Source organism: Notolepis coatsorum (genome assembly GCF_963971535.1).
Source record: "Notolepis coatsorum genome assembly, chromosome: 5".
Classification (NCBI taxonomy): domain Eukaryota; kingdom Metazoa; phylum Chordata; class Actinopteri; order Aulopiformes; family Paralepididae; genus Notolepis; species Notolepis coatsorum.
Window position 1 is genome coordinate 152081161 of NC_140169.1, and position 72089 is coordinate 152153249.

The 72089-nt window shown below is 45.7% G+C and overlaps 1 protein-coding gene across 1 annotated transcript; it reads right to left on the bottom strand.

Annotated features, from left to right (window-relative positions):
- Nucleotides 1–1115: 1115 nt before the first annotated feature.
- Nucleotides 1116–55355, bottom strand: chn1 (chimerin 1; the record flags this gene model as incomplete). Its single annotated transcript, XM_084314337.1, has 7 exons — nt 1116–1287; nt 1712–1817; nt 8051–8188; nt 14375–14452; nt 31665–31838; nt 49367–49451; nt 55116–55355. The coding sequence occupies 7 exons, from the start codon at nt 55353–55355 to the stop codon at nt 1116–1118; spliced, it is 993 nt and encodes a 330-aa protein (XP_084170463.1).
- Nucleotides 55356–72089: the final 16734 nt, after the last annotated feature.

Here is a 72089-nt window from a genome sequence, read left to right on the forward strand (position 1 = left end):
GGCCTCTGGATGACTACAGGACAAACTAAAGTCACAATGTTTCACAGTCTTGACCACATGCTGGGTTCCTGCTATAAAGGGTTAAAAAAGAAGACCTGCACCAATGCATGCTGGTCCGTCAGTGTTTTGAAAAACCCCCGACAAAAATGGGGAGACATACGTACGAGCAAACCTGCGTTCAAATAGTATTTAGAGTTCTAGGCGTTTGTTTTAATGTGCTTGAAATCCCAGACGGGTGGGGTTCCACCGCACGAGGCTGTGATCACTTGGACGCCTTTTTGAACGCGCTTTATTCTATTGTTTTAAATGGTTTTCAATGGTCTCCTCCGAACTACACGCCTCACGTTTTTAAAGCGACGCTTTTTCCGGGCGCTCTCTCTCTCTCAGTTGAAATGGTTTCAACTTTAGCCACAGAGCGCACTGACGTCAACGCCGCCTTCTCGGTCGAGGGAGCGATCAAATCAACCGAGGGGAGGGATGACAAATCGGGAGATATCTGAAGAGAAATCGACAGCGAAACAAACCAATCGATAATGGAGGAGAAGCTAATTTTGGCTAGTTTCCGACAAAACCTTATTTGTATACGAGCATGGTCTTACCACGACCATGAACAGCAACGCCTGTAGGGCTGTGAGGCTGAGCGGTAATGTATGTAACTTATGTAACGTTAGCTGCGGTAGCAACTAGCAACGCTATAATCAGTGGCATTATCGCTCCTTGTGATGTTGATCACAGCCTATAAAGATAACTTCAAGTGTCAGGTAAGCTTTCCGTTGTAACAGAAATGCATACTAAATTAACTTTTCAAATATTGTTCTTAAACTTTCGGACACTCCCCACCCGTCCAGCACCTAAAGTAGGCTAAAACAAACTATTACAAAAGTAGGCTATTCACTATTTTGGCCCATGTCTGGATACAGAAGGTACATTATTCACACCCAATAGGGGGGCAGGAACAACGTCAGGGTCAGTCATACATATAGGGCATAGAAAAAAAAAACTGCATTACGTTCTGTAATACAATAGATCCACTGAGGAAGCGATTAGACAGCATCATGGCGTTCTAGCGAAGGCTAAAAAACAAAGAGCCGTTCTCCGCCCGCGACTCCGCGTCTTCAGAAGAGCACGTCTTCGTTCCTGATCAGGAACTCCACCACCTGCCTCTGGTGGCGGATGTTGTTCAGCGCCGTCATGGCGTCCAGGTCGGGGGCGCGCATCAGGGTGGGTCCGAACACGATGCCGAGGTTCTCCGCATTCATCAGGTTCTCGTTCTTGTTGGACGTCACGCTGCGAAAGGGGAAAAGAAAACCCTTAAAAACGATGCTCATTTCTTTTGTATAAAACCACAGTAGCAAAGCAGATTTTTTTAGCTCATGCTAGTTTGTAGTTTTTCCCAAGATTATGCTAATCGGATCCTGGTTTACTAGCCAGTATAGTGGAGAGAGAGAGAGAGAGAGAGAGAGAGAGAGAGAGAGAGAGAGAGAGAGAGAGAGAGAGAGAGAGAGAGAGAGAGAGAGAGAGAGAGAGAGAGAGAGAGAGAGAGAGAGAGAGAGAGAGAGAGAGAGAGAGAGAGAGAGAGAGAGAGAGAGAGAGAGAGAGAGAGAGAGAGAGAGAGAGAGAGAAAGGCCCGTGAGTCGTACTTGAACTTACGACTTCATCGGTAAATGGGATGCGCCCTAAGCGGCTGAATCGCACGGGCGACTCCACTTACTTCTTTAAGTGCGCCATGAGGTACTTCAGGGTCTCGCAGTGGGAGGGAGGCAGCAGCTCCAAGGCCTCGCGGAAAGCTTCAAGCTTCTTATCTGGATCTGTGAACTCTGGGAAGCAGATAGAATAGTGCTATTAGAACTACCGCAGTCACTAAGAATGTAGTAGTAGTCTTAGTGGTAGTAGTTGTACTACTAGTACTAGTCAGTGTAGGTGTAGTGCATTAGTGTTACTAGTAGTAGTAGTAGTAGTAGTAGTAGTAGTAGTAGTAGTAGTAGTAGTAGTAGTAGTAGTAATAGTAGTAGTAATAGTAATAGCAGTAGTAGTGGTGGTAATAGTAGTAGTAGTAGTAGTAGTAGTAGTAGTAGTAGTAGTAGTAGTAGTAGTAGTAGTAGTAGTAGTAGTAGTAGTAGTAGTAGTAGTAGTAGTAGTAGTGGTGGTGGTAGTGGTAGTAGTACTACTAGTAGTAGTAGTAGTAGTAGTAGTAGTAGTAGTAGTAGTAGTAGTAGTAGTAGTAGTAGTAGTAGTAGTAGTAGTAGTAGTAGTAGTAGTAGTAGTAGTCAGGGCCGCCTCAGGGGGTGTGCGAGCAGTGCGGTCGCACAGGGCCTCGCGGGAAGGGGGGCCTCGCACAAAAAAATTGTTTTTTTTATTTATTTTATTTTTTTCGAGGCCCCCCTTCCCGCAAGGCCCTTTTTCATCACAGACCTAAAATCTAGTTTTGCTTATATGCTTATATATTTCACATTAGACACGTTTGTAGAATGTTCCTGGCTCTGCGGCTCTGCACTATTCTCTATTGGAGCTCTGGGGCTCTGCAGCAGACATACTATTGGTTTCAAGAAGGGAGGGGTTACATTATGTGTACGCTGGCGTGCGTCAGCTGCGTTTGACTATTTCGCGCGTGCAGCTTTGGAGGTTATGCTTAGTTATGCCAGCCAAAACGAAGAGGACGGTCATTCGGCAGATGGAGTGAAGATGAAAGTTGTTACATGTTAGACAGTTCAGTCAGGCTAGCCATCCCGGCTAAAGGCAGGGACAGCTAGTTAGCTTTAGCTACGTTATAATATTGAGTGCTAACGTGTGGTTCAGTCGGGATAGCCATGATGATGTCGGCTAGTAGCTAGCTTAGCTAAAGGCTAACTAGCGTTAGCTAACCTAGAGAGAGCGCGTGCAGCATTGTTATGCCAAGATGAAGAGGACGGTCATTCAGCAGATGAACTTCGTCAACTCCACGCGGTTGTCTCCATCCTCTTGGACGTTTGGTGAGTTTTTAATGCACTCTATTCTATTCCCGCTGTGGATATATCTCTCTCTCTCTCTCTCTCGGGAGCCAAACGGGCCGGCTAGCTGTTGTAGTAGCTAATGGTGTGTGGCCTGGTGTCAGCACCTGGTGCGAGGGAGGTGAGCTTGGTGTTTCATTATGAGAATATCTCCATGCTCAAGTCGGCTATAGTCCGCGAGGGACTTGTTGCCGGCACCGCTATGGTAAACACCACTCTGTAGTGGGACGTGTATTGCCTTCTTTTTCCCTTCCCTCTTCGGATGAGAAAAGGAAAACACAGCGGCTGTCTGAAGTGTTGGCCTGTATTGCTTTTCTCACGTTGTACAGTTTTTCAGTGGTAGCCGCATAGCTTGCTTCTGCGTTAGCTAGTGGTTAGCGATAGCCGGGTTGAGCTAACTGTTAGCCAGTTAGCTGTTTAGCTACGACGTTAGCTGCTCATTTTCGCTCGGCTGGGAATGTTAGCTTGATGCTAACAGTTAGCCTAGAGTTAGCTGTTAGCTTGTGCTACGACCATTGACATTAGCCGTGAGAATAGCAGGCCCTGGCACTCTGACTACGACATCATCTTTGACAGAAGATGTAGTCGGGCCTGCACCATGACAAGGCTCCGGCCATAGCTTCTTTTTGTCCCGCCAGCGAGAGGCCTTTCGTCAACGTGGAGACCTGTGTTGCGGCCTTTCGCCCTGCGTTCTTTGGTGCAGGTAAGATGTCCATTGGACATTACCCCACTCTTCCTTCCTTCCCCTCCCGAATGTTTTGTTAATAACGATGTTTTTTTCCAGGCAAAACATATGTTACTTCACAACATTTGGAGATACGACATGTGCTGTGTGTGAATTGTCTTGGTCGTTTGTGTAGCTTGGGTAGCGTTGGCCAAAGCTGTGTGTGGCCTGGTGTCAGTACCTGGCTACTCTATTTGCAGTTAGCCTATTTAGCTGATGTCGGCCATTGGCTCCTTGCTACTTTGTTTTCTCTGGTATAGACCCTCTTCTCTTTGGATTTAAGTGTTGATCTTTGTCCTTTTGGATCTATGTATATTCATGTTGCCTTTGTGAAGTTATCTTTTCCTTCTGTTTTGTTCTTCCATTAAAAGTTGAATATCCTTTAGGGGCTCATCTTTGCTTATCTCTCTCATACATGCTCTCTCTCTAACACACACACAGACATGCTCTCTCTCTCTAACACACAAACACACATGCTCTCTCTCTCTCTCTCTTTCTAACACACAGACATGCTCTATATCTCTCTCTAACACACAAAATGACATGCTCTCTCTCTATATATTTCTCTCTCTTTCTAACACACATATACATGCTCTCTCTCTAACACACACACACAAACAGACATGCTCTCTCTCTATCTCTCTCTCTCTGGCCTTGCTCTGGTGGAGGGTCAGGGGCATTGCCGGGTCTGTGCAGCGATAACACTGTATATTGACTGTAGAACGGGAGCTCTCTCTCTCTCTCTCTTTTGCTATATGTTGACTGTATCATGCCCAGCCTAGGGCAGCGCTATTATTTAAGAATATGTTGACTGTATTAAAAAAAATAAAAAATAAAAAATTATATATATATATATTTTTTTACCTTTTAGGGGGGGGGGGGGGGGGGGGCTCGCGTTTAAATCTCGCACAGGGCCTCGCATTTCTCCCAGGCGGCCCTGGTAGTAGTAGTAGTAGTAGTAGTAGTAGTAGTAGTAGTAGTAGTAGTAGTAGTAGTAGTAGTAGTAGTAGTAGTTATAGTGGATTCAGACCATCGGAACACGTATGATGTACATACACAATATGCAAGTTGCTTTGCGCCCCACCCCCACCTCCGCCTCGCGTCAGTGACATTTCGATGTTGACAAGATGTAGCGAGGATGACCTAAAATCAGTAACACGCCCCGGGCTGTGAAGCAGCGACGGACGGAGAGAGAACTCCATGAGAGCAGAGAGTAGGTGAGCCTGTTTTTTCCTCCAAATTAGGTTAACGTCGTTGAGACTTTGTTTACTGTCAGCAAATGAAAAAAGTAATGCCATGCTTGCAGTTTGCTAGCAGGCGATGCTAGCCAGCGAGCTTTAGCCCCGAACTTGAGAACACAGGTTCGGACAGGTTTGGACAGCTGTCTCTCCTCTCCTCCCAAACGCTACGTGTTTGTTAAACGCTAACGTGACAATAGCTAACTTTTCAGTTTATGTAGACGCCGCGCCGTGGAAATGGCAGAGACTTAGTCTTAGTCCTGCATGTATCATCAAATGCGCATGTCGGTGTGAAATTTATGTGTGCCATTATTACTATCACCTGTAATAATTGTGGAATATTACTATAATGAGCTGTATGTGTATGAACCAAGCATCTCACTGTAATGTACCTGTACTTTATTCGTGACAATAAACTACTACTACAATAAAAGGTCCACTAAGATGTTTGAGTCAGTAAGATATTTGATCATTTGGAATTAAACCACATGTGATTACGTGGAACAAGCACATCATTTAATTGTCAAAACAGTCGTCACATTTCTGTCTATAATAAAGTGACTGTGTGGTCGATGGTTTACACGAGTGAGGAAGGGGGGGTTCCTGAAAGGAAAGGCTAGAACCGGCACCGCCACCACTCCTCTTCCTGCCACACTATCACACTATCGTTTTCACACACGATCAACAAATAATCAACAAAACTTTGTTCACTTTCCTCATTTGTGGGGGGCCCTCGAGGGAGGTAGAGGCCCCTAGAGAACATTTAAAGGGGAACTATCTTATAAATGGCCTTTTCCAGGGGTTTGCATTGTTTTCTAGCAACGTGGGGTTGTACCAACACTGTCCAGGTCTCAAATTCTCATATTTGCGCATTCCTCCAGTTCAGATGTCACGAGATCCTCCCCCACTGAACTAAGCCATTCTGAATTTAGGTCCCCGCTGTGACGATGTGAGAATTATTTGCATAATAATCTGCGTACCTCCGCGGCCGCACCTTCTGTCAAGAAAGCTAGAGCCTTTGGGAAGTGTAGTTTAAAAAAATGCCGACGCTCATTGAAAGCTCTGGATGTCCTCTTCTCAGAATGACTCAAAATGACATTCCCCAAACGGCCGGTAATTCAAAATGGCCGATCTCCGTGACACAAGAACTACATTTTCAAAAACTAAAATCTCACTAATAAGTAATAACACTTTAGTTCAGTTCAGTTCAGACTTTATTGTCCCTCAAGGGGAAATTTTTTATCCAATGATTTAATGAGTTGAGGCCCCGTATAGGCCCATCTGGGTCTCTTGCCTCTACTCAGCACCTTTATACACTTTCTGTCATGGTCAATGTTTTTCACTGTTTTGCTGAAATGGTGCAAAAAAAAAAAAAAAAAAAAAAACAACAACAACAACAACAACAAATAACACAACACAAGAAACATTACATCTTACAGAATCCAACCAGGAAAAAGAAAAGGAGAATGAAAATGCATTACTGTTATTTTAAAGGAAGTTACGTGCATTTAGTGCCCTGGGGATGTACGGACATTTTAATCTGTTGCTCTTTAGTCTGGGGAGCCTATATCTCCTGCCAGAGAGGAGGGGGACAAACTCCTCCAGGAGAGGATGGTCAGAGCTGTCTAAGATCGTCTGAGCCTTCCGCAGAATTTGTCTGTTATAAATGTCTGTCAAGGAAAGCTGCTGGGTCCCAATTATCTTGCTGGCCATCTTGACTATGTTGGCCAGACTGTTTTTGTTCTGTATTGACAGGTTGCCATACCAGGAGACAATACAAAAGGTTAAAATGGACTCAACAGAAGATTTGTAAAACAAAACCATAAGTGTTTTGTCCATATTAACACATCCACCGCCAATCCCGTTGTACAGCGTGATGGGAAAGAAGCGGCAATCGATAATCTATATATGCGTTTAGGCCTATATCTCACGTTCTTGGAATTACTGCAGAAAACGATAAAAACATACTTATATTCTAGAAGGTATTTTTGGAAGAATCTATGAATGAAAAAGTATAACGTTCCTACATCCTGAACAATAGATAATTGATGTTGAATGGGCCATAGTAATGTCAATTTAGCAATACAATTAAAAAAGTTATAGCCCTGCATAGAAGGTGAACATCTCCATAGGCTTAGAGTGGTGGCAGTGAGCCTACATTGATGGATAGAACCGTGGCAGGGAATGTGTTAAAAGTGTTTAGTCTGCGCAGGAAGTAGAGTCTCTGCAGACCTTTTTGGCAGATTGCAGATGTATTCTGATTGTGGTTTAACCTATTGGTAAACAAACGTATTGATGAAAATATACATTATAACTGCTGTTGTGACATGGCTATGATGTTTATTCTTGAATACGTTTGTAAAATAAAACGATAATCATGTCAGACAGTCTGATGGGTGACTGTCACTCAAAGCACATTGCGAGTATGGGCGGAGCCTGCAGCCAAAAACAGCTTGGAATCTGGAAGTGCAGAAACTGGTGCTCTACAGTACTTCATTAAAAATACAAAACAATGAATTTTTTTGAAAAAAAACTTACAGATGTGTTCCCTAGTGTCACAGGAATTGTGTAAAACTGCCCAAATAGTGAAAGAAATAGCAAAATAGTTCCCCTTTAAACAACATAAGGGCTGGGTTGTAGGATACAGGACGCATGAAGATTTTCCCTAAGCGGGTTGTACTTCCGCGTTCGGTTTGCGCGATCAGATTGGCCACTGATGTTTCTATTTCCGGGTTGAACAGCCTGCAAACTACCTAACGCCTAGTTTATCACTGGTTAAGCTTAGGCGACTCTTTCGAAGTTGGTTAAGGTTAGAGTTTGGAATCAGGGCTGGCGTTCTATCGCCCTGCTCTAAAGACAAACTCTAACCATAACCAACTTCGAAAGAGTGCCTAAGCTTAACCGGTGGCTGAACTAGGCGTCACACGATTGGCGCACATGTCACATGACCAGAAACGTCAGTGGCCAATCAGATCGCGCAAACCGAACGCGGAAGTACAACCCGCTTAGGGAAAAAATGCACGCATACAGGACGTGTTGGCTCTGAATATCGCTCGGATACGGGGACATAGAATAATAACACTGTCTACTTCGGAACTCACTCGCTGCCCCGATGAACCTCGGGTAGGCGGCGTACGCGATGACAGGAACGGGCAGGTCCCTCAGGTAGAGCTTCAGCGCCCCCGTGATGATGTTGATGTCTTCGTAGGCGTTCACCGAAATGTCCGTCCTCTCTCCATCTGCGAAGACACACGAAGACGAGATGAAGGCGAGAGAGCAGAGCTGTTCTCCGAGCTGAGGTGTGTGTGTGTGTGTGTGTGTGTGTGTGTGTGTGTGTGTGTGTGTGTGTGTGTAGGTGTGTGTGTGTGTGTGTGTGTGTGTGTGTGTGTGTGTGTGTGTGTGTGTGTGTGTGTGTGTGTGTGTGTGTGTGTGTGTGTGTGTGTGTGTGTGTGTGTGTGTGTGTGTGTGTGGATATTGTGCGTTTGTCTATGCCTGGGTCTTCTAATATGTCATGATGTGCCCATGACTGTATTGTGCCCTGTATCCCTATCCTATCGTATGTTCTACCATAAGTGCTTTTGTTTGTGTCTTTATTCTAATGTTATTTATCTTGCTTTTATTCTTTTTGTATTGCTAACCCTTTTTCACACAGGATTTTAGCCTGTACCTTCTGCCAGGGGGAAATTAACCTTTCGGCTCAAATTGGGTGCATTTATGTTTTTAAAATGTTTTATTAATGTACGCTGTCCCCTTGAACAAATAAAGTAAACCTAAACCTAAACCTAAGCTTCACACGGAGAAAATCCCCCCTGCATCAGCAGATTATGGTCATGGCACAGTGTGAATTGAGGGATGAAGGGTTTGTGGCCCTTCCCCCTCTCCGAGGAGAGACATCTAGACTTGTCTTGACACGTGATACAGGATCTTACTCAAACAGGATCTTACTTACACTGTTTATCTTTCTCATATTTCAAAATGTTCTATATTCAGATCTAATTGTATTGCCTATATTTATGTATTTATACTATTACCCCCCCCCCTCCCCCCCCTCCCCCATGCTGCTATGATTTCCCCAAGGGGTTCAATAAAGGAAAATGTTTACCGTACTTTTAAGGGTATCGACACGAAGTATTCACACGAAACGAAAACTATGAAGTGTGCCGCACGTTCACGTCAACGCTCACGCTCACGCTTACCTAGGATTTGACTTGATTCAACAACAACAAAGCAGTCGGGGCAAATGGCAAGCCGAAAGCGGTCGCAAGTGTGGTTACACTTTACAAAGCTAGATGCAGACAACATTCGCTGCAATATTATATATTATATTATATTATTTAGAACAATTAGTTAATATATATATGTATATATATATATATATATATATATATATATATATATATATATATATATATATATATATATTAACAAATTGTTCTAAATAAATAATAACGATAATAAATCATTTGAAGTTTGGACTCATTTTTCAAGTTTGGACTCAACTGAGGTAAGTAGATTAAATTTATTTTAGACTAAAGTACCGGAAAAAAGAAAAAGGGTACAGTTGGGTACCGGTATCGATTCACAGGTACCGGTACCGGTATCGGTTCAAATGTGAACGGTACCCAACCGTACCCCTCGCCTGTTTCATGCTGCCTTCCCTCCGGTTGTGCTGGATGCCCGGAGAGACGGCCGTGGCCTAGTTGCACTGGAGGTCTGAACGCTGCAGCGCCGTGAGCCAAATGACACGACTGTCACGGCTGATCTTCCCGCATGCTGCCCCGGCTTCAGCCCACAGCCCACAGCTCCGCATGCTGCTCTGGCTTCAGCCCACAGCTCCAGGGCTTTCTTGGTCTCAAGAAAGCCATCTTAGCTGCAGATGTGGGGCCCCTCTTTACTCCCTGCCCATACCAGGGGTTATAGGGGGGAGCCATTCAAAATGTGACCCCATACAGACTAGTGATTTCCAGTTTAGAATGATGATTAAAGGTGCTGTAAGTGGTATATATATATTTTTTTTTTTAATAAGTGTTAAATAGCTCTACATTCCGACAGCCAGTAACATGTCTGGTCAGTAACATGGGTCTCCCAGTCCCTCCGCTCTGCAGTAAACAGTCATCACTGATATAGAGTGTCTGGTCAGTAACATGGGTCTCCCAGTCCCTCCGCTCTGCAGTAAACAGTCATCACTGATATAGAGTGTCTGGTCAGTAACATGGGTCTCCCAGTCCCTCCACTCTGCAGTAAACAGCCATCACTGATATATAGTGTCTGGTCAGTAACATGGGTCTCTCAGTCCCTCCTGCTCTGCAGTAAACAGACATCACTGATATAGAGTGTCTGGTCAGTAACATGGGTCTCCCAGTCCCTCCACTCTGCAGTAAACAGCCATCACTGATATAGAGTGTCTGGTCAGTAACATGGGTCTCCCAGTCCCTCTGCTCTGCAGTAAACAGCCATCACTGATATAGAGTGTCTGATCAGTAACATGGGTCTCCCAGTCCCTCCACTCTGCAGTAAACAGCCATCACTGATATAGAGTGTCTGGTCAGTAACATGGGTTTCTCAGTCCCTCTGCTCTGCAGTAAACAGTCATCACTGATATATAGTGTCTGGTCAGTAACATGGGTCTCCCAGTCCCTCTGCTCTGCAGTAAGCAGTCATCACTGATATAGAGTGTCTGGTCAGTAACATGGGTCTCCCAGTCCCTCCACTCTGCAGTAAACAGCCATCACTGATATAGAGTGTCTGGTCAGTAACATGGGTCTCCCAGTCCCTCCGCTCTGCAGTAAACAGCCATCACTGATATAGAGTGTCTGATCAGTAACATGGGTCTCTCAGTCCCTCCTGCTCTGCAGTAAACTGTCATCACTGATATAGTGTCTGGTCAGTAACATGGGTCTCCTAGTCCCTCCGCTCTGCAGTAAACAGCCATCACTGATATAGAGTGTCTGGTCAGTAACATGGGTCTCTCAGTCCCTCTGCTCTGCAGTAAACAGACATCACTGATACAGAGTGTCTGGTCAGTAACATGGGTCTCCCAGTCCCTCCACTCTGCAGTAAACAGCCATCACTGATATAGAGTGTCTGGTCAGTAACATGGGTCTCTCAGTCCCTCCGCTCTGCAGTAAACAGCCATCACTGATATAGAGTGTGTGGTCAGTAACATGGGTCTCCCAGTCCCTCTGCTCTGCAGTAAACAGCCATCACTGATATAGAGTGTCTGGTCAGTAACATGAGTCTCTCAGTCCCTCCTGCTCTGCAGTAAACAGCCATCACTGATATAGTGTGTCTGGTCAGTAACATGGGTCTCCCAGTCCCTCCGCTCTGCAGTAAACAGTCATCACTGATATAGAGTGTCTGGTCAGTAACATGGGTCTCCCAATCCCTCCTGCTCTGCAGTAAACAGCCATCACTGATATAGAGTGTCTGGTCAGTAACATGGGTCTCCCAGTCCCTCCACTCTGCAGTAAACAGCCATCACTGATATAGAGTGTCTGGTCAGTAACATGGGTCTCCTAGTCCCTCCGCTCTGCAGTAAACAGCCATCACTGATGTAGAGTGTCTGGTCAGTAACATGGGTCTCCCAGTCCCTCCACTCTGCAGTAAACAGCCATCACTGATATAGAGTGTCTGGTCAGTGACATGGGTCTCCCAGTCCCTCCTGCTCTGCAGTAAACAGCCATCACTGATATAGAGTGTCTGGTCAGTAACATGGGTCTCCCAGTCCCTCCACTCTGCAGTAAACAGCCATCACTGACATAGAGTGTCTGGTCAGTAACATGGGTCTCCCAGTCCCTCCGCTCTGCAGTAAACAGCCATCACTGATATAGAGTGTCTGGTCAGTAACATGGGTCTCCCAGTCCCTCCACTCTGCAGTAAACAGACAACACTGATATAGAGTGTCTGGTCAGTAACATGGGTCTCCCAGTCCCTCCACTCTGCAGTAAATATATATATATTTTCTGGTATCCCTTCCCACTTCATCCAATCAGGAGAGAGTTATTTCAAGAAATCTTGCCAAGCCAGATTTACTGGCAGATAATTTTACTTGCTTCAAGCACATAATTTGTTTTTATTTCTTATTTTTGTCAGTGTGGAGTTCTCTCTCCTGATTGGATGAAGTGGGAACAGGATACCAGAAAATAAATTTTGTATTTTTAGTGCAAATTGGGTGCATTTATGTTTTTAAAATGTTTTATTAATGTACGCTGTCCCCCTTGAACAAATAAAGTAAACCTAAACCTAAACCTAAACCTAAGCTTCACGCGGAGAAAATCCCCCCCTGCATCAGCAGATTATGGTCATGGCACAGTGTGAATTGAGGGATGAAGGGTTTGTGGCCCTTCCCCCTCTCCGAGGAGAGACATCTAGACTTGTGCCCCGTATTATGTCTTGACACATGTGATACAGGATCTTACTGACCAAAACACTCTATATATCAGTGATGGCTTTAAATGGTAAATGGCTGCTTTTTTTTTTATATAGCGCTTTTATCCAAAGTGCTTTACAATTTGTTACTCACATTTTACCCATTCACACACCGATGGCGGAGGCGACCATGCAAGGTGCCAACCTGCTCATCGGGAGCAATGTAGAGCTATTGTAGCTATTGTAGAGCTATTGTTTTAACATGTAGACCATTTATTTCAACAAAGAAAATACCAATTACAGCACCTTTAATAATGTAGTGTGTAGTGTAGTAATGCAGTGTAGTGCAAGGTAAATCTGCATTTTGCTATGATTCCCCCTTGCTGATGGAATGAACTTAAAACATTCCATTCCATCAAAGTCCTTAAAGCTTGAGATTCTCCCCTCTGTTGCAGAGTTTAAAACATTGATCTCCAACCTTTGTCAATCAAGTTGTTATGATTTTATATGCTGTGTGATTTTATATGCTGTGTGATTTTACATTTGCTTATTACTGTATGTACACTCAACGTGACTGTAAATGAGTGAAACCACAGTTGCCTTTCGAGTTTAAATGAAGGTTTGAAACAAAGTGAAATGATTGATGTGATGTTTTGAACGACGGAACTCGTTAGGTAATCTTATTACTCTCGGTCACCGTTGGGTTACTTTGCCTCCAGTCATAGTCCTCTGAATATGGAAACAAAACAATCTATTTATTCCAGTTACACTGTAATCTGCATCCGCACAAGCGGCCTATCAATTGCTTATAGATAGTGAAATTACTGTATGCTAGTTGTCTATAATTTCATTATCTAAATATCTTTTTCCCCTCAACAAATCATTTGACTCTGAAGCTGAAGGTTCTTCCTTCTCTTGCTGCATTTAAAAGTATGATCTCCGACCACCGTGTGTCGACTTGTAACCGTCTTAGCTGATTTTCTATCGTTTATTGTTATTTATTCTGCCTATATTTATAAATTTGCTGATAAACTCTGTCTCGTTTTGTAAGCTCTTAATCGCTGTAAATGGGGGTAACCTCAGTGTCTTATGAGTTGAAATAAAGGTTTGAAATTAATTTAAATGTCTTTGAAAAAAGTGCTATATTTAATTTTGTTCATATCCCATATAATAATTTTATTCAACCTCTTATTTACAGTTGTACATCCCTGGCCTATAATTTATTTCATAATTATATTATTCTATTGTGCTTAACTTAGCTCATATTCATTTTATTTTACTCCACCTCTTTTGTATTATCTGTTTGTTAATGTCTGTCCGCTAATGTGGCACCGATAACGTCCAAAGCTAATTCCTTGTATGTGAAAACTACTTGGCAATAAAGACCTTTCTGATTCTGAAGTACTCACCTTTCCCCCCCTCAGAAGTAGTAGTGTTATCTGTTATATTTTTTTATTTAATTTTAAACAGTAAATGTAACCGATACCTTTGGTAATCACATGACTAAAATCCCATTACTGGTAATGTGTCCCTTTCTCCAGCCCTGATGATGGAAGACCTTACAGTAACACAGAGGGAGGGTTTTTCAACAACACCCTTCTAATTAGGTTTGAGGCATTGACGGTAGCTGGAGCATTTCCGCGGCCCATCCCCCGCCTGAACCCTGAACCCTGACCCCTGACCCCGGACCAGCCCGGCCTGTAAAAGCCAGTGTGAGTGGCCCACGCATGACAGGCCCCAGATGGGACGCTAATCTCCCCGTGAATGTGTCAGTTTCCCTCTTAATCCGGGATTGTTCCGTGTGCCCTTGTGTAAACGCATCACAATGCTAGTATAATTTCACCTTCTTACAGATTTCATCTGCGCTCGACATGTTGGATCCGTTTTCCCGCCGAATGCTAATCTTTCCCGCCAAATGCTAATTAGTCGGGAAAACGGATCCGGCAGTGTCGAGTGCAGGTGAAATCTGTAAGAAGGTGAAATTATACCGTACCGTTGGGGCGAGAGAGATTTCCGCTAATCTGCGGTAAAAACATAGTGTCAAAAAGCTCACGTACCTCTGTCAAACGCCGCCTTGACGTCTTCCACGGAGTCGCTGAATCCGGATATTCTGTACAGCCCTTCAGACGTCAGACCTTGAGGCAGGAACGGACGAAATGACAAATAAGGCATTTCAAAACCCATCGGGACCCTCATCGGTCGGCTCATTCAGTCAAGCGTGCGCATAATGTAGCCAAATTCACCTTCATACGTCTTCTCAGGGGCCAATATAGGAAAGAGCTATTAGATGCTCTTAAATATGCATGAGGAATTAGCAGCGGAATGTCTGCAATAACACATCAGGTGATAACGGCGGGCAGATGCGAATAGTTTTCCGCACCAGTGGTCAAAATAATAAAGACATAAATCAAAGTTAGCATTAGTTACAGACGTAGATTAGAAGCCAGACAATGAAGAGATGGGTTTCCGCCACAGCTGAGAGATTTAACCGAAATGTAATCAACCGGGGCGAGAGGAAACAGAGTCGTCTAATGCCCATTACATTTTACTGGGCTATTACCACAGCCCTCATCAGTCCTGGTAATCGCGTTACCACGCAAGACCAACAGGATCGTTGATATAATCCTAAAAAGAAAACTTGTTATGGTTTGTAACCGACCCCAATCGCACAACACAAGACAGGTATGAGAGTAAACCAAGAACTGGGCATTTATTGAAACACACAGAAAACGGCACTGTCCCTTTAAGGGAGAACACAAATTACTGGAAAACAAGAAATGGGAAAAAGGCACAGTGCCTTTAAGAGGCGAGCTGGCTAAGGGGAAGGCTAAGGGAAACAGGACAGGGCAAGGGACAAGGGCAGGAACTGGGAGGACTAGGAGGACTGGACAGGGATGACTAGGAGGACTAGGAGGACTGGACAGGGAGGACTAGGATGACTAGGAGGACTGGACAGGGAGGACTAGGAGGACTAGAGAGGGGAAACAGGGACAGAGGCCCGCGGAGGCGGGCTGGGGACAGGGAGGACTAGAAGGACTGGACAGGGAGGACTAGGAGGACTAGAGGACTGGACAGGGAGGACTAGGAGGACTAGAGAGGGGAAAACAGGAACAGAGGCCCGCGGAGGCGGGCTGGGGACAGGGAAGACTAGGAGGACAAGAAGACTGGGATACAAGCATTAGAAGAATGTTGCTGCTCTGCAGCTTCTCCCGGGAAGGTTCGTCTGAGGAATCTGACAGTGACGTCAGAGCCGCTCTGCAGAATCCTCTCGGCAGCTCTCCGAGGTGGAAACGGGACAGAGAGGGAGAGAGAGAGCGGGTTAGCTCAGAGTACAGTTGGGAACAGAGCAGGTGACAGGAGAAGTGACTTGTCCCAAAACAGAGTAATCCAAGTGACTGAATCTTCGGTGTAAATACACACTGCGAGTAATGTCCCAACAACAATCCACGTGATAGAATCTTCGGTGCAAATACACACAGTGAGCGAAGTCCCAATTATAATCCAAGTGATAATATCTTCGGTGTGAATACACACAGTAAGCGATGTCCCAATAATAATCCAGGTGAAAATATCTTCGGTGTGAAATCACACAGTGAGCAAAGTTCAAGCAAATATTATCCCAAATGAACAATCCAAAAAGCAGGCACAGGGTGAGTGACAGTCTGAACAAAAGCAGGATCTCTTCAGTGTTTAACACACACGAAAAATGATAGGGTCAAAAGACAGTCTTGCAAAACTCACCCAGGCGCTGTGCGTAAAGAGAGCAGGATCAAACAGGGCGAGCGCGTCGCTACGGGGAACGGGTTGTCCAAGCGGAATACTGAGTGGTGCGCGGCTGTTTGGAGTACGCGCCGGTACGGAGAGCGCGTCTGGCTCGGAGAGCGCGTCTGGCTCGGAGGTCTGGATGCGCGTCAGGATGCGCGTCTGGAGTGAAGAGCGCGTCTGCTGCGCGGAGGTCTGGATGCGCGTCTGGATGCGCGTCTGGAGTGAAGAGCGCGTCTGCTGCGCGGAGGTCTGGATGCGCGTCTGGATGCGCGTCTGGAGTGAAGAGCGCGTCTGCTGCGCGGAGGTCTGGATGCGCATCTGGATGCGCGTCTGGAGTGAAGAGCGCGTCTGCTGCGCGGAGGTCTGGATGCGCGTCTGGATGCGCGTCTGGAGTGAAGAGCGCGTCTGCTGCGCGGAGGTCTGGATGCGCGTCTGGATGCGCGTCTGGAGTGAAGAGCGCATCTGCTGCGCGGAGGTCTGGATGCGCGTCTGGGCGCCTGCTGCGCGGAGGTCTGGATGCGCGTCTGGACGTCTGCTGTGCGGAGGTCTGAAGTGGAACACTGGAATACCTCCCGTGGAAGTTTAGAGAGCGCAGTCCAGTGTCTCCTTCCAGGCAAACGGCGACAGGAGGCGAAGGCTTGAGCGCATCTCACGCCGGAGATGAAAACAGCATAACAGACAGAAACCGAAACTCCCGTAGGAGCCCTTAGACAGAGAACCTCCCGAAGGAGTCTTGGTAATAGAGATATGATACGGAACGACCCGACAAGGCCAGAGGGGAAGAGCGAGGTACTTAAAGCCCAAAGGGGAACTAATTAGAATACACGTCAGGTGCGTGAAGGTAATTGATACTTGAAACTAGAAGTGTGTGTTCGGCACCAGACCAATCAAACACATAATGACAGGTAGTCCAAGGGTGTGGCTGCTGAAGAGCAAACGAACGCGAGGGCGGGGGCTAGTGAAGTGAGGAGACAGGGAATTAAAGTACAGGGAACAGGAATTAAAGGTCCAGGGAGAGGAGAACCTAACAGTACTCCCCCCTCCACGGGAGCCACCGGGCGACCCAAAAACACAGACAGAGGGGCAGGGGAAAAAACAAGGCAACAAAACAAAAAGTACTGGGCCATGCTAGCAGGGGAAGCTACAACAAAAGTGGGGCTAGCAAAGGAACAGGGCCGCTGAGGGGTAACTAGGGAAGCCGAGGGGCAACTAGAGGAGCTGAGGGGTAACCAGAGGAGCTGAGGGGTAACTAGAGGAGCTGAGGGGTAACTAGAGGAGCAGAGGGGTAACTATGAGGAGCACCGGGAAGGGGCTAGCAGAGGGAAAGGGTAGCTGCCAGGGCACAGATAGCTACAGGGCCTAAGCTAGCTGTACTGCTACATTAACAAAGAGGCTGCGCTAGCTGCCGGAGCTAGGCTAGCAGACAGGGCTGGAACAGGGGCACTGGAGAGGGGAACAGGGAAGGGGCTAGCAGAGGGAAAGGGTAGCTGCCAGGGCACTGATAGCTACAGGGCCTATGCTAGCTGTACTGCTACATTAACATAGAGGCTGCGCTAGCTGCCGGAGCTAGGCTAGCAGACAGGGCTGGAACAGGGGCACTGGAGAGGGGAACAGGGAAGGCTACACAAAAAGTGGAGGCCATGCAGAGGGACCGGGTTAGCTGCCTGGGCATGGCTAGCTACAGGGCCTATGCTAGCTGCAAGGGCTGCATTAACATAGAGGCTGTGCTAACAGCCGGGGCTAAGCTAGCAGACTGGGGCCATGCAGAGGGACTGGGTTAGCTGCCTGGGCATGGCTAGCTACAGGGCCTATGCCAGCAGCAAGGGCTGCAATAACATAGAGGCTGTGCTAGCAGCCGGGGCAAAGCTAGCAGACTGGGGCCATGCTGGTAGTAGAGGCCTAACAAGCTGCAGAGGAGCTAACGAGGCTAACAGGGAAGCAAACAGGGGAGCTAACAGGGGAGACTAACAAGCTAACAGGGGAGCTAACAGGGCTAACAGGGAAGCTAACAGGGCTAACAGGAAAGACTAACAGGCTAAACAGGGGAGCTAACAGGGGAGACTAACAAGCTAACAGGGGAGCTAACAGGGCTACTAGAGGGAACAAAAAAAAAAGGCAAACTCAACATACACCGTCTGTGCTGGCTGGGGTCGTCGATGGGTCGGGTCGTACTGTTATGGTTTGTAACCGACCCCAATCGCACAACACAAGACAGGTATGAGAGTAAGCCAAGAACTGGGCATTTATTGAAACACACAGAAAACGGCACTGTCCCTTTAAGGGAGAACACAAATTACTGGAAAACAAGAAATGGGAAAAAGGCACAGTGCCTTTAAGAGGCGAGCTGGCTAAGGGGAAGGCTAAGGGAAACAGGACAGGGCAAGGGACAAGGGCAGGAACTGGGAGGACTAGGAGGACTGGACAGGGATGACTAGGAGGACTAGGAGGACTGGACAGGGAGGACTAGGATGACTAGGAGGACTGGACAGGGAGGACTATGCTAGGCTTGAGCTGGCTAAGGGGAAGGCTAAGGGAAACAGGACAGGGCAAGGGACAAGGGCAGGAACTGGGAGGACTAGGAGGACTGGACAGGGATGACTAGGAGGACTAGGAGGACTGGACAGGGAGGACTAGGATGACTAGGAGGACTGGACAGGGAGGACTATGCTAGGCTTGAACTATGACCTCTGCCAGTGGGTCTTGGACTTCCTGACGGGCAGACCCCAGGTGGTAAGAGCCGGCAACTGCACCTCCTCATCCATCACGCTCAACATAGGGGCCCCCCAGGGCTGTGTTCTGAGCCCCCTCCTCTACTCCCTGTACACACATGACTGCGTAGCACAGCGGAACAACAACACCATCATCAAATTTGCTGATGACACAGTAGTGGTGGGCCTGATCTCTGCCAACGACGAAAGGGCCTACCTGGAAGAGGTAGAGAACCTGTCACAGTGGTGTCAGGAGAACTGCCACTCCCTGAACGTCAGCAAAACAAAAGAGATGATTGTGGACTTCAGGAGGTCGGGGGTCAAGGACTACAGCCCCCTCAGCATCGACGGGGCACCGGTTGAGAGAGTGAACAGTTTCAAGTACCTCGGAGCCCACATATCAGAGGACTTGACATGGACCACACACATTGACAGTGTTGTGAAGAAGGCACGACAACGCCTCTACTTCCTCAGGCGCCTAAGGAAGTTCCAAGTCAGTCAGAAGATCCTTAGGAACTTCTACTCATGTACAATAGAGAGCATCCTGACCGGCAACATCACCTCCTGGTTTGGGAATAGCACTGCACAAGACCGTAGCTGTAACTGAGGGGTACAATTCCCTGACTGTATTGATAAGTATGGTATCATTAAACCACTACCGCTTTATGTACTTTAACTACTGGCCATACAGTACACGATATCTAAATATGATGAACACTTTCCCACAATGAAATCGGGTCCACACAAAGGTAATAATCAAATATTTAATATATAGCAAAGGTACATATAATAGTTACTATTACATTTATGATTTGAATGCACTTGTAAGGCAAATGAGTACTCGTAGGCAAATCAACACTGAATGTCCAATCTCTGGTTACGCAGGAAGCAAGTATACAACCTGGCTCTTAGGGAATTAGATCTATGGTACTCTTAATGATATAGCAGGATATTCTGGAAGGGGTCCTCCCGGTTGTAGGCCGGTAGGGGGGGTAGGAGAGCCGTCGGTAGTAGACCGTCTGGTCAACGATATCTAGGGAGACTTCAAGTACAGAAGACAGTGCAGTAGATTCTTGATCCGCAGATGAATACACCTTGGTTCTCTTGTAGGCTGTAGCTCCACAGTGAAGAAGAAGCTAGGCGACCTCAGTCTCTCTGAGCGCCGACTCAACTTGACTCCTCTCGGGGGTAAATCCAACACTCACAGGCGTCGGCGATTATCCGCTCCACAAATCACAGTACCAAAGCAAATATATTCCAGCCGCATAGGGCTCAGCAGTCGTCGGGTAGGTAATCCAGTGTACATGTCCCTCGGTCCTCGTCTAGATCTCCTCGGAAGAAAGCGCCATGTGTGGTCGGCCCCAGCCTGGATAAGACTCTAGATAACACGAGGAAGCGTTGGAGATGCTGGTCACTTTAGAACTCTAACCGCACGATGCACCATACACGATAGACTATTATTACTTAATAGAAATACGTCGCACTCGACGGTACAGTGCCAAACTCTGACAATTCAGCTATTAATTCGCACGAGGTCTCGATGCTATTCTAAGGCCAAACAGGCCATACTACACCGCACGCGGTATCGTGGGTGAGGCTTCACGTTCTGTTACTTAGTTGGGTAGAAGGGTAAAGGACTAAGGCTCTTCTACATTTACTTGCGCCATATTTATATGCACGGTGAACAAATAGTGCCACTCTCCTTTCGGTAGCCGTATTCCTGCGCAGAGCCGGGGCTAGTAGAGACATGTCTCGTCGGTACCATTGAACTTGGCTCCAAGGGGCTTGTACCCTGGCGCCAGGTCCTTGTCGAATAAGAGAATGAACTATTATGGGCTATAGTAGGCTAAAGGTATATTCCGTGTATATGTACAAGGAATATACAAGGGATATCAAACGATATACAAATACTATTCAATATATATCCATAAATAAATATATATATTCGGTTTAATCTGATCCTTCGTAACAGCCGCCCCCTAATTAGTCCCACCTAATTAGCTAAGCAGAGACAGATTAACCGCACTGTCCACTACTCAATGTCCGCTGTGAGGGTCAGTCAGTTCACAAAGTCATGGGGTCATGGTCGTCATCGATAGTATCAGGGAGCCTCGGCAGTTCTATTAGCCTCGCCACGGGTCGGGTGTAGGTCCGCCCTTGGACGAGCACTTCAGCTGCTCGGACCTTTCCATCGGCACCGGTGATCACTTTGCTTACGCGGCCAGCCGGCCACATAGCTCGGGGTAGTGACTGGTCGATAATCATGACGACTGTTCCTTCTGTCAAATTGTCTCTCTCTTTCACCCACTTCTGGCGGGTCTGTAGGGACGGCATGTAGTGGAGTAGGAAGCTGTTCCAAAACTTGTCAGCCAGTACTTGACTGTACCTCCACATTCTTCGGCCGTTCGCTTCTTCAGGCCTGTACATTGTCTGTGGTAGCGTGGGGTCCAGCCGCCCCATCAAGAGTGTGTTGGGGGTGACTGGGTCGACATCTGCTACATCACTTGAGACGTAACCGAGGGGCTTTGAGTTCAATACTCCCTCGATCTCCGTGAGGACTGTCATTAAGACTTCTTCCGCCACGGTCTGGGCCCCAAGCACGGCGTACAGGGCTGTCTTTATAGAACGTACTTCTCGTTCCCAAGTTCCACCGAAGTGAGGTGCGTTCGGGGGATTAAACTGGAAGTCAATCTGGGATGGAGCGAGGTGGGTCTTAAGTTCTGGGCCCATAGCTTGGAAGCTCTCTCTCAGCTCTCTTTCTCCGCCTTTGAAGTTTGTCCCGTGATCAGACAATAATGTAGACGGTTTTCCTTTCCGTGATGTGAATCTGCGGAAGGCCATAAGGAATGAGTCTGTGCTCATGGTTGGGAGGAGTTCGATATGTATCGCTCTGGTGGTCATGTATTTGAATACAATACCCCACCGCTTCTCGGTTCCTCTTCCTTTCTTTATATACAGCGGGCCGAAACAGTCCATACCGGTGGAGTGAAAAGGCTTGTCGCCGAGTCGGAGGCGACAGGGAGGTAGGTCAGCCATCCGGGGTATACTGGGCTGGGCTCGCCACTTACGACAGTCTAGACAGGTTCGCTGGAAGCGCCGCACTGCTTCTCTCCCTTGCAGTATCCAATAACGACGTCTGATCTCCGCGAAGACTCTCTCTGCCCCTGCGTGGTGCACATCCTCGTCGTATTTCTTTATGATCAGCTCTGTGACCTTGTGTCGGCTGTTCAAGACTATCGGGTACTTGACGTCATCCGGTAAGTCTGGGGCTCTCCGCAGACGACCACCCACTCTGATGAGATTATGGGCGTCGCTCTCGGGGGCTAGGTGGAGCAGTCTGCTGTCTGATGGGACGGGCTTTGCTCCCTGTAGACAGGCTAGCTCATCGGGGAACGAGTCTCTCTGGGCTCGTTGTAGTAGAAGAAGTTCTGCTTCTTCGTAGTCAGCTGCTGAAATGTCAGTCGTGGGCTGAACCTCTGGGTGGTGCCACAGAAATGTCTTTAGCTGCGCACTCTGTAGGGTGAGGCAATCGTCTATGTCGGGGTCTGTGGGGACGAGTGTGTGTGTCAACCCACAGAACATAGATTTCTTGTTCTCTGCCTCCTCTTTACTCGCCTCCCGTGGGGTGGGTGTAGGCCACTCTTCTTCGGGGAGCCTGAGAAACTCTGGTCCGTCACTGTAGAGGCGTCGCTGAATACGTGCAGGTCGATCTTGCATGTCTCTGGCCTCACTGTGGGTGGGAAGTAGCTGCGGCGTATATTAACACCTGGGAGTGAGCGGAGTTCCGTCTCCCACTCTCTCCATGTGGATGCAAGGTGTTCGGGTATGGGATCGTCCCAGCCCTGGTCCTTGTCCCATAGCGCTCTTACAATCATCTTTGCCCTGGTGGTGTAAGGTAGAATACATCCCAACGGGTCATATTGTCTGGCGAGTGTTCTGTATACACTCCGTCTGGTGGTCGGTATTGCCGTCGACCTTCCCTGCTCCTTGGTCAGGGGTTTGTGTCTATAATGGAGCGAGTCTGTTTTGAAGCGCCAGACTAGTCCTAGTGTCATTTCTTGGGCTTCTCCTGGGATGGTCGCCATCCAGGTGTCGCTGCTCGCTGCCTTGTCCTCGGGGGAGAGGCTGCGCAGTACTTGCGGGTCGCTGCTGGCCCACTGCCTGAGATCAAAGCCGCCTTTGATCAGGGAGGCGCGGAGCTTGAGTAGGAGAGCCTCGGCTTCTTCTGGCGTCGAGACGCTTTGTAAACAGTTGTCCACGTAGAAACTATTTGTCACACTTTGTCGGACCTCTTCATCTGCTGCTGGGTCCTCTGCGACGTGTTTTTGTAGTGCAAACGTAGCACAGCATGGGCTGCATGTGGTTCCGAAAGGGAGGACTTCCCATTGATAGATGGCTGGGTGCTCATCTCCGATCCTCTCTCTCCATAGGAACCGCAGCAGGGGCTTGTCCTCCTCCACTAGTCTCACCTGCAGGAACATCCCTTTGATGTCGCCGCTGATAGCCACCTTGTCCTGGCGGAAGCGTAGTAGCACGCCTAGTAGAGAGGGGCCGAGTGTTGGGCCGGCCAGGAGCTCTTTATTCAGATTTTGTGATCCGATCTGGTAGCTGCAGTTAAACACAATACGATCCTTGCCGTTGTGGTGGACCTTGTGGTGCGGCACGTACCATGATTCGGTCGTCTGATCGGCCTCTTTAATGTCAATTTTCTTTATGTGTCCCGCTGTGATTAGCTTGTTAATCTCAGCGCGGTACACAGCTTCTTGAGCGGGGTCTTTGGCTAGGCGCCGCTCTGTGTTCAATAGATACCGCTCCGTCGCCTCTTTTGTGGCGTGAAAGGTGGGCATTCCCTCTCGCCTCAGGAGTGGAGTTGCGTATCTCATCACTCCGTTAACTGTGACTCTCTGTGTCCCTTGCTCGAGGAGGGTTATGGCGTAAATATCTTCCTTAGAATGAATGTCTTTCCTTTCGTTCTTAAAGGGCATTGTCTCTAGTGTCCATAGCCTCTCGACATGCTGCAGGAGTGTGGTGTCTTCTTCTGTCGCTCCGGAGTGGAGGCAGCCAGTGGCTGCTGTTCGGTTAAGAGACTTGGCGAGGGGGCCTTGTAATGTCCATCCTAGGCAGGTCTCGACTGCTGCAGGACAACCTCTGGGTCCTGTATGGACCCGGTCTATCGGGACTATGAGGTCTGCATGGTCGGAGCCTATCAGCAGGGTCGGGGTGGCACCGTCTATGAGCGGGATAGGGAGTTGACGCAGGTGCACATATTTATCCATCAGCTTGGCGATGTGGTAGGTGTACTGCGATAGTCCTATTTCTTGGCTGGTGAAAGCATTAGTAATCCTATACCGTCTCTCGGGCTGCCCGCTTGCTGCGATAGTGAAGGAGACATTCTCGCCCTTTATCGTCTTTAGATCTCTTCTTATTGTCCGAATCGTCATCTGGTTCTCGCTCCCCCGCAGCCCCAGCTGGGCCGCAGCGGACGCGAGGAGAAGGGTCTTCTCTGACCCGTCATCAAGGACGGCGTAAGTGTCCATGACCTTATCTTGGTAACTCAGTGTTATGCGGACCACCTTTAAGAGCACCTGGGCGCCGCTGCTGCTAGCGGGGTCAATGTACATAACACTTGCCTTTGTGCTGCTGGATGGTGCAGGCTTTCTTCTGTTACTGTCGTGTAGGACATCTAGGTGGGCTCCGTCACACCGACTACACCTCTTCTTGAGGCGGCACTCGGCTGCCATGTGACTGCGCGCACATCGGTAACAGCGCCTGTTGGACTTTATCCAGTGACTCACTTCTTCAGCGGTCATCTTCTTGAACAGGTCACATTGTGACAACCAGTGTTCCTTCTCGCAGTACGGGCACACCATCTTCCACTTCTCTTTCATCGAGGGGGTACTGTGGTTCTTGCTGCTCGGTACTGATTCTGATTGGTGCATGACAGTCACCGATCTTCGGCCATCGTTTGCTCTCCTAGGTCCCTCTCTGGAGCTTGGTGTGCTCCGCACGAACGTATCCAGCCGTAGGCTGCTGACTTCTCTCGCCAGGAAGTCGGCTAGGTCTAGGAGGGATGGCTCGGGACCGTTAGGATCACGGTGGTCTCTTTGCCGCCTGAAGCGCTCCTGTCGGGCGGGCGGCAGCTTCTCTAAAATCCTCTCGACGTTCGAGTTTGCGTATAGTTCGTGCATACCCTTTTCTCGTTGCGCCCCCAGCATCCCTACCAGGGATTGTACTTTGATAGACAGGTCGTCTAGTGAGCGATTGTCTGTTGCTGGGGGTAGGCGGTCAATATGCCTTATCTCTTGTATTACGTAATCCCATATACGTCCATATCTTTGGTCTAGTGCTGCTAGAGCCGCTGTGTATGGGGTAGTAGAGGTGGCATAGGCCAGCGCTATGTTGTGCGCTCTGGGCACTTTCAGGTGCTTCAATAGGATAGCATATTTGTGGCGTTCATCAGCTACATCCACCATCATTGTCTCTAAGCACATCCGTAGCTCCGTGTACTGTGCTCGGTTCTCATGGGTGAAGTCTGGAAACGTCGGTGTGCCAATGTATGACGCCGTGGATGGCTGGCACATCGGTGAGCGTTGGAAGAGAGGCCTCCTGGGCGAGTCTCCTCTTACGCCTCTCGGTGGGCTGGTACCGGCAGGGTACCATGGCCCGCTGGTCCAGGTACTATTCCTCGGGACTGGTCGTGCGTCATGCTCACCCGTGAATAGAGTCGGGGGTCTGTAGCGCAGAGCCGCGGGGGTATAGCCTGGGCTGTACTGGACCTCCAGGTCCTGTGGAGTAATGTGCTGCTGTCGGGCTTGACTCTCCTCTTCTCCCTCTTCTTCCTCTGCCAGGTCTTCTAGATCCTGTAGTCGTCTATTTAGCCTGTCCGCGGTGTCCGCCGTTCCTTCCTTGTAGCTGGGTCTCACTTGGACCGGTCGGGGAAGGAGTTCGGAGGGGGGTGTAGGCTCTCTCTGGTGGTCGGGCTCAGGGTCGCTTAATCGGTTAGGGGAGGGTGCCCTTGACCCGTGTCTTGACGAGGCCCTGGAACCCCTTGTGGAGGGAGGGGGTGTTGCCCTGGCGATCAGCTGCTCCACTAGCTGCGCTTGTAGTCTGTCGCGCTCGGCTTGTAGTCTGTCGCGCTCGGTTTCGCGCTGGATGAGAGCGATGTCGCGCTCTGCTTCTCTTTGGGCACCGGCAGCGGCGCGCTGGGCTTCGGCGGCGGCGCGCTGGGCTTCGCCGTGGTCTCTTACCATATTCTCTTCCGTCTGAAGGCGTCTCAGCTCCAGACGTATGCGCTCTTCTTCGCTCCATTGCTGCGCTTGGAGGCGTTCTCTTTCAATGGTAGAATGTTCGCGCTCGCTAAGCGTCTGTGCTTGGAGTCGATCGCGCTCCGTAGCGGCTGCTAGGCTGGCGAGGAACGCCTGTGCCAGCATCCTCTCCGCCTCGCTGGGGGAAGACGCTGGTTGAGGTGAGCCGCTCCTGGCAGTACCCGTTGGGGATGCGTTCCCCTGCGGGGAGTCCTGGAGTTCTATCTCCTCGGCGCTCTCCTCATCTTGTTCCATGCAGAGTTCCATCTCTGGAGGGTTGTCTTCCTCCCGGAGCTCTTGGGGGACTACTTCTTCGGTCTTGGCGGGGGGTAAAGTCGTGTCAGTTCCCTCCTGGTCCCCACCGTGAGCTTGGTCAGTTACATTAGAACCCACTAGGGCCTCTGTGGTCGGGGTATCCTGGTTGATAGGGTCGGACATAATTTTACTTTCTACTTTTACCGCGTTTACCGTTTGTAGAAGGCTAGGTAGTATACTGGCAGCGTAATCCTCTAAGTACTGAGGTGGCTGTCGTCTACGCTGCGGGCGTTCTACTTTAGGAGGACCGTTTCGTGGAGTGTTCATCATAGGCCATTTCAATATTAATACCACTATATTAATATTACACTAATTACCCTCCGGCTCGAAGGACCAATTGTAACTGAGGGGTACAATTCCCTGACTGTATTGATAAGTATGGTATCATTAAACCACTACCGCTTTATGTACTTTAACTACTGGCCATACAGTACACGATATCTAAATATGATGAACACTTTCCCACAATGAAATCGGGTCCACACAAAGGTAATAATCAAATATTTAATATATAGCAAAGGTACATATAATAGTTACTATTACATTTATGATTTGAATGCACTTGTAAGGCAAATGAGTACTCGTAGGCAAATCAACTCTAACCGCACGATGCACCATACACGATAGACTATTATTACTTAATAGAAATACGTTGCACTCGACGGTACAGTGCCAAACTCTGACAATTCAGCTATTAATTCGCACGAGGTCTCGATGCTATTCTAAGGCCAAACAGGCCATACTACACCGCACGCGGTATCGTGGGTGAGGCTTCACGTTCTGTTACTTAGTTGGGTAGAAGGGTAAAGGACTAAGGCTCTTCTACATTTACTTGCGCCATATTTATATGCACGGTGAACAAATAGTGCCACTCTCCTTTCGGTAGCCGTATTCCTGCGCAGAGCCGGGGCTAGTAGAGACATGTCTCGTCGGTACCATTGAACTTGGCTCCAAGGGGCTTGTCCCCTGGCGCCAGGTCCTTGTCCAATAAGAGAATGAACTATTATGGGCTATAGTAGGCTAAAGGGATATTCCATGTATATGTACAAGGAATATACAAGGGATATCAAACGATATACAAATACTATTCAATATATATCCATAAATAAATATATATATTCGGTTTAATCTGATCCTTCGTAACAGTAGCAGACTACAAAGAGTGACACGTTCAGCCGAACGCACAATTGGAGGGGGGCTTCCCACCCTCCAGAACATTTACAACAAGCGGTGCAAGGGGAACGCTAAGAGAATTATTAAGGACTCGAGCCACCCGAACAACTGCCTCTTTGAACTGCTGCGGTCAGGCAAGCGATACCGGAGTCTTAAGGCGAGCACAGAAAGACTCAGAAGAAGCTTCTATCCCCAGGCCATCAGGCTGCTAAACGAACAATAATCACTATGCAACAACCATCAAATGCACACAGCACACACACCCACACGCACACACTCACTCAAACAAACAACACACTGCAGCACCCACTCTCCACACTTTAGATCACACAAACACACTTACACTTTATATTTATTGATAAAGGATTTGCACTACAACTCGTACACCTACTGTGAATTGTACCTAAATTGCACCTCGTCCCATTTCTCCATTTCTGCCTTGCACTATATAGTATTGTATATTAGTACACTGCACAGTATTGTATATTGTATGGTAACTACGTCTATTCTGCATCGAACATTGTACATATGTCTAAACTGAACACTGTGACCTCATTTTTTTTACTTCTAATTTTACTATGTTATTTTATTTCATACTTATCTTGTCTTGCACAGTCTCTGGAGCGCAACAGTAAGAAGCATTTTGTATAAAAGTATTCTGTACTTCTGTATGACAACTATTAAAGAAACTTGAACTTGAAACTAGGAGGACTAGAGAGGGGAAACAGGGACAGAGGCCCGCGGAGGCGGGCTGGGGACAGGGAGGACTAGGAGGACTAGAAGGACTGGACAGGGAGGACTAGGAGGACTAGAGGACTGGACAGGGAGGACTAGGAGGACTAGAGAGGGGAAAACAGGAACAGAGGCCCACGGAGGCGGGCTGGGGACAGGGAAGACTAGGAGGACAAGAAGACTGGGATACAAGCATTAGAAGAATGTTGCTGCTCTGCAGCTTCTCCCGGGAAGGTTCGTCTGAGGAATCTGACAGTGACGTCAGAGCCGCTCTGCAGAATACTCTCGGCAGCTCTCCGAGGTGGAAACGGGACAGAGAGGGAGAGAGAGAGCGGGTTAGCTCAGAGTACAGTTGGGAACAGAGCAGGTGACAGGAGAAGTGACTTGTCCCAAAACAGAGTAATCCAAGTGACTGAATCTTCGGTGTAAATACACACTGCGAGTAATGTCCCAACAACAATCCACGTGATAGAATCTTCGGTGCAAATACACACAGTGAGCGAAGTCCCAATTATAATCCAAGTGATAATATCTTCGGTGTGAATACACACAGTAAGCGATGTCCCAATAATAATCCAGGTGAAAATATCTTCGGTGTGAAATCACACAGTGAGCAAAGTTCAAGCAAATATTATCCCAAATGAACAATCCAAAAAGCAGGCACAGGGTGAGTGACAGTCTGAACAAAAGCAGGATCTCTTCAGTGTTTAACACACACGAAAAATGATAGGGTCAAAAGACAGTCTTGCAAAACTCACCCAGGTGCTGTGCGTAAAGAGAGCAGGATCAAACAGGGCGAGCGCGTCGCTACGGGGAACGGGTTGTCCAAGCGGAATACTGAGTGGTGCGCGGCTGTTTGGAGTACGCGCCGGTACGGAGAGCGCGTCTGGCTCGGAGGTCTGGATGCGCGTCAGGATGCGCGTCTGGAGTGAAGAGCGCGTCTGCTGCGCGGAGGTCTGGATGCGCGTCTGGATGCGCGTCTGGAGTGAAGAGCGCGTCTGCAGGTCTGGATGCGCGTCTGGATGCGCATCTGGAGTGAAGAGCGCGTCTGCTGCGCGGAGGTCTGGATGCGCGTCTGGATGCGCGTCTGGAGTGAAGAGCGCATCTGCTGCGCAGAGGTCTGGATGCGCGTCTGGATGCGCGTCTGGAGTGAAGAGCGCGTCTGCTGCGCGGAGGTCTGGATGCGCGTCTGGATGCGCGTCTGGAGTGAAGAGCGCGTCTGCTGCGCGGAGGTCTGGATGCGCATCTGGGCGTCTGCTGCGCGGAGGTCTGGATGCGCGTCTGGACGTCTGCTGCGCGGAGGTCTGAAGTGGAACACTGGAATACCTCCTGTGGAAGTTTAGAGAGCGCAGTCCAGTGTCTCCTTCCAGGCAAACGGCGACAGGAGGCGAAGGCTTGAGCGCATCTCACGCCGGAGATGAAAACAGCATAACAGACAGAAACCGAAACTCCCGTAGGAGCCCTTAGACAGAGAACCTCCCGAAGGAGTCTTGGTAATAGAGATATGATACGGAACGACCCGACAAGGCCAGAGGGGAAGAGCGAGGTACTTAAAGCCCAAAGGGGAACTAATTAGAATACACGTCAGGTGCGTGAAGGTAATTGATACTTGAAACTAGAAGTGTGTGTTCGGCACCAGACCAATCAAACACATAATGACAGGTAGTCCAAGGGTGTGGCTGCTGAAGAGCAAACGAACGCGAGGGCGGGGGCTAGTGAAGTGAGGAGACAGGGAATTAAAGTACAGGGAACAGGAATTAAAGGTCCAGGGAGAGGAGAACCTCACAAAACTTCTACCATCTCCACCAAAGCAGGTTTATTATAGATGATCCTACGCCGGGGTTTCATAAACAACTGTTATTATTAGTAATTAGGGGTTTGTTCTTTTGGAAAATGAGCATGATTAAATTGAATGGTGTGTGATTTAACACCGTTGTTCGTCTGAAGTAGCTACTGGAGGCGCCGTGCTCCCTTTATTAAACGCTGTGTTTATTTACTATAAAATCCCTAAATATAGCTTTTATAGCGAACTGAGAGGTTATGGTGCCAAGGCAATTACTCTGGGGCTCTGCAGTCTTTATAGTTCAATCTTTGTTTGGCTTTTACACGAATGCCTTTGTTAAAGGGCAATGTCACCGTTTTTAAGAATCGACGTGTTATTCCTGCGCCCCAGGACAGTTACAATAAAGATTTGTGAGCATGCAGCATTGCTAACTATCTAAAGCTGTATGATAGCATGTACAACAGTGCTGTATAGACAGCATATTTACATTTATATATTTATATTATTACATATATATACCCATTATTTGTCTGAATATACCTGCATATAATCCCTCAAATACTTGCTTGTACACCTGCACATAACCCTTTGCTCTGTATGATAGCATGTACTATAATGCTGTATATACCATATATATATATTTATTCTCACCGCATATAGTCCCTTACTATATCTATATCTGTACATATCCTACTCTTACTAGTTACGCTGCTGGTCAGTAGTAGTCATACTGTCTCTATTTACACAATACAACTCTGTACATATACATCTGATTAGCACTGTTACTCATTAGTACTCATTTATATGTATTATACCCAGTTTAATCACCTGTACATTGTATATTGCTGTTGCACTTTACTGTTACATTTGCACTCTGGTTGGATGCCAGATATACCTACATACTATTTATTTCTACATCCTCTCTATTCCTACATCCTCTTTATTCCTACATCCTATTTATTTCTACCTACTCTTTTTTTGTATCCACTTTTTCTCCTCCTATTTTTCTGTATTTTCCTCCCATCCCAATTTAGTCGTTATGCCAATTCCCCCCTCCCCTTCCTGGTCATTGCGTGCATGTGCCCCCCACTGGTCGGTCTAGGGAGCCCTGAAGTCTATCACATGCTTCCTCCGATACATAGGAGACAGCCAGCAGCCTCTTTTCACCTGACAGCGCGGACTCTCATTGGTGAAGTGTAACGCGTGGGAGGTCACACTACCATCACCATTTCCCTCCCTCGCTGTGCAGGCGCTTCTGACCGACAAGTAGGAGTCGCTGTTTACAACGACCAGATTACCACCCCACCGGCTTCCCTCCCGCTGACACCGCCAATTGTGCCAGTATGACGGCCGGCCCAAGCCAGAGGCACCGCTGACAGCCGGATTCGATACCAGTGTCTCTGCGGTGGTAGTAGACAGACGCTTAGTCTGCTGTGCTACCCGGCCGCCATTTCTACCTACTCTTTATTCCTACATCCCCTTTGAATTGATTTAATTGAAAGTGAAAGTGAAAGTGACTCGGTCCACACGTCTCACGTCTCCCCCAGCGTCCAGCTGCAGTGCTCACCTCGAGACTCAATCTCTCGTATGCACATGTCCACCACCATGGGCCTGGCTGCGTTGTGAGCTTGCACCAGGGTTGTGAGGTCGCAGCTGTAGACTTTACGGACGTGTTTCAGGTCTGGCTTGCAGTCGTTGGCCACCATGTTGGAACACTGTTTATGGACGTTCAGACCACAATCTGTGGAGAGAGAGAGAGAGGTGGTTCAGAGAGGAGTGAGTGAGTAAGTAAGTAAATCCAGAGCCTATAACACTAATGCATCTGTACCCAGGGGAGGAAATTAGGCCACTTTACTGGCCAAATGCTAGTATTTTTTACGTTTGGCTGGTAAAAAAAATCAGATACCCGCCAGTTGGCTGGTAAGCCAAAAAGTTAGTTTCCTCCCCTGCTGGCGAGTATACAAAAAGATAAAACATTCTGCAATCACTGCACTGGCAAACGGTGCGCGTCTTCTGAGTGTTCGCTTTAGTTGACAGTGCCACGAGAGCACTGCACAAGACCACCCGCGGACATATAATGTTTAATAAACGTTTGCGCAGTACTGGCCAACCCGCGGACATATAATAATAAAAGTCCCGCGGTACTAGGCTAGCCATCAGGAGCACTCGCAAACAGATAACGTTAAACACAGCAGAAGATGGAAAACAGACAGACTGACCAACGGGGAACTGCATCCAACCCTAGTACAACCCTCGAGTATAAGTTACTAAGGACACATTTAAATCACAGAGGTGTAATGTTAGTCTACTGGAACTGTATACAGTGGTTAGCTTCTAGTTAGCGTTTTAGCTATAGCTGCTTGCTAGCTAACGTTAGCCCCGTGTGCTCAAAGCAGCCAGCTAGGTGTAACTGTTATGACTATAATGTTTCCAAAAAAGCACCGGACTACGACGTAAGGTTAGACATTTTATTTCATGCTCAAAAGCCCCTGGCTTGCACATCGCAGTCACGAAAGGGGCTAGCTCAACCAGTGCACTGTGCACAACAGCACACCAACCCAACTGATGTTACCACAACACTTGACGGTACTTCACAGCACTGTCGTAAGACCACCGTGCTGTCTTAAAGGCACAGTGTGCCTACCCAGATGCATACACAACATTGACGCGGCTTGACATACAAAGAAGTAATTATCACAATTAGCGATTTTTTTTTGTCTGGTAAAAAATCTGTTTGGCTGGTAAAGAAAATCAGATACTCGCCAGTTGGCTGGTAAGCCAAAAAGTTAGTTTCCTCCCCTGTCTGTACCATAAAATAGCATTAACGAGATATACAGCTTTGATAGATGCTTTTGTCCAAAGCAGCTTACAGTATTATGAGTACACACACCATGAGTATACACCATGAGTACCATGAGTACACACACGAGTACACAACATGAGTACACACCATGAGTACACACCATGAGTACACAACATGAGTACACACAGTGCACACCCAGAGTACAAACGTTCTTTTGGCATGATGGCCCTGTTGAAAAACAACCCTGGTGTCAGTTAGTGCCGTGCTGCGCGACACATGTACGCAAGCTAGCTCACGGGTCTGACGCGGCATGACCACCTATACATATAACAGGAAGTTAGTATGGTATTCTAATAACATACGGCAAAATCGGTCAAAGCTAAAGGATTTAGAAATCACTAAAGGTCATAATGGAATTAGTGGAAGATGAATAGGGAAGTGTAGTCTGACGTCACTTTGGACTGCCCGCGAGGTCCACCCGTAGCCTCTATAGGGATTTATCAGTGGGAAAATGGATTATCGGCTATTGTAATAATTCTGCCTCATGAACGTTGGAAAGCTTTCCATTTTTGCACACAAAAAAAATGATTTCCCTTCTATCACTAACATTATTGTTTAAGCATTTTTGGTTGAAATAAAAAAGAAATTACGATTAATTGCGAATATTTTCATGTGTTTAGCTATAGATTGTGGATGAATACGCACAGAAAGGTACACCGTGCAAATGTTCACGCTTAATTTGTTTTAAACGAGACAATTTAGAAATGGGCAATGGGGGAAATTGTTATGTACCAGGAGCCTGATCACTCCTGTGTCACTGTGCATGCAGGTTGAGGGCTGCCAATTAGCTAATTAGTGCTGATTGGTTACCTGCTGGGAGCTTTAAAACCAGCCCTGGTAACACACATGCAGTGTCTGTGCTTAGAGGAAGAGCTGTCACGTTCTTCCAGTCCTTGTCCTTTGGTTTACACTAATAGTTCCTTAATATAGTAGCATTTTGAGTTAGAGCACAGGGTTTTGGGGTTGGTTTGCACATAGGTTGCGTGCCTTTGAGCCAGGGTCATAACAGTTGGGGGCTCGTCCGGGATATTTTACCCCTAGAAATTTGTTTGGTGTTTTTTTTTTGTGTTACACAGGGTGTCATGGTGTTATGGTTTGGGTGGTGTTCGTTACATATTATGTAACGTGGGGGCTTGAGCCGTTTTCGTCAAACAGGTGAGTATGCCTTATTTGTTTGTAATTTGATGTGACTACTTATGCTGTTAAAATATATAGTTTAGTGGGCACCACATGTAGATAGGGACATTATTTTCTGGTTGTTGGTTAGCTTCCTGTGCACCACATACTCCTGGGGCAGTCAGGGAAGGGATTGGCACCATCTACTTGTCTGGTACCGTATCATGTACTGGACGGGTGGATGGTCAAGTATAATCTTTGACTGGTAGCAGGTGTGGTTGAAGATGGTTAGGTCTACAGGGCATTAGTTTAAGGGTAGGTAGGTTAGGGGGGCCAGAAAACACAGGTAGTGTGGTAGGGCTTGATTTAGTGTTTCTTAGAGTAGACATGTGGTGGGCCGGTTGTGACTGCAGTTTAGATGTAGAAGCATAAGTAGTCATATCAGGTTAGAAGGGCCACCTGTTTGAATTTGTTTGTTGTATTTGTTTTGTTTGGTTTGAGTGTTTGGTAAGCATACCTGTTAGCACTTAACACCCTGCGTGTATGACACATCTATTTATTTCAGGGTGGTTGTTTTTTATTTTTTTTATTTTTTTTTTATTAGAAAGGTGCGCTCAGTAGAGCACACATTTCCACCGCGTCCCTTTATGGTTGTTATTATTGGCATTAGCATTCTTCAGTGGTTCTCCAGTGGTTCTTAAGTGGTTCTTCATGGTTCTTCAGTGGTTCTTCGTGGTTCTTCAGTGGTTCTTTAGTGGTTTTTCAGTGGTTCTTTAGTGGTTCTTCGTGACTGTAAAGTAAAGTGTGTAGCTTGTGGTGGCTGGTACAGTGACGATGGCTTCCATCAAGGACTTTGTTGATCGCCCGTCTCATGACATGTTGGAGAAGTTTTCCAAAGAACAACTTCTAGAACTTGCTGTACACTACAGGGTAGAGCTTACTGCAGGTGAGAAGCGTTTGAAGCCGACTGCCTTGAGTGCTTTAAGGGTGTTACTCATTAGAGAGCAGGTGCTTGAGGAGAGGGTGGAGGAGCCTCCTTTGTCTCACGCGTCTCCGCTATTACCTGGTGCAGAGGGTGAGTGGAGGATTAGGGAGTTGGAGTTTAAGGAAAGGCAGCTAGAGCGAGAGCGTGAGGAGAGGAGAGAGGAGCGTGAGCTTAAGGAAAGAGAGAGGAGAGAGGAGCGTGAGTTTAAGGAGAAACAAATGTTGCTGGAGCACGAGCGTGCGCAGAAGGAGCTTGAATATAAGCATGCTGCCTTGCAGGCGGGTGCTCTGCATCCAGAGTCACGTTCCGGTTTTGATGTAGGCAGGAATATTAGGATGGTGCCTCCATTTTTTGAGAAAGACGTGGAAAGATATTTTCCCCTTTTTGAACGGGTGGCAACCACATTGAAGTGGCCTGATACCGCCTGGACACTGCTGCTGCAATGTGTTTTAGTTGGTAGGGCACAAGAAGCCTATACTGCTCTGTCCCTTGAACAAAGCGCTGATTATGAGCTTGTTAAAGCTTCCATATTGAGGGCTTATGAGTTGGTCCCCGTCTTATGTTGAATTTGGAAGGGAGAAGGAGAACCTGTTTGACAGGTGGTGCACTTCTCGGAAGGCAGAGTCAAGAGAGCAGCTTAGGCAGTTGATTCTCCTAGAGGAATTTAAAAGATGTGTTCCTGATATCGTTTCCACACATCTAAATGAGCGTAAGGTATCGAAGATAGGCGACGCCGCTGTCTTCGCTGATGAGTTTGTGTTGACACACAAGTCCGTGTTTTTGGAGGACTACCGTGTTGAGTCCGGGGATAGGCGTCCTGTTCAGGGGGGCCGTTTCCCAAAACCTGTGTCTGCTGGTCAGTTAACTTCACCTCCTAGGCGGGGTGGTTCTGCTGGTGCATTCCCAGAAGGGATTATCTGTTTCTACTGTAAAGAACCTGGTCATATCGTTGCTGGGTGCCCGGTGCTTGAGCAGAAAAATTTCAGAACCGTGGCTCTGGTAGAAACCATATGCAGAACGCCTATGCCAACGTTAGATGGTGATGGGGGAAGTATCAAACATGTGGACAAAGAGCTTGAGGGTTCCTCAAGGTTTATGATGGATGGATTTGTTTCCCTGACTAATGCACTAGAGTCCAAACAGGCTATAACAATTTGGAGAGATACCGGTGCTTTTCAGTCCCTCATTCTGGAGGGGGTTTTGCCGTTTTCAGAAAACTCTTCTTTGCATTCCGGTGTCGTTGTTCGGGGCTTTGGGGGTGGATTTGTGGATGCACCTTTGCATGAGGTCACGCTCAATTCTCCCTTAGTATCAGGCAATGTTGTTGTGGGGGTATGTTCTCACATTCCCATAAAGGGGGTGTCCTTCATTCTAGGGAATGATTTGACTGGTGACAAAGTGTTGGCTACTCCGGTTGTAACTCCCATTCCTGTGGTTTCTGAGGTCCCTAATGAGCTGGCACAGAAACATCCAGAAGTGTTCCCTGTGTGTGCTGTGGCACGGGAAATGTCAAAGGACAAAAGTGATGTTGTTGATACTTCGACTTGGGACATTACACTTAGTGACACATTCTTTGTTGAATTAAAATGTGTACCTGGTGAGAATTTTGGAAAGCACACTGTGGATGTACCTCTGCATAATGATTCTCTTGATTGTGGCTTTGTGTTAGGCCCGGTGGTGAAACCAGAGTTGACATGCGTGCCGGAGAAGCATGTGGCAGGAGATGATATGGCAGCGCAGTGTCTCAAGGTCTTCCCAGCCTGTACGGTGGCTGAGGCCACGAACGAATTGGAGGATGAGTGTGGGAAGGATGCTATGAGAGGTGCTGTTGTTTCATGTGACACTGTTCTAGTTGGAGAGGCTACTAAGCCTGCCTTAGGCTGCCAGCCTTCCCGCAGTAGCTCTATTGTCCCTAATGTTTCACTTGTGGGCAGGGATGGTCCCAGTATGTCAGTTGATGATTCTGACATTGATCCACATGTCCACACTGATTCTCTGCCATGCACTAGGTGTGATGGTCAACCTAGTTACCTGTGTCCTGTGGAGCAGGAGCCGCCTTCGCGACCTGGTCTGTTGAGTGGCAGCCATTTTGATTTTGATCAGGACAATGTTATTTTGGGTGACGCCATTTTAGATGGTGTTCCAGACGTTTTTTGTGACTGTCGTACTGCCATGTTCCAGGGAGGGGGGGGCTGTACCTGAGGCGGTACATCCTACTCTGGATGTTCACGGTTTGCAGTATCCTGAACTGCCAGTGCCAGGTGGGATGGATATGGGCGCGGTGGTGGTATCAGTGATCTATGGTTTTTGTTTTGCTGTGTTCTGTTCTGTTGAGCGCAGTGAGATTCGTTCTCAGATTGATTTTGGTTTGCAGTCTATTTTTGACAGGTCGGTATCGGTGGAGGGGCCTGTTGAAAGGGAGCATACAACACGGTTGGTGGTCGTGTTCGACAGGGGCCGACCCGCTATCGCTGTTGTGGTAGTGGCCCTGACAATTAATGGGTCACAGTTGTTTTTGTTGTTTTTGTTTATGGGTTGTTGTGTGGTGGTTGCCTCTGGGGCAACCAGTTTGGTGTGGGAGGTGTTATGTACCAGGAGCCTGATCACTCCTGTGTCACTGTGCATGCAGGTTGAGGGCTGCCAATTAGCTAATTAGTGCTGATTGGTTACCTGCTGGGAGCTTTAAAACCAGCCCTGGTAACACACATTCAGTGTCTGTGCTTAGAGGAAGAGCTGTCACGTTCTTCCAGTCCTTGTCCTTTGGTTTACACTAATAGTTCCTTAATATAGTAGCATTTTGAGTTAGAGCACGGGGTTTTGGGGTTGGTTTGCACATAGGTTGCGTGCCTTTGAGCCAGGGTCGTAACAGAAATACATTGCGTTTTCAAGATGGTGGACCGGCCGGAAACAGCAATAACATAATAACCACTACACCTCCCTATAGTTTTGGGACAAACACAAATCATCCGCGCCTATAAAGATTCAACTCCCATTTAGCTAATTGTCCTTTTGTCGGGCCGCTTTAACGTGTGGTTTTCTGGTCGAAAGCCTGATCAATATTTTGCTGTCAGAGTGTGACTTGACCGGCTGATGACACAACGCTATAGTCTCTGGTCAGCCGCCAGGGTGGGAGGCGTGTTATTGGAGTCACCTTGACCGGCGGAACGGAGCGCGGGACAATCACCTCGAGGAGACGAGGCTCATTTATCACAAATAAAATGCACACAATAAGAATGCTAATGTCAGCTGGAACGGGATGTTCGCTCGGGGGATTCAGCCCGGTGTGTGTTTTCAGATTTTTACACAACAAAGGAAACCAGAGAGGAGAGAAACGAATGGAAATAAATCATGGATATTTGCATATTATATAGTCATCATAATACATTCAGTAATTCTTAGGTAAATTCCTTTACTCCTATATTTAATTTGTCCACAATAATCATAACTACCGACCTCATACTATAGTCTATATACCCATATAACTCTGTATGATAGCATGTACAATAGTGCTGTCTATAGCGTATATAATTAATATATTTATATTTACCGCATATATACATATACATCTATATCTGTCTGAATATACCTGCTAATTCTTCTATATACCTACTTATAACCCATATAACCCTGTATGATAGCATGTACAATAATGCTGTATATACCGTATATATATATATATATATATATATATATATATATATATATATATATATATATATATATATATATATATATATATATTTATTTATTCTTACCGTGTATATTTCTATCCACATCTGTCTGTACATACCTGCATATAATCCTTTTTACATATAGGCCTACTATATCTATATCTGTACATATCTGTAAATACTATATCTATATCTGTACATATCCCTTACCTATACTCTTACTAGTTACACTGCTGGCCAGTATGACTTACTACCATAGTGTCTTTATACCTGTATCACTGTACATATTAAAACTCTGTACATACATCTGATTATCACTATTACTCAGTAGTACTGTGTATGTTGTATACCCAGTTTAATCATCTGCACATTGTATATTACTACTATTGCACTTTACTGTTACATTTGCACTCTGGTTGGACACTGAACCTCTTTTGGTTGTACTGTACTTGTGCTGCTGCTATGATGACAATACATTTTAATCTAATCTAATGTTTGGGGCGTGACATAGACCTCTCCCCCCGCGTGGCTATTCTAATTCCCATGTGTGGCTTTCCCACCCCAGACTGTGATTCGCTTTTTAAACGCATTTCATTTCCCCCACATGACTATATACATTGGCCACATGGGACGGCGGGATGCACACACCTCACTGCGTCTTCAAACAGAGCATTATTCAGGGTATTAATAAGGGTATCTCCCCCACACACCTCACTGGGTCTTCAAACAGAGCATTATTCAGGGTATTAATAAGGGTATCTCCCCCACACACCTCACTGGGTCTTCAAACAGAGCATTGGTTGGGTATTAATAAGGGTATCTCCCCCACACACCTCACTGGGTCTTCAAACAGAGCATTGGTTGGGTATATAGGGAGGTGTAGTCTGACGTCACTTTGGACCATCAGCGAGGTCCACCCCGTATAGGGATTTATCATTGGCTAAATGGATTATCGGTAGGGATGTCCGATATTATCGGCCTACCGGTATTATCAGCCGATATTGGCATTCAAATGTAATATCGGAAATATAAAAAAAAATATATATATATATATATATATATTTTTTTTTACATTTATTTACCCAGGCAAGCAAGTAAGAACAAATTCTTATTTTATTTATTGTCAAAAGTATGCATAATGTTGTGTTAATTCCACAACAAGAGATATGTAATGTTAATTACCTGAAATTATTCCGTTTTGGGGGGGGGGGGGGCCCTGCATATATCGGTATCGGTTGATTAATTAATTAATTAATTAATTAAGAGTTGGACAACATCGGTATATCGGATATCGGTAAAAAAGCCAATATCGAACATCCCTAATTATCAGTTATTGTAACAATTCTACCTCATGAACATTGAAAGGCTTTCCATTTTTGCACAAAATGAGTTCCCTTCTTATCACTAACATTATTGTTTAAGCATTTTTGGTTGAAATCAAATTCGACTTAAATTATTTTACGATTAATTGCGAATATTTTCACGCTGAGCTATAGATTGTGGATGAATACGCAACAGAAAGGTACACCATGCCAATGTTCATGCTTTATTTGTTTTAAACGAGACGATTTTAGAAATGGGAAATGGGGAAAAATACGTTGCAATTTCAAGCGAGGTGGACCGGCCGGAAACAGCAATGACGTAACAACTACACCTCCCTATAGACCAGGAAGTAACCACTACACCTCCCTATAGACCAGGAAGTAACCACTACACCTCCTGCGTCTATACTTTCCGTAGCCGCATTTCTGCAGGACGCTCTCTGATTGGCCGACGTCAGTTTCTACACTGGTTAGGCTTAGGCACTCTTTCGAAGTAGGTTAAGGTTAGAGTTTGTCTTAGAGCGTGACGGCAAGTTCTTTCGCCGGTTAAGCTTAGGCACTCTTTCGAAGTTGGTTAAGGTTAGAGTTTGTCTTAGAGCATGGCGATAGAACGCCAGGTAGTTTGCAGGCTGTTCGACGCGGAAATGGGCAAAGACACAGCTCCTCACGCGATTGGGCAAACATGTCAGTGGCCAATCAGAGAGCGTCAGTCAGTGGCCAATCAGAGAGCGTCCTGCAGAAATGCGGCTACGGAAAGTATAGACGCACACCTCCCTATAGACCAGGAAGTAACCACTACACCTCCCTATAGACCAGGAAGTAACCACTACACCTCCCTATAGTCCAGGAAGTAACCACTACACCTCCCGCGTTACTGTACATTGGAGGTGGGCGGGGGGGGGGGGTTGGGTAGGAGTGGGGGGGGGGGGGGGTTGGGTAGGAGGGGTGGGTGGGGGACACTGTACAACTATACAAACAAAACTGTACATTGGAATATTGACAAGACCATACTTGTACATTGGAGGGGGTTGTGTTAGGACATTTACAGGGGCCAGTTTCGAATTGCAGTCTCCCGTAGGTGTTTTTTGAGAGTGTTTTTGAAAGTGGGTAGTGATTCACATTCCTTTACAGCTTTGGGTAGGGCGTTCCACATTGATGTGGCATAATTGCGAAACGTGTTTAGTCCCTTGTTTGAGCCAAATCTGGGTTTAACATGATTTGTGGAGCTCCCTCTGGTGTTGTGATCATGGTATTCACTGACCTTTGGGAAGTATTTTGACATGTACATGGGTACCTTGGTCGTGTAGTGTATCTTGTAGACCAGGCCCATTGCAAGTTGCTGTACTCTGTCGTCTACTCTAAGCCATCCTAGTTTGTCAAAGTGGGCAGGGGTGAGGTGGGTTCTAGGAGTAAGGTCAAGCAGTAGTCTGACCAGTTTGTTTTGAGATGTTTGTAATTTTGTTTTTAGCGCCTTTGAGGTGCTTTGGTACCATGAGGTGCAAGCATAGTCGTAGTACCCTTGAATGAGTGCTCCTGCCAGAGTCTTCAGGGTATTCTTGTTTACCAGTGAGGAGATCCGGTACAAGAATCGAGTTTGTTGGTTGACTTTTTTTATTACATTGGATGCCATTTTGTCACAGGAAAGATTTGCCTCTAGGATGGAACCCAGGTAGGTAATATCTTCTTTCCTTTTGACAATATTGTCACCCACTGTAACTGAGAAGCCGTCGGTCTTGCTGAGTTTGTTATTTGAACCGAAGAGAATGGACTCTGTTTTGCCCATGTGTAATGATAGTTTGTTATCAGCGAGCCATATGCAGATTTTGCCTAGTTCTGAGCTGAGGGTTTTTTCAACCTGTAACTTGTTCTTGTCAGAGACCAGCAGGGCTGAGTCGTCCGCAAACAGGAACAAGTTGCAGTCACAAGCTGAAGACATGTAATTTGCATAAATTAGGAACAGTAGCGGACCTAGTATGCTTCCTTGTAGAACACCACAGCTTACTGTGAGGGGGGGGGATAGGGTACCATTTACCTCCACCATCTGCTCTCTCCCCTCCAGGTAGGATTGCATCCAGCTCACTGAGACTATCAAAACCAATTGCTTTTAGCTTGTCAATCAGAATGGTGTGATTGACAGTGTCGAAGGCCTTTTGTAGGTCCAGCATGACCATGCCGCAGTATTTGCCCGCGTCCACCTCTTGTTTGATGTGGTCGTTTAAATAGAGAAGGCATGTGTCAGTGGAGTGGGATGTTCTGAAGCCAGATTGGAATTCGTAGATTAGATTTTTTTCCGCTAGGTATTTTTCGACCTGTTCGTATACAATTTTTTCCATGACTTTCGAGATGGAGGTAAGGATAGAAACAGGGCGGTAGTTGCCTGGGTCTAATTTACTGCCTTTTTTGTGCAGAGGGTAACCACTACACCTCCCTATGGACCAGGAAGTAACCACTACACCTCCCTATAGACCAGGAAGTAACCACTACACCTCCCTATGGACCAGGAAGTAACCACTACACCTCCCTATAGACCAGGAAGTAACCACTACACCTCCCTATAGACCAGGAAGTAACCACTACACCTCCCTATGGACCAGGAAGTAACCACTACACCTCCCTATAGACCAGGAAGTAACCACTACACCTCCCTATAGACCAGGAAGTAACCACTACACCTCCCTATAGACCAGGAAGTAACCACTTCCTGGCACAGGGTCCGCCTTGTATTGGGAGCTCCCGCTGCCCCGCAGAGAGGCGGCTCCGGCCCCCGCTCGCTAACAGAGGCTCTTTAGAGGGAATTAAGAGTCACGCCGAGGAGGGAGGAAGGAACACGACGACAATGTGGGTTGTCTGGAGGAGTGCCAGACGCAGGGCCTGATCCATTCTCCTCCCAAATCTGGGCTCGCACACAACGGATATACAACAGGGGCAGCGAATCGGGCGCTGCAGGCTACACTCGTTCTGGAAGCCGAAAATGGAGCAGCTCTTCAAGCTCTCAGCTCTCTCTCTCTCTCTGCTCAATGGGGATTTTTCTTTTTCCCACCACAGACACACAGAATCAAATGTTTTCTCGCCCCCAGTTTGCTCTCTCTCTCTCCTAGGATCTGAATAGGAGAAGACTACACCCGGGCCGTGGCGCTGGCGGATATGACTCCACATATTTTGTGATTAATACAGGACCCACGGGAGACCTTCCCCCTGCCCGTATTTATATGCATTGGTGCAGAAATGTAATTACCTTATAAGAGATGACTCTCTTAAGGATGGGCGACAGGAGGCGTAATGGAGGGGCCTCTCCTGTCATCGCGCCAGACACACCGGTCTGTGGTGTGTGTGCGCGTCTGGTGAGCACGCTGACGGCCCCCCGGGGCCCAGGTGGGGTGGGGGGGAGACAGAGGTACACTACACCCCCCATGGGGAGACAGAAGAAGCTACTTAACTGCACCCTCAGCTCCGTCTGTGTTGCCATCAAGGACTCTGTCTCCACTGACCTCTCTCTCTTCTGTTTTGGCTCAAATATTAAGATACGATGAGATATTCCTTTATTCATCCCATAAGGGGAATTCTGACGGACTGACGAGTAGAAGCGTGGGCTGAGGGTGCTGCTTGGTGGCTAATCAACTAACTGTGATTACATTTAGTCATTTAGTTATTTAGCTGACGCTTTTCATCCAAAGCCACTGGAAGGGTATCATCTCTGGCAGCTAAGGGTCAGTGTTGTTGTTCATCAAAAAGTGTCACACTTATGTGTGCATAGTAGTGTAGACATATTGGTATGATAGGTAGCAGTATAGGGATGATAGCATAGTACATCGTAGATAGTATTATTTACATTTACATTTACATTTAGTCATTTAGCTGACGCTTTTATCCAAAGCGACTTACAAGTTCTGTACGACAAGCCATCAGGAAGGGCACAACTCTATCAGCTGAGCAACAATGTTCATCAAAGTGTTGAGTGCTACAGTGTAGGTTAGTTTATTAGGACAAGTGCATGACAGTACGGTTAGTTATAGACATATTGGCATGATAGGTAGTAGTATAGGTATAGTAGCATAGTAGGAAGGTAAATAATAGTAAAAGACAATAAGAAGGTACATTTTTTTCAGATATTGTTTGAGGAGATGTGTTTTTAGTCGACGGGCCGAAAGATTAGCCGGTTTTCAGCTGTTCTTCTGAGTGTGGTCCATTATGGAGCGAGGACCAATTATGCACGCAACCTCTTCTACGCCGATGATGCCCATCTCTATCTAGAAGTCTGCGGACGGTTTGTCCTCTCTGTGAGCGGCGGGGTTGTACTGTATGTACTGTATGCTGTATGACCCAGCTCTCTGGTGGAGGGCTTCTGAATTTTAATGCATGTGGAAACTGAGCTCTTTCCCCCAGCGCTCCGAGCCCCTTCTCCCTCATTAAACAGACATGCCAGCTTTGTTTTCCTTCACGGCATGATGGGATGAGGCTGGGGGGGGGTGGAGGAGGAGGGTGTGTGGGGGTGGGTGCTCTGATGAGGAAATGTGGCACAACAAGCACTGGAAGAGGCTGGCTGGCTCTCTGGCGCTCGTCCCAAAAGCAGTTCACACGTACAATAAGAAAAAGGGGGGGCGGGAGAATGGGGTTGTGTTTCTTTTGGGGGGGGGGGGTGCAAATTCAAAACATCACATGAGACTTTAGCTGTCCTAGTTTCTGGTAGTCATGGTTGAGTCTGAAGGAATTACAGAGAGAGACGAGAGAGAGAGAGAGAGAGAGAGAGAGAGAGAGAGAGAGAGAGAGAGAGAGAGAGAGAGAGAGAGAGAGAGAGAGAGAGAGAGAGAGATGAGAGAGGGGGAGGTTGGAAGGGGAGAGGGAAGGAGAGAGAGAGAGAGGGGGGAGGCAAGAGATAGGTTGGAAGGAGAGAGGTAGAGAGAAAGAGAGAGAGAGAGAGAGCGAGAGAGAGAGAGAGAGAGAGAGAGAGAGAGAGAGAGAGAGAGAGAGAGAGAGAGAGAGAGAGAGAGAGAGAGAGAGAGATAGAGAGAGAGAGGCAAGAGAGAGGTTGGAAGGGGAGAGAGAGAGAAGGAGATAAAGGCAAATTGAGATTGGAAGGGGAGAGAGAGAGACAGAGAGAGAGAGAGGGGGGAGGCAAGAGATGCCTGCCACAAACTGAGGGACAGTGAGTGACAGTCACCTGACATGTTTATGCCGTAATATTTTATGTTCTATTTTATGATGAACATTTTTGTATACTATGACATTAATATGTGTTTTGTAATCCATGCTTATGTTATCAACCATTTGCTTTGGCAACATGTACAAGCTGCGTCATGCCAATAAAGCCACTTGAATTGAATTGAATTGAATTGATTGAGAGAGAGAGAGAGAGAGAGAGAGAGAGAGAGAGAGAGAGAGGAGTAGAGAGAGAGAAGAGAGAGAGAGAGAGGAGAGAGAGAGAGAGGCAAGAGAGAGATTGGAAGGGGAGAAAGAGAGAAAGACTACAAATGGCTCCCCAAAAATAAATGCTTTTCTCCCGATTGTTGTTTTGTCTTGCTTTCTAAATCAACACATCAATTATTAATCTCTCTGAGCTCCGACAGAGTGTGTGTGTGTGTGTGTGTGTTGTGTGTGTGTGTGTGTGTGTGTGTGTGTGTGTGTGTGTGTGTGTGTGTGTGTGTGTGTGTGTGTGTGTGTGTGTGTGTGTGTGTGTGGCTCACTTTGTTCCATCAATAATACATTAAACAATACACACGTCCGTCCGCGTTATTGCACTAAACCATTTGCCGCACGCACTGGCAACGTCTGAGAATCTCATCTCTGAGTAATTCACACGCGGCAAGGAGGCAATAATATAAAAGGAACCGCTTTCAACGGGATGATAGCGTTATACACATCTACGAGCGAAATGAGAATATTCCAGGGTGAATAGTGTGAATTTACATGAGGGTGGTTCCCTTCAATTGCAGATAAATGAGAAAAAGATGAGTGAATGAGATAAAGCTCTGTTATACTGTATGTTGGTAGATCCTTTATGTATTTCATACCCAGTTTAATCTCCTGTACATTGTATATCACTATTGCACTTTACTGTGACATTTGCACTCTGGTTGGATGCCAAACCTCTTTTTGTTGTACTGTATTGTTTACAGTATCGAGGTGGATGTATACATAGATATGAATGTTACATTAAGAAAGAGAGAAAACACACTTAAACACCCCCATCCAGTGCCTGAATGTCAATCCACGTCTTGCCCAGTTGTACAGCCCTGGCCTATTCTTATTAAACTTTTTACTTATAATTGTACTATATTCTATTGTGCTATATTTAATTTAGTTTATATCACCATTTTATTTGATTCAACCTCTGAACTCCAGCGTTACGTAAAGACAGGACAGAGTGTTTTCTAGTAAAGCCAGTGGCTTTAAACTAGAGCTATAATGTATAGGCCTGGTTATATAATGAAACAATTTCCCCTATATTTGGCAGTGCTGGCTCACCGGTTTTAGTGTTTACAATTACACCACCACTGCTAAAAGAAATCCACTACATGTCAGCCAAATGACCCCATAAACCCAAACAAATATTAGGCTGATGTTTATAATTATTAGTCATTTAGCTGATTTTTTTTTTTTATACAAAGCGACTTACAAGTTGTGTACAACAAGTCAGCAGGAAGGGCACAATTCTGGCAGCTAAGGGTCAGTAAGATGTTCAGCTCCAGCACAACCTCAAAGCCAGGCCGTTCGCCCCTGCAGCTCGCCGCCCTACGACGGGAGCAAGCAGAGGCGAAGAGTCTGCGTCGCAAATCCCCAGCCACCAGACGAGCTGTCGGCCTATCGGCCGACTGTCCACTGGCGGGGGAACCAGGGCCGGAACTAGGCCATCTCACGGGAGACGGCGGCTCAACGACCCCTCGGAGAGGCAGACTCACCACCGGGCGCAGCCCGGGCGTATCTGACCGCCACGGCCGCGGAGTCAGAGCCGCCCCACGACGCACGCGGCAATGGAGAAGCGCTGGTGAAGGGCGACGTTGTGAGCGATCGAACCCCCCGAAGGTGCAGACATTATGTCTTAGCTTTTCTCGTAAATTGGCGAGAGAGAGAAAAATAAGATACAATGTCCACGTAGCTCCTTTCCAACAACTATTTCGGCACTAAACTCAAGTGGTGTATACAGACACTTGTCGGTGGTGAAAATAGGGAAGGAGCTTGTTAGTATGGCCACGTCCCCGCTTATGTAGAGGAGCGGATGTGGGTGTGGCCAGGCGGATGGGTGTGTACATGTGAAGAAATGTATTCAGTATTAGATTGATACGGGTTAGGGTTCCAATAGAGCAGAGCGTAAGCTATACGATAATATAACCAAACAACAGGACAAACCAAACCAAACCAAACGTCCCCTGCCCACGCCCGCTATGAAACCAAACAACAGTAGCAGACTACAGAGAGTGGCCCGATCAGCCAAACGCACAATTGGAGGTGGGCTTCCCACTCTCCAGGACATTTATAACAAGCGTTGCAGGGCCAAGGCTAAGAGAATAACCAAAGACTCTAGAATCACCCAAACAACTGCCTCCTTGCACTGCTGCGGTCAGGCAAGCGCTACCGGAGTCTCATGGCCAGTACACAGAGACTCAGAACTTCTGATGATGAAGCTAAGCTATGCTAACGGAGCGTCTATTCCCAAAGCTAAAATGCACGCACAGAGACAAAAAAGGTATGCATCTTCTTGTCTAACTCCAGGGAAGATGTTAAATAAGCTAATTTCCAAAAATAGTGGAGTTATCCTTTAAGTATAAATACGGCGCAGGTGTAAACAGCAGTAACTAGTTCAAAACCTTACCTACTTCACCACGAGTCAACGTGCAGTGAAGTGAGCACCCTTGCATCTAAATAGAGCATTGAGAACCGCGTGCGAATAGAATGTTAAAGTGTCAGAGTTTAATGCAGTAACGTTGAGTTCGACTTAATCTAATGTGAAGTAATAGTCGATCATTTATTGTATATCGTGCGGCCACAGTTCTTCCGTGTGTAGCATTACCCATCGGTTCGTCGTGTCTTTAGCTAGTGCACTTATCCAGGCTGTGTGGCCTAAATACGTCGCCCACACCCGAGGAGTCCTAGGCGAGAACCGTTGGACATGTACACAGGAGAATCGGCGCCGGTGATTACAGAACCATTCCTGGTTGGATTATATTGCTTTGGGACCGTGACTACCGGAGAAGAGCACCGTTGATTTCCACTATCGTTTGGGATTTAACCTCGTGAGGATTACCACTCGGGCCTGCCTCGTGGAAGGGGCTGGCTAGCTGTCAGCTTAGACCCATCATAGTATTCCTGCTATTCTTAGTGACTTATGCTCTTGACTGACTTTACGTATATTCTTCGCCATACAAGCGCGACCCTAATTCTCATTCTGTAACCGAACGTTGCCTAATAATAATAAATTACCCTCCAATAGTATTTCTGTGTCAATGCCGTGTTCTTGTGAGTGTTCACCATCTATATTTGATGTACTGTTTGGCCAGTAATTAAAGTACATAACTAGCAGTGGTTTAATATATCACAATCTTTAATACAGTCAGGGTTTTGTAACCCCTCAGTTACAGATACCGATATACCGATATTGTCCAACTCTTAATTTACGATACCGATATCAACCGATATCAACCGATACCGATATATGCAGGGTTTCCCCCCCCAAAAAATTATAATTTCAGGTAATTAACATTACATATCTCTTGTTGTGTAATTAACACAACATTATGCATACTTTGACAATAAATAAAATAATCATTTGTTCTTACTTGCTTGCCTGGGTAAATAAAGGCTAAATAAATGCATTGAGGTACATGTACGTTATATGTGACAAATAAAAACAAACTTCAAACTTGAGAAACCAAACCAAAGGGCCCCTGCCCACGCCTGGTATAAAACAAAACAACCGGAGAAACCAAACCAAAGGGCCCCTGCCCACACGCCTGGTATGAAACAAAACAACAGGAGAAACCAAACCAAAGGGCCCCTGCCCACGCCTGGTATAAAACCAAACAACAGGAGAAACCAAACCAAAGGGCCCCTGCCCACGCCTGGTATAAAACCAAACAACAGGAGAAACCAAACCAAAGGGCCCCTGCCCACGCCTGGTATAAAACAAAACAACAGGAGAAACCAAACCAAAGGGCCCCTGCCCACGCCTGGTATAAAACCAAACAACAGGAGAAACCAAACCAAAGGGCCCCTGCCCACGCCTGGTATAAAACAAAACAACAGGAGAAACCAAACCAAAGGGCCCCTGCCCACGCCTGGTATAAAACAAAACAACAGGAGAAATCAAACCAAACGTACCTGCACACTTGAATCCCTGAGCCACCAGGCCCCACATGAAGTTGGCACAGTGTTCACACCAGTGAGGCCCGAGGAAGGTGTGAACCTAGAGAGACAGAGGAGGAGAGAGAGAGACAGAGGAGGAGAGAGAGAGACAGAGGAGGAGAGAGAGAGACAGAGGAGGAGAGTTAATCAGACAGTCAGTCTGGAACAGTCGTTCTCAAACTACGGGTCGCGGCCCAAATTGGGGTTGTGGCGTGGGTACACTGTAAGAAAAAAGACTACAAGAAAATGGTAAATGTCTGGCATCAATGGTTTCCAAATACTTATTGTCAAATTACAGTAAAATCAAATACATTTACAGATTACAACCTTTATTTAATCGTTAATATTTTCATAAAAGGTAATTTACTGTATTTTTATGGCATTTACACTTAAAGTAGAAAAACAAAAGTAATCTGTAAAATAATACAGTGAATTTCCTGTGAAAAACAGTAATTTTTTTACAGTGTAGATGACAGCATTGGAAAGTAAAAAAAAAAATAAAATAAAAAAATATTTGCCTAAAAACGCATTGTTTTATAAATGTGTATTGATAACATAGTGCTGTAATAAAATGTTCTAATGCATGATCAAGTTCAACAACGTGTGCTTTTATTTTGATATTCCTTAATTCCACAGTGAAATTACACAATACATTAAGTGTGGGGTCCCCAAAAAGAATCCTAAATAAAATGGGGTCACGTTATGAAAAAGTTTGAGAACCCCTGTGTTATCAGACATTCAGTCTGGAAACTGAGCACATTCCCGGGTCTCCCCACCTCCTCAAGGTCAGCCGCGGGGGGGGGGGGGGGGGGGGGGGGGGGGCGTCTTAAACGGGACAGATTAGGGGGATTATCTCAGCACAGCCACTCAGCGTGGTAATGAGTGGTGGCCATGCGTCTGTTCGACACCGGCGCGGTGTGAGGGGACGACGCACGTTGTCATGGAGATCTGCCGTGGAGACAGTAGAATGATGCAACGTTTGCCCAGGAGAACCCCACTCCGCCAGGTAACAGGCCGGCCAATCAGGGAGGAACAAAGCAGCTCTGTGATTAAAGAAAAGGTGTTTCCCTTTACCTGTACACATTTATCTATATGCATGTACAATAATGCTGTATATACCGTATATATATTCATTCTTACCGTATATATATATATATATATATATATATATATATATATATATATATATATATATATATATATATATATATCCACATCTGTCTGTACATACCTGCATATAATCCTTGTTACATGTAGATACTATATCTGTACATATCCCTTACCTACTTACTACCATAGTGTCTTTATACCTGTATCACTGTACATATTAATACTACAATTCTGTACATATGTCTGATTAGCACTATTACTCAGTAGTACTAATTTATATATTTTATACCCAGTTTAATCACCTGTACATTGTATATTACTATTGCACTTTACTGTTACATTTGCACTCTGGTTGGACACCAAACTTCCTTTTGTTGTACTGTACTTGTGCTGTATGATGATGACACTACAATTGAATCTAATCTAATCTAGAACGGAGGAAAATGCATTGTTTTCGCACTGTAGTGTATACAAGGCAGTGTCCTTTGGTGCTTGACACTATACTCAAAATCAAAACCAATATAATGTACTGGTGAACAATAATATCGCCTTGCAAAAAAAGAAGAAAAAAAAAACATTGTATTCCTCTCCTGGATATAACCTCCCGACAGGGTTGGGTTCAATGTAACTCTCTATTCAGTGATTTCTGGATTTCCTTTCAAATTCAACTAATTAAAAAGGTTGGAATGAGGTTGTTTCATCCAAGCCATTGTCAAGTAAATGAGGGTGACTGATCCATCATCAGCGAGGTAACACACCAGTGGGAGTTCACATTTTGAACCCAATGAACTGAAAGTGAATTGATTCCACACACGGACCACTCAGTCTATATTCCACGGACCAGCGCCGGTCCCCTGGGCCCAGGTTTGAGAAACACTGAGCTATACAGTATAAGCTGTTAACCCTTTAACTACCACACTACAGAAGGTTAACCGTCTGTAGTGTGGTATAGTGAAAGGGTTAACCGTCTGTAGTGTGGTGGTGAACGGGTTAACCTTCCGTGTAGTGTGGTTGTGAAAGGGTTAACCCTTTGTCATGTGGGCAGTGAAAGGGTTAAACCATTTGGTAGTGTGGTAGTGAAAGGGTTCAATGAAACATTAAATGAAAAGTAATGTTATTGTTTTACCCGATCGTTGAATTGGGTTTTGTCTTGTTGTTTAAACGTTGTCTTTGCATGGAAATGATGTTTGTCTCAACATCATCATTGAAAGCGACGGTGACCTCATCCCTTTTAAATAAAGGTTTGAGTGAATGAATGAGTGGAACAGTCCGCGCCAGCAGCACGGCATGCAGTCGGTTGTCCATGGTTACCCCTAGTGATGTCACAGAATTCCTCTTGTTTTGTTTCCCTATATGTGTGAAAATCCTGTACTTCACACATAAAGACTCAAAGTATAAGTATGCGGGTGGAAAACTGAGATCATGAGATATATTTTGTCCTGTCTTTCAAGAACCCTGCTTGTTTGAATGATTGATTAATAAAACAGAAACAAACCATCTCCCCCCACCTAGCCTCTTACGTGACTGCGATGTGCAAGCCAGGGGCTTTTGTGCCCCCCTGGCTTGCACATCGCAGTCACGTAAGGGGCTACCCCCCACCCCACCCCGCCTACCCAACCCCCCCCCACCTACCCAACCTCCTCCAATGTAGTTTCTTCCCCCTCAAATGTATATACTCTCTTTTTTAGACTATTTTTGTATCACAAACAGTAGTGTATTTATAAATCTGGTATGTCATAAATGTCTACATCAGTACTGTCTACCTGTATGTCATCATGTATGTCATATGTTATTATGAATTGAAAATGGGGGACCCTGATGTAAACAAGACGAAAGTCTTTCTCTGGTCTGCATCCCTTTAACAATTGTGTGTATTGAGCCGTACTGTATTGTACCCATTCTGCAATCTGTTAATAACATTTTCAATCAATCAATCAACTGAATTCCAGTAGGGGGGGGGCTTTTTCTAGGCCCTATAGGGGTGTTTCTCCCCCCCCCCACCATACCATGGAAGAACAGACCTGAAAGACCAGTCTACAGTGGTGTGAATGTCTGGTTCCAAAACAAACCATTATGATGTGAGAGATACCACCACCCGCCGGTATCACAACTAATCAGAGTCCAAAGTCGCATAACATTAGCATGAGAAACCAATTCTTCTCACCCTGAGCGGGGATCTAAAAGTACCCGCTATCACAATTAAACACGTGACCTGTTAGACCCTGTTAGCTCAGAGCTCCTCTTTCAACTTAACAAGCATTAAACAAAATGGCCCAGTCATCTATTCACCTTTGTTTAATACACACAGCGTTGTCTCTAATGTTATTAACTACTGATAGCTCGCGATATCATCAGTTTTGGTGCTGGCTAAGTAGCGTGAGCTAACGTTAGCTTCTAGCCACAATGCTATATTGTTATAATGGCATACTCCATTGACGTTAGCATGCAGCTAACAATGCTACCGATAGTTTTTTAGACTAAACTATCCGCTCTTGGTGGTCACTTGTGTTGATGTTAGTTTTGTTTCATCAACAAATGACAGGCAGAACACACAGTGAATGTATCCGTTTTGTTTATTGCACTTTTATTAGGCTTTGCTGAAAAATAATTGCTGCATTGAGTAAATAGGCAAGATGGTGGCGCGGCATAGGCGCCTGCCTTATTGACATTCTTTGCTGGAGCTTCCAGGAAGTGTATTGGCACATTCGTTCTGATTGGTTGAAATTGCCTTCATGTTTGCCACCTACTGCCACCTACTGCGCTGGCAGTGTACTACATCAGTGTGCTCGGGTGACAAAACGAAAAAAAAACGAAAGTGTGACTCGAGGCGCACGACGTCGCGGCGAAACGCATATGAAAACAATACGAAGATGATACGAAAGGTGTAACCGCCGCCTTAAACAAACCTAATCACCCTAAACCAAATGAGCATGCTGGCTAATGGCTCTGACAATAGCTGTAGATATTATATCATATCGGTTAGGGGTGTAAATGTACGCGTATCCGTACCGAACCATTTCAGTATTGGACCTATAAAGTTCAGTACAGCTGTGTACCGAACGAATACAGCGGTACGTTAACCACTAACAAACCCCCCCGCAGATTTTTTTTTATATATATACTGTATCTGTCTGTTCAGACCTGCATATAATCATTTTTACATATCTGTAGATACTATATCTATATATCCCTTACCTACTCTTACTAGTTACACTGCTGGCCAGTACGACTTACTAATGACGTCTTTATACCTGTATCACTGTACATATTAATACAACTCTGTACATACATCTGATTAGCACTATTACCCAGTAGTACTAATTCATATATTTTAATTTAATCACCTGTACATTGTATATTACTATTGCAATTTAATGTTACATTTGCACTTGGTTACTTACATTGGCCGGATGCCAAACTTATTTTCATTGTACTGTACTTGTGCTGTATAACTATACCTCATTTTAGCATTTGTTTGCATTTTGTTCTTAGTTTTGTATATTGTATATTTTGTATAGTGTTTGGCCTTGTTCTTTTTACTTACTTACTTATTTTTATTTTTATACTATGAAGCACAATCTCATGAGGCTCATACAGAACCAAGCAGTTCACTGTAATGTACACCTTATATATGTGACAAATAAAACAAAACTTGAAACTTATACATTTGAATATAATCGAATGTATATATATATTCTTTTACATAAATATAATTAGCTGTCTGTGTAAGTTTGTTGCACAGTATTATATGTTTAGTGTAGAGTCTTTTATTATTTAACGCAGACATGTCCTCCCATGTTGAGGCATCTAAAAAACGCATGATGTGGTGAGAGAAGTGCATGCAGCTCCGTTAAAACGATGCTCTCAGCAGAACATGGCAGAAGAATAGAGCGACCAGTGAAACAATCAGTCGTTAGAACGCCTCCGAAGTGGATGATCTCATCATAGTATTATCATGTGAGATATAATTTTGAGAACTGCACTCCATCCATGTAAAACAACCCATCCACTGAAAGACATGTTGAGTTCTATTGAAACTCCAAAAAAATAGAAACCAGAGGGAAAAACGTTCCATAAAGCAGTGTACACCCGAAATGGTTAAAGGGAATATTTCTGCTCTGCTGCTCTCTGTCCTATAATAAGTGACCAGGGGCAGAAGAAGATAGTGGAGTACAGTCTGTTCTCCCCAGATGATCCCCTATAGTACAGTAATCTCTCCATCTGGTGATCAAACAGACCACAGTGGCCCACAGATCACCCGACTGATCTCCCTTTGAAAGGAGAGGGACAGACCCAAAACAGTTCACACTGACACACAACAACCTCCCCTCACTCCCCACCCACCATCTCCAAAAGCCTGAACACATCATCTCTGCCTCCTGGCCGCGGCTTGTTGACAACAAGGCAATGATGATAATAAGCTATCGGGAAAACGATTGAATGAATGAATGAAAACTTTATTTAACAGTTTGCAGAATGGGTACAATATACAGTACAGCTCAATACACACAATTGTTAAGGGGATGCAGACCAGAGAAAGACTTTCGTCTTGTTTACATCAGGGCCCCCCCATTTTCATTCATTCATATAGTGATTAAATCACACCGTGCCTCACCTTGAAGTTGTGGCCCTTGTCGCCCCTGCTGTGCTCCCGGTGGTCGCTCTCCTTCAGGGTGGCCCTGCGGACCAGAGAGGTGAGCTGCGAGTAGGCGAACAGCTTGAGGGGCTGCCAGATCGTGGCCGGGGGCTTGTGGCTCTGCGTCCTCATCCCCAGCGCCGCGGCCAGGATCTCCTCCTCCCGGTTCGAATCCCGCTTCCCGTTCTTCTGGACCTGGTAGGACTCTCTGGATGGCATTCTGGTGCTGCGCCGGGAGCGATGCGGCCAGGTGAGCAGACAGACAGACCCGATGATAGAGCGGTGAATAAAACGGTTAGACAGGGTCCCCCCTCGATGCTCAGAGCGAGTGTGTAGTGAGCAATATCACTTGCATGGTTCCAAACAGACCTATAGGTTCCACACACACAAAAAACAAACACACACAAAACAAAATGTGTCCCCCAAAAAAAAAAAAAAAAAAGTTTGGCCTCAGTTGAATAAATCCTCTCCGAGCTGCAGTGACAGTAGATGTTGGGGTCTCTCTGGATGGAGAGGAGTTAGTACTGTAGCAGCCCTGGGTCCTGGTGGCTCCTCCCGGGGAATGTGATGTGCAGATGGGGCTGAGTGTTAATCCTCTCTCCTCCTCCTCCCTGGAACAGAGACAGAGGCACTCTGGTGATGTTGCTGCTGCCGGGGGCTCCTAGAGGGAGAGGGGGGGGTACGGGGGGGGCGTCTCTACATTTCGTAGCCGCATTTCTGCAGACCCCTCTCTGATTGGTTGAACTCCATTTCTGCAGACCCCTCTCTGATTAGTTGAGCGAAGCCCCTCTCTGATTGGTTTAGCTCGTCACGCAGTAAAAGGCGGATGTAATGTTATCATATCAATCGCGTAACGTTATTTCGCGTGACTTCGCGGTTTATTCATAACGTTATGCACATTTCACAACACAGCCAGCTGTCAGAAACTGTACATTGTAACGTTATGTTATTTCGCAATTGACCACCAGACTCTTTCTCTTAGGCATTAACTGGGTTAATTAATATAAATGTTATATTGTAACTGTCTAGTTACACATTGGTTCCGAAACATGTATGTTCCAGGCTGCAATTAAAACTTTGAATCTGAGAGAGCTCTGGTCAGCGAAGCCGGCGAGCGATTATTATTGGTTTTTAATGACAAACCAATTACATAAGCCTATCCAACATATGTGTAAAGGCACACACAACATATTCCAGTTAACGGTATATTTTTTTAATGATTCGTTATGGCGTAATCAATACTTCCATGCGTATAAATTGCGTTCGCGACCTCCATGTTTTGGGGCTATTCATCAGAAAACTCGGATCCGGGATTCGGCTCCCATCCGTCGGGCAAGAACTGTGGGTTTTCAGCCTCTCTCTCTGGAGCTTAACGGAGTTCTGACTCCTGGCTAGAGGAGCTTGTCGCGGCTCATGCGCATGCGCACGCTCGGCCAATCAGAGAGGGGTCTGCAGAAATGGGCTCAACCAATCAGAGAGGGGTCTGCAGAAATGCGGCTACAAAATGTAGAGACGCACGGGGGGCGGGGCTCTCTGGTGGAGTAGTATAGTCACCAGCCGATTATTAACCCTTTCACTGCCACAATACAGAAGGTTAACCATTTACTATCACACTACCGACGGTTAACCTTCTGTAGTGTGGCAGTGAAAGGGTTAACCGGCTGTCGTGTGGCAGTGAAAGGGTTAACCGGCTGTCGTGTGGCAGTGAAAGGGTTAACCTTCTGTGTATTGTCCGACAGCGGGTTAACCCTTTCACTGCCACACACGACAGCCGGTTAACCCTTTCACTGCCACACTACAGAAGGTTAACCCTTTACTATCACACTACCGACGGTAGTAAAGGGTTAACCTTCTGTAGTGTGGCAGTGAAAGGGTTAACCGGCTGTTGTGTGGCAGTGGAAGGGTTAACATTCTGTGTATTGTCCGCAGTGAAAGGGTTAACCGTTTGGTAGTGTGGCAGTGGAAGGGTTAACCTTCTGTGTATTGTCACAGTGAAAGGGTTAACCGTTCGGTAGTGTGGCAGTGAAAGGGTTAACCTTCTGTTTATTGTCGCAGTGAAAGGGTTAACCTGATGTTGTGTGGCAGTGAAAGGGTTAACCTGCTGTTGTCTGGCAGTGAAAGGGTTAACCGTATGTGTATTGTCGCAGTGAAAGGGTTAACCTTCTGTGTATTGTCGCAGTGAAAGGGTTAACCTTCTGTATTATCGCAGTGAAAGGGTTAAGCTTCTGTGTATTGTCGCAGTGAAAGGGTTAACCTTATGTGTATTGTCGCAGTGAAGGGGGTTAACCTTCTGTCTGTTGTCGCAGTGAAATGGTTAACCTTCTGTGTATTGTCGCAGTGAAAGGGTTAACCTGCTGTCGTGTGGCAGTGAAAGGGTTAACCTTATGTGTATTGTCACAGTGAACGGGTTAACCTGCTGTCATGCGGCAGTGAAAGGGTTAACCTTTTGTGTAATGTCGCAGTGAAAGGGTTAACCTGCTGTCGTGTGGCAGTGAAAGGGTGAACCTTCTGTGTATTGTCACAGTGAAAGGGTTAACCTGCTGTCGTGTGGCAGTGAAAGGGTTAACCTTCTGTGTATTGTCGCAGTGAAAGGGTTTACCTGCTGTCATGTGGCAGTGAAAGGGTTAACATTCTGTGTATTGTTGCAGTGAAAGGGTTAACCTTCTGTGTATTGTCACAGTGAAAGGGTTAACCGTTTGGTAGGGGCTCTCTGGTGGAGTACACTGTAAGAAAAAAAAATGAGGAAACAACTGTAAATGTCTGGCATCAATGGTTGCTATATATAGTTGCAAATACTTACTGTCAAATTACAGTAAAATCAAATACATTTACAGATTACAACCTTATTTATTTAATGGTTAATATTTTGATAAAAGGTAATTTACTGTATTCTTATGGCATTTAAAGTAGAAAAACAAAAGTAATCTGTAAAAATAATACAGTGAATTTCCTGTGAAAAAAAACATTTATTTTTTTACAGTGTAGGATTAAATAAATTATACTTCTTCCTACTCCTTTTCGAACATGCAAATTGAATTAAGTTATGTTTTGCTTTTGTTTATTTAATTTAAATTAATAAATTAAATTTAAACATGTTCGATATAAATATAATATTTTGAATTTCCTGTGAAAAAACATACATTTTTTATACACGCTTTATAGTCGCCGCCACCCCGCCCCCACACACGCGCACTAGCACCTCGCGACCAGGGGGGGGCTCTGGTAGGACACATGGAGAGTGGGTTGATAATGAGCGACGATGAGTGAGTCATAGATCAAGAGTGGGTTGCTGCGCGCGCGTGGAACCCGACGACAGCGCGTGGGCCGTTGGAGAGAGAGAGGGGGGCGGGGGGTCTTTTTCAGTCCTGCTGTTGCCACATAAACTGGTGACGTGCATGGGAAACATAAAAAGGACCTGTCCTTAAATCAATGTACACAAGAAAGATCAGATCTTTGACTGTGAACATTATGTTTAAAGTGGTATTTATTTGCTAAAATAAGTGTTAGCTCTACATTCCGACAGCCATGAATGATGAATGAATGAATGAAAACTTTATTTAACAGATTGCAGAATGGGTACAATACAGTACGGCTCAATACACACAATTGTTAAGGGGATGCAGACCAGAGAAAGACTTTCGTCTTGTTTGTAGAGATGTAGAGTGTTTTGGTCAGTAATATATGGGTCTCCACTATGAATTGAAAATGGGAGACCCTAATGTAAACAAGACGAAAGTCTTTCTCTGGTCTGCATCCCCTTAACAATTGTGTGTATTAATTGAGCTGTGATTGATTGATTGATTGAAAAGTTTATTAACAGATTGCAGAATGGGTACAGTACAGTACAGCTCAATACATACAATTGTTAAGGGGATGCAGACCAGAGAAAGACTTTCGTCTTGTTTATATCAGGGTCCCCCATTTTCAATTCATCATATGACGCACACGACATACAGATAGCCAGTACTGCTACATCTATACATTTCTGACATACCAGATTTGCAAATACAGTACTGTTTGTGATACAAAAGGTACTGTACTGTATTCCATTCTGCAATCTGTTAATAACATTTTCATTCATTCATTCCCATGCAGTCCCTCTGCTCTGCAGTAAACAGAAAATAGATTTGTATCCAGTCAGGAGAGAGAACTCCACACTGAAAAAAACGGTCAGACAAAAAAAAGAAATAAAAAATATAGTTTTAAGCAAATAAGTGCCTAAAAAATATAAGCTAAAATATATTATTTTTTACATATAATAAATAAATATAGCGGCTCTCATTTTCAGATCAATTTCCAAACTCGATTTTTCTCGAACACAACAAACATACAAATCACAGTAAAGACAAATTTAAACAAATGAGTCCGTCGTCATCCATAGAAAAACAAACACGGATGACATCATAAACGTCATGTCATAAATGTAGCAGTACTGTCTATCTGTATGTCTTGTATGTCATATATGTTATGATGAATTGAAAATGGGGGACCCTGATGTAAACAAGACGAAAGTCTTTCTCTGGTCTGCATCCCCTTAACAATTGTATGTATTGAGCCGTACTGTACTGTACCCATTCTGCAATCTGTTAATAAAGTTTTCAATCAATCAATCAATGAGTTGGAGAAGAAGCATGGGAAGCACTGCTTATCCTGCCCCTTTCCTCCACTATCATAACATTTAAAATACAACTCTAAGAGGGAGAACAAATAATAATCCATAAAATAACGTTTAAAAACAACAAGACAACCATTACTTTTTGTTTTGAAAAAATCTAAACATTCCCAGGGAGCAACTATAGTTCCTCAGTTCTGTATGGTTCTAACAGTGCTTTTTTTTAAATCTATTTTTGAACTGTATGTTGTTATCGCCCTGTTTAATTTCCACTCGTTCCATAAAGCTGCCCCACAAACTGAAAAGCACATGTATTTGTTGTATGAAATAATGAATAGATAAATAGGGCTACTGAAAGATAACGAGAGGGTGCGCGCCTCCCATTAATCAACATGTTGTTTACAGTGCACTCAAGCCAACAGATGAGCACAACAGAGGAGACCGCAGATGTGCATATTAACTACAATTAAAATAACCCCCACAGCAGCTCTGCATTTTGTTTTGCTTCCTGGCTTCAAATGACACATGAAAGAGATTAAAAATCAGATGCAAATGTACTGAGATACCAAGCTGACCTAATTCTTCCATCCACGGATATGAAAGAGCACTCTGATCCGATCTGCAAAACACACGCACGCACGCAATTTATATAATTCTATAGAATATAGGCATATTATGCATAATGCTACACACACAGAGTACATTTTAATCAAACTGAGTAAAATTGTACTCAGTTTGAGTAAAATGTACTCAGTTTGAGTAAAATGTACTCTGCAAAATGTACTGTGTATATACTATACATACCGTACATATATGCATGCAGTACAATAAATACATTTAGTTACATAAATATTCACTCATACCAAGCAACTCATTTAAATTAATATACATTTTCACAGTACATTTCCTATACGATATAGAATAAAACGCCAACATCTTGCACAACCTAATTGCTCAGCTGGCATTTTAATATAATTATTACCCATGGTTTATTTCTGCTGTTTGACAATGTGTGTTTTAACCCGTTCAGTACCACACTACAGAAGGTTAATCTCAAATAACAAACTCAGCAAGACCGACGGCTTCTCAGTTACAGTGGGTGACAATATTGTCACAAGGAAAGATGAAATTACCTACCTGGCTTCCATCCTAGAGGCTAATCTTTCCTGTGACAAAATGGCATCCAATGTAATAAAAAAAGTCAACCAACGAACTCGATTCTTGTACCGGATCTCCTCTCTGGTAAACAAGAATACCCTGAAGACTCTGGCAGGAGCACTCATTCAAGGGTACTACGACTATGCTTGCACCTCCTGGTACCAAAGCACCTCAAAGGCACTAAAAAACCAATTACAAACATCTCAAAACAAACTAGTCAGACTACTGCTTGACCTTACTCCTAGAACCCACCTCACCCCTGCCCACTTTGACAACATAGGATGGCTTAGAGTAGACGACAGAGTACAGCAACTTGCAATGGGCCTGGTCTACAAGATACACTACACGACCAAGGTACCCATGTACATGTCAAAATACTTCCCAAAGGTCAGTGAATACCACGATCACAACAGCAGAGGGAGCTCCACAAATCATGTTAAACCCAGATTCGGCTCAAACAAGGGACTAAACACGTTTCGCAATTATCAACCTACCTTGATCTCACCTGGTCGGGGACTGACCTTTAGATTAATCTGTGTAGTTTAGTTATGGTACAGGGTACTACATGGTACCACTGGGTAGTTTACTATAGGGTAGTTTAGTTAGGGTACAGGGTACTACATGGTACCACAGAGTACTACTTGGTACTGCATGGCATTACAGGGTACTACATGGCTTACATAGCTCTACATGGCACCACAGGGTACTACATGGCACTACAGGGTACTACAGGATACTACGGGGTACTACATGGCACTATGGGGTACTATAGGGTACTACATGGCACTACGGGGTACTACATGGCACTACAGGGTACTACATGTCTGCTCCTTTGCAGCACCACAAACATGGGAACTCTCTAACTCTTCCCCCCCCCCCCCCCCCTCCCTCCCCCTTCTCTCTGAGTACCCGTCTCCTGGCGCTGACCAAGGTGATGGATGCCTCGGGGTCCTGGCCAAGCTTGTAGTGACTGCTCTACATGCACCTCCGAGGCATTGGATCAGTTATTCACCGCCGTCTGTCCGTGGTCCTGTCAACTGATTAACAGACTGTTAACAGATTAACAGTCAACGCGGTTTCATTGCTGGGTTAAGTACTTCTATTCTATTCACATAATACGCTTACTTCATATATCTACTCCATTCACATATATGCCTACCACTTGTATCTATTGCTATGTCCGCCTACTACAATCTCATGAGCTGTCTAACGCCTGTCCCGTCTCCCTGTCTTCCTATGACTTGCTGTCCTGGAGTGTTGGACGTCCCGTGACAAAGGCCGGGAGATTGCGACCCCCTCTGCGTGCCCCCCTGTCTTCGGAGGTCTCGTAGTGGTGACCGGAGTGCCGGATGTCCCGCGATGATGTCGGGAGTTCGCGACCCTCTCTGCGCCACCCCCCTTCCCCCTGTCTCCGGCTGTCCCTGAGCAACGACCGGAGTGTTGAATGTCCCGTGACTAAGACGGGGAGGACGTGACCCTCTTGCGCCGCCCCTGTGCCTCAAATAGATCCGCTATCAACTCTATCTTTAATCTTTCAAAATGTTCAGTTGCTATCGCTATTAGCTCTATCTTTAATTTTTCAAAATGTACAGTTGCTATTGCATGCACTCATCTGTGTCTCACCACACACATGAGTGCATGCTTACCAACTGTCCGTCTGCAACACTACTATCACCGACATCTAAGAAGGGAGATCCCCCCTTGAACGGCCCTTCTAAGGTTTCTCTCCTCCACATTGCCTGTGGAGCTTTTTTTCCCTATTGTTAGGTTTTAGTGAGTTTTTCCTTACCTTCGCGTGGGGTATGTCTGGGAGTGCTTGCATTCTTTCATTTATTTGCATTCATCTAAAAAATGTTTGGACCCTATGGTGTTCTTGTTCTGTTCTTGACTTATTGTTATGTTGTCTTCTTGAACTTGTTTAAAGAAGACCTGTACGGCCCATGGGGACATTAACGTGTGTTGTCGGGCCCTATAAATAAATTTGATTTGATTTGATTTGATTTATGCCACATCAATGTGGAACGCCCTACCCAAAGCTGTAAAGGAATGTGAATCACTACCCACCTTCAAAAACACTCTCAAAGAATACCTACGGGAGACTGCAATTCGAAACTGGCCCCTACAAATGTCCTAACCCAGTTGTACAGTAAATGACCAAGTATGGCTTTGTCAGTATTCCAATGTACAGTGTACAGTGTCCCCCCCTCCCCCACCTCCAATGTACAGCCCCCCACCCAACCCCACCCCACCTACCCAACCTCCTCCAATGTACAGTTTCTACGTCAAATGTATATACACTCTTTTTCTGGACACTTTTTGTATCACAAACAGTACTGTATTTGCAAATCTGGTATGTCATAAATGTATAGATGTAGCAGTACTGTCTATCTGTATGTTGTGTATGTCATATATGTTATGATGAATTGAAAATGGGGGACCCTGATGTAAACAAGACGAAAGACTTTCTCTGGTCTGCATCCCCTTAACAATTGTATGTATTGAGCTGTACTGTACTGTACCCATTCTGCAATCTGTTAATAAACGTTTCAATCAATCAATCAATCAATCATCCTTTTCACTACCACACTATAGAGACGGTTAACCGTCTCTATAGTCTGGTAGTGAAAGGGCTAACCTTCTGTAGTGTGGTTGTGAAAGGGTTAACCCTTTGTCGTGTGGCAGTGAACGGGTTTTAAAAACACCAGATCTGAGGAATAGCTCAGTCGATACGAGTAAACGTCATAGCATTGTGCACTATAATAACTATGTACAAATAACTATGTACAGATACCGAGATGTCCCACTATATTACCTGTCTATTGCACAATGTTGTTTTTATTGGATTCTATTATATGTTGTACTACTGTATTACACAAGACCACCCGCATTTCATTGTATACTTGTATGCCGTGACAAATAAAACTCTTGACTTGACTTGACTTGACTTTCCTTTATCTCGAGAACCAGTAGGATATCAATTACGCTGGAATTCCCTTTTTTTAAAAAGCCATCTCCTCACCCCGGTGAGAACACGGGGGGAGATCAATGGAGACCCTCAAACAAGGGACTAAACACGTTTCGCAATTATGCCACAACAATGTGGAACGCCCTACCCAAAGCTGTAAAGGAATGTGAATCCCTGCCCACATTCAAAACCGCTCTTAAAGAGCACCTACGGGAGGCTGCAATTCGAAACTGGCCACCGTAAATGCCCAAAACCCCCACCACCTCCTAATAGACAGTCTCCTCCCCACCGCATGTATATATTCCCTCCCCGCCGTATGTATATTTCTCTCCCACCCACCCACCCCCTCCTAATGTACAGTCCCCTCCCCATCATATGTATATACTCTGTCAGGATCTAGGGGTAACAGTACTGTATTTTTGAATACCGTTTATGTCACAAATGTATCAGTACTAAATACCTATATGTCCCTATGCCATAAATGTCATGTATGTTGTGTATGTCATAAATGTCTATATGAATTGAAAAAGGGGGACCCTGATGGAAACAAGACAAACGTCTTTCTCAGGTCTGCATCCCCTTAACAATTGTATGTATTGAGCCATACTGTATTGTACCCATTCTGCAATCTGAACTGTAGACTCTCCTTCATGAATCAATAACGACTGTTGATATTGATGGTTCCTGTGCCCCCGCCCCCCCCCCCCCCCCAACGGAGAGGCAGCAAAATGAAAGTTCTTCAAAAAAACGTTGTCTTTGAAGATCAACGGCGTAGAAATGGCGTCCCAAAACCTGCAGAGCTTGAAAACTGACGGGACGGGGGGGGGGGGGGGACGACACTCCAGCGTCTCTGCGGAAGCATGAAACGCTCGCCGTCCCGCAGAACTCTCGGCCTCTGGACGTCCCGGTCCAGGAGGGGGGTGTAATATACTTGGATGAAAGAGTTCAGAGTTCTGCCCCCTCTCAGTCCAGGAGGGGGGTATAATATACCTGGATGAAAGAGGAGAAGCCGATATATCGAGCCAGTTCAGCCCCCTCTCAGACAAAAATAAGTAAAAAAAACAAGTGCTTGAAACTAGTAAAATAATCTACCAGTGCAGTAAGCTAATTTTACTTGGCAATATTTCTTGAAATAAGTTTAAAAAAAAAAGAAAAAAAAAAATATATATATCTAGGGTTTTCTCTCCTGATTGGATAAAGTGGGAATACCAGAAAAATAAACATCTGTTTGCTGAAGAGCTGAGGGACTGGGAGACCCATGTTACTGACCAGACAACCCCTCTCTCCCCCCTCTCAGCCCCCTCTCACCCCCCTCTCACCCCCCTCTCTCCCCCCTCTCTCCCCCCTCTCACCCCCCTCTCAGACCCCTCTCACCCCCCTCTCTCCCCCCTCTCAGCCCCCTCTCAGCCCCCTCTCCCCCTCTCTCAGCACCCTCTCCGCCCCCTCTCAGTCTGAGATCATAAAAGTCTGGTAGGATGTGGCCGGTATTGCACATCCTTTGAAACTCGGTGTCGTGGGCTGTGGGTCGATTATATTGGTCCGGGCGGACTTTTCCATGTCGGGCAAGGGGAGAGGTTGTTCCGATCGGCTTGAGGAGCATCAAATGCTCCAGATCGATGATGTATGGCAGATTATGTTGGCGACACGATCGACACCAATACTGGGACTCGCGGTCAGATAATTGGAATATTCTTTTTCGGGCAGATCCTAGTCAAGGTAAGGGCTATATGATATGAATCTTGCGTTGATCAAAGCATGCCTTCATTGTGATCCGAGCGTATGTGTGTAACGCTAGTCCATAATGTATTCCGTTGGTGTCGATCAAAGAATAAAAAAACGACCCCCCCTCCACCCTTTCATGCATTCATGATGGAACATAATACCCATCATATGCATTTGATTTTTTAATTGTAGTATGTGTAGGGACGGAACGCCAATGCATTTAGTATAATACACGTTGGGGGCTATTATCAGCCTCCCATGAATTACCCTAAAACCACACTTATATTCACTACGGTATAAAACGGGAATGTCTGGATGAAACATATTGACCGATAGATACTCGATGTCAAATGGGCAATAGTATTGTATCCATAGCTATAATAATATAATATAGTTATAGCCCTGCCAACACCGCCACGTATTCCTATATTTTAGAACGCTGGCCTTTTAACCAACACAGTACACAGCGCCCTCTGGCGCTGATTGAGTTTTAAGGACCAGCCAGTCACTAGAACGTTGTGCAGAAGGTAGCTTTCCAATAATGATGTAGTATAAGGAGGTAGCTTACCAATAATGATGTAGTATAAGGAGATAGCTTACCAATAATGATGTAGTATAAGGAAATAGCTTACCAATAATGATGTAGTATAAGGAGGTAGCTTACCAATAATGATGTAGTATAAGGAGGTAGCTTACCAATAATGATGTAGTATAAGGAGGTAGCTTACCAATAATGATGTAGTATAAGGAGGTAGCTTACCAGTAATGATGTAGTATAAGGAGATAGCTTACCAATAATGATGTAGTATAAGGAGGTAGCTTACCAATAATGATGTAGTATAAGGAGATAGCTTACCAATAATGATGTAGTATAAGGGGGTAGCTTACCAATAATGATGTAGTATAAGGAGGTAGCTTACCAATAATGATGTAGTATAAGGAGATAGCTTACCAATAATGATGTAGTATAAGGAGGTAGCTTACCAATAATGATGTAGTATAAGGAGGTAGCTTACCAATAATGATGTAGTATAAGGAGGTAGCTTACCAATAATGATGTAGTATAAGGAGGTAGCTTACCAATAATGATGTAGTATAAGGAGATAGCTTACCAACAAGGATGTAGTATAAGGAGGTAGCTTACCAATAATGATGTAGTATAAGGAGGTAGTTTACCAATAATGATATAGTATAAGGAGGTAGCTTACCAATAATGATGTAGTATAAGGAGGTAGTTTATCAATAATGATGTAGTATAAGGAGGTAGTTTACCAATAATGATTTAGTATAAGGAGGTAGTTTACCAATAATGATGTAGTATAAGGAGGTAGCTTACCAATAATGATGTAGTATAAAGAGGTAGCTTACCAATAATTATGTAGTATAAGGAGGTAGCTTACCAATAATGATGTAGTATAAGGAGGTAGTTTACCAATAATGATGTAGTATAAGGAGGTAGTTTACCAATAATGATGTAGTATAAGGAGGTAGCTTACCAATAATGATGTAGTATAAGGAGGTAGTTTACCAATAATGATGTAGTATAAGGAGGTAGCTTATAATGATGTAGTATAAGGAGGTAGCTTACCAATAATGATGTAGTATAAGGAGGTAGCTTACCAATAATGATGTAGTATAAGCAGATAGCTTACCAACAAGGATGTAGTATAAGGAGGTAACTTACCAATAATGATGTAGTATAAGGAGGTAGCTTACCAATAATGATGTAGTATAAGGAGATAGCTTACCAATAATGATGTAGTATAAGGAGGTAGCTTACCAATAATGGTGTAGTATAAGGAGGTAGCTTACCAATAATGGTGTAGTATACGGAGGTAGCTTACCAATAATGATGTAGTATAAGGAGGTAGCTTACCAATAATGATGTAGTATAAGGAGGTAGCTTACTGTTGAAGTGCCACGAAGTGACACTTTGTATTATGACATCCTGTTCTCCCTGTCAATTGTAGGATATAAAGGATTAAGCATATGTTTATTGTATATATCTGTTTTAAATCTAAGCATACGTTAAGAGATGACATTAGCTTCAGTGATTATGAAGAATGTCTTTGTGTGGGCCTCTTCTCTTACTCCTAGTAAAGCCAGGAATGTGGTCACAGAGCGCTGACCTTGACAGAAGCAGAGGGAGAAGCAGAGGGAGAATGATGATGATATGATGTGTAAAACATATCCACCAATGTATATGAGTACTGTATTGTACATGTATATATATATCTGTATATATATATATATATATATATTAGTGCTGTCAGGCGATTAAAATTTTTAATCTAATTAATTACAGGTTTTGTAATTAATTAATCTAATTAATCGCATTTTAATCGCATATTTATATTTCATATTCATATAAATATTTAAAATTCAAGGACATTACATTATTGTAGCAGGTGACTGATCAATTAAATACACCAAGAAGAATGCTTTAGAAATCAATTTTATTAAATAAATAAAATAAATAAAATGAAAACATACCTCTCAATAAGGTAACATTTGTTGCTGATACAGCTAACAGTTTACACTAAGCTACAGTATCCTCAAATCAGGGTCTATTGCAGGGTCTACTGCAGGATCTAGTGCAGGGTCTACTACAGGGTCTACTGTATGCATGACATCTATTCCTCAGCTTGTTTACATTGTCTGAGTGTAAGGCTGCCCTCTTCTTTTGGACTATGTGACCTGCAAGTGAAGAATGCTTTAGAAATCAATTCTATTAAATTGAATAAATAAATAAATAAAATGAATGAAAACATACCTCTCAATAAGGTAACATTTGTTGCCGATACAGCCAATAACAGTTTACACTAAGCTACAGTATCCTCAAAAATCAGGGTCTAGTGCAGGGTTTACTACAGGGTCTACTGTATGCATGACATCTATTCCTTGAGCCAATTGCTAAGACAAACAAGCTTCAGCTTGTTTACATTGTCTGTGTGTAAGGCTGCCCTCTTCTTTTGGACTATGTGACCTGCAAGTGAAGAATGCTTTAGAAATCAATTTTATTAAATTGAATAAAATAAAATGAATGAAAACATACCTCTCAATAAGGTAACATTTGTTGCTGATACAGCCAATAACAGTTTACACTAAGCTACAGTATCCTCAAAAATCAAAACAGCCCACAGCAAGCTAGTGTCTGGGGGCATGACTACAGGGTCTAGTACAGTGTCTACTACAGTGTCTGGGGGCATGACTACAGGGTCTAGTACAGTGTCTACTACAGTGTCTGGGGGCATGACTACAGGGTCTAGTACAGTGTCTACTACAGTGTCTGGGGGCATGACTACAGGGTCTACTACAGTGTCTGGGGGCATGACTACAGGGTCTACTACAGTTTCCACTGAAGGCGGGCTGTCGTCGGCAGAATAATCCGGTATACAGGTCCACTCGCTCGTCGGCTCTGGGGCTCCTCGGGTGCAGCTTCACGTGGGGTCAACCACCCTGGATAAGCAGCCAGTTCTCTGCCCGAAACGATGGGGTACTGACTACGGTAGTATTCTCACCGCACGAAGCACTATATATTAACAGACTATTATTAGCTTAATAGACTACGTCCAACTCGACGATATAGTGCCAAATATGACTATTCAAATATTAATATACTGACTACAGGGTCTAGTACAGTGTCTACTACAGTGTCTGGGGGCATGACTACAGGGTCTACTACAGTGTCTGGGGGCATGACTACAGGGTCTAGTACAGTGTCTGGGGGCATGACTACAGGGTCTAGTACAGTGTCTGGGGGCATGACTACAGGGTCTAGGGGCATGACTACAGGGTCTAGTACAGTGTCTACTACAGTGTCTGGGGGCATGACTACAGGGTCTAGTACAGTGTCTACTACAGTGTCTGGGGGCATGACTACAGGGTCTAGTACAGTGTCTACTACAGTGTCTGGGGGCATGACTACAGGGTCTAGTACAGTGTCTACTACAGTGTCTGGGGGCATGACTACAGGGTCTAGTACAGTGTCTGGGGGCATGACTACAGGGTCTACTACAGTGTCTGGGGGCATGACTACAGGGTCTAGTACAGTGTCTGGGGGCATGACTACAGGGTCTAGTACAGTGTCTGGGGGCATGACTACAGGGTCTAGTACAGTGTCTGGGGGCATGACTACAGGGTCTAGTACAGTGTCTGGGGGCATGACTACAGGGTCTAGTACAGTGTCTGGGGGCATGACTACAGGGTCTACTACAGTGTCTGGGGGCATGACTACAGTGTCTACTACAGTGTCTGGGGGCATGACTACAGTGTCTACTACAGTGTCTGGGGGCATGACTACAGTGTCTACTACAGTGTCTGGGGGCATGACTACAGTGTCTACTACAGTGTCTGGGGGCATGACTACAGGGTCTAGTACAGTGTCTGGGGGCATGGTCTACTACAGTGTCTGGGGGCATGACTACAGGGTCTGGGGGCATGACTACAGGGTCTAGTACAGTGTCTGGGGGCATGGTCTACTACAGTGTCTGGGGGCATGACTACAGGGTCTACTACAGTGTCTGGGGGCATGACTACAGGGTCTAGTACAGTGTCTGGGGGCATGGTCTACTACAGTGTCTGGGGGCATGACTACAGGGTCTGGGGGCATGACTACAGGGTCTAGTACAGTGTCTGGGGGCATGACTACAGGGTCTAGTACAGTGTCTGGGGGCATGGTCTACTACAGTGTCTGGGGGCATGACTACAGGGTCTACTACAGTGTCTGGGGGCATGACTACAGGGTCTACTACAGTGTCTGGGGGCATGACTACAGGGTCTACTACAGTTTCTGGGGGCATGACTACAGGGTCTACTACAGGGTCTGGGGCATGACTGCAGGGTCTAGTGCAGGGTCTAGTGCAGGGTCTACTGTATGCATGACAAATCTATTCCTTGAGCCAATTGCTAAGACAAACAAGCTTGTTTACATTGTCTGAGAGTAAGGCTGCCCTCTTCTTTTGGACTATGTGACCTGCAAGTGAAAATAGCCTCTCACATGGCACAGAGGTAGCAGGAGTAGCCAGATATTTGCGAGCAAGAGGAGACAGCTGTCCATAGGCTTTTGCGTGAGCTGCCCACCACTCCAGTGGACAGTCATTCATTCCGATGCTGGGCTCAGCTTTGTAGAGGTCTAATTGTCCTGACAGTACCCTGACTTCATCTGAATCAGAGTCTGAAGACAGCAGGAGGAGGGTCCTCTTCGCTGGTGGCTCGTCCTCTGTGGCTTGTGGAGCAGCTTTGTCTGCTTCTGGTCCTGGCAGCATCTCTTTAAGCCAGGTCCACACCTAATAAGAGGGACAATTAATTAGTTGCATAGGACTTTTCATGACAGCCTAAGGACTTAACACTGGTCTTCTCATTCACACACACACCTCATCCCTCTCGTCCTTTGGTACGCTCTTCAAGTCCTTGAATCGCGGGTCGAGGGCTGTAGCCAGCTTCAGCCATCTGTTGTTGAGGGTCGCTTTGCGTGCGTCCAGGTCCTTCGTGAAGCTGGCCTTGAACTTTACCATGTAGCCCGGATCCTCCTCGTTGAGGTCCATGATGCGGTTTAGGTGGCAGAGTGCGGGGAGCACCACAGAGCATGAGACGTAGGTTTCCCCTCCAAGGAGCTCAGTCACATACCTGCAGTGAAACAAGAGAGCGAGAGAGAAAGAGGTGAAGGTGTGTGTATGAGAGGGAGATAGGTGTGTGTATGGGGGAGAGAGGGGGGGTGAGGTGTGTGTATGGGAGAGAGATAGGTGTGTGTATGGGGGAGAGAGGGGGGGGGGTGAGGTGTGTGTATGGGAGAGAGAGGGGTGAGGTGTGTGTATGGGGGAGAGAGGGGGGGGGTGAGGTGTGTGTATGGGAGAGAGATATGTGTGTGTATGGGGGAGAGAGGGGGGGTGAGGTGTGTGTATGGGAGAGATAGGTGTGTGTATGGGGGAGAGAGGGGGGGGGTGAGGTGTGTGTATGGGAGAGAGATAGGTGTGTGTATGGGGGAGAGAGGGGGGGTGAGGTGTGTGTATGGGAGAGATAGGTGTGTGTATGGGGGAGAGAGGGGGGGGTGAGGTGTGTGTATGGGAGAGAGATAGGTGTGTGTATGGGGGAGATTGGGGGGTGAGGTGTGTGTATGGGAGAGAGAGAGTGGGGTGTGAGGTGTGTGTATGGGGGAGAGAGAGAGAGGAGGGGGGTGTATGGGGGGAGAGAGAGAGGGAGAGACACTTACCTGCAGGGCTCAAGTACAAGCTCCAGCTTCTTCAGTTTGTCACACTCTGTGGGGGTCAGCATGGACAGCTTGTGGTTCTGTTGGGCCAAAGTGGCAGTCACAGCCTCCTGGTTCCTCAGGTACCGTGAGATCATGGCCAGTGTCGAATTCCACCTTCCAATTCAATAAAATAACTATTAGTCCCACTGGGGGTTGTTAATGCAGCATGATGCAATTGTACAGAATACAAAGAAATAAACACACACACACACTAAATTTACCCTAAGCATACAACAGGTAGTTAAA